The sequence below is a fragment of the Gossypium hirsutum genome, chromosome D10 (assembly GCF_007990345.1).
Source record: "Gossypium hirsutum isolate 1008001.06 chromosome D10, Gossypium_hirsutum_v2.1, whole genome shotgun sequence".
Classification (NCBI taxonomy): Eukaryota; Viridiplantae; Streptophyta; class Magnoliopsida; order Malvales; family Malvaceae; genus Gossypium; species Gossypium hirsutum.
This window is the reverse complement of record NC_053446.1, coordinates 42,433,148-42,505,236: the sequence shown is the minus strand read 5'-3', so window position 1 is coordinate 42,505,236 and position 72,089 is coordinate 42,433,148.

Sequence of the window (72,089 nt, the reverse complement as noted above, 5' to 3'; positions counted from 1 at the left end):
TTGATAGGTCGACTACTCTTGTGTTCTTTTCGGTTTTTATAACTTCTTGAGTAGTGAATGAGTTGCAAGTGGTATTGAAGCATTCGAAATTTTTTCATCACTTGATCAAAGATAGGTTGTTGTGTTGTTGTGGTTATAACGATTGGGATAAATTATGCTTGTTTGATTAAGTAACTACTTAAGTGAATAATTGAGGATTGTTGGTCAAGTGTAGGTTCCAAAGGCGTAGGCAGTTTTCTTAGCAAATAGAACCAAGATGTGTAACAGTACTCTGTAATCGATATCGGCGAAATGTCGAAATACGTGTGTAAACACACTGCCAAAATCGTAAATCGAAAAAAGCCAAAAAATATGACAATTGACACTACACGAGCGTGCGCTCGCTTGTGTGGTAAACCAAATGCATAAAATGTGGGCATTAGACTATTGCGGCCACCATAAGCGATTTTGTAGTCTTAGGCCATTTTGGGCCTCGATGGACCAAAATAGGTCGAGTGGACCCAATAGGCTTGTGGACCCCACACAGGTAAACCACACGAGCATGTGGAGAAAATTGGGCCAAACTGTGTAGTTTCAGGTCCGAGACCAATTCTGGGCTATGTGGGCCACACGAGTGTGTGGGCCCACATGGGCCCACATTATAGACCCTGGACCCAATTTCACTCTTTGACTATTAAAGTTACTCGGGCCGCCCGAGAATACTATGGGCCTACTGATAGGTCGATAAGTAGACCTAGACCCCTGAACTGATATGAAATGACTATTATGCCTCACGTGGTAAAATGGCTGTTATGCCCTTATGTTATAAAATGACTGTTTGCTTTAAGTTATTATGACTGTATATAAGCATGCCACAATATATACATATGTTGCATACATGTATGATATGTTGCATGGGAATGGGATTATTATGATTGGAGGAAGTGTACTGTACTGGCAGCTCTGCTGCAAATACTGTTTAGTGCCGCAACTAGTGCTAATTTTGGAGTGTAAGGATGGGTGGGTGATTTTATCCCCACATGGAGTGTTGGGCTGGACGGGGTAGACTGTAGAGGCTGGTTGGGTAGGATTTCTAGTTGCATGTCCGAACTGTTACTGTCACTGTAATGGGCTAAGGCCCACACTGATACTGATACTGTAATGGGCTAAGGCCCAACTGAACTGAACTGTTATTGAATTGGGGTTAGGCCCAGACTGTACTTGCCTGGGGCTTGATTGGCCATTTTTCTTATATGGGGTTACCCACTGAGTTTTCATAAACTCACCCCTCTATTTATCTTACAGGTGATCCCCAATCTTAGGGATCGGTGCTGCGAGAGACTCGGAGGTGGCCACACAACCGCACCTGCTTCTAAACTGGATTTTCACTGATAATAATTTAAATTGGGTATTTTTTGTAATAAGGCCTTTTAAACTGTTAACTTTTAATTTGGGATTTTTTTAAATCTTATTGATAGCAGTAGGACGCGGATTTTCAAAAGATGAATGTTTTGCAAGACACCATGTTTTCGTAAAATACGGTAAAAGCTTCTGCATCAAACAATGTTGTAAATATAGTAACAAACTAATATGATAAAAAACTACTAAAGATAACTTGAGTTTTTAATAAACAAGAATTAATATAGAACAGGTTTTTCATTGAAACTATGTTTTCGAAAAACACTTCAATGTGATATAGCCAGATTCGGCCATAACGTCTAGGTCGGGTTTGGGGTGTTACAACAACCTCTAAATCATCGAACTCCTACTGAACTTGTTGTTGTTGATAATGATGTAGTGTTTCTACTACTATTTTTCCTATTGCTTATTTTGTTATTCTTATTTCTATTGATCCCAATTGTCCAAATGGGTTGAGGTAGGCCATCCCTGGTTATCCTCCCTCACAATTATGATTATCTTAAGCTAGAATGTTAGGGGATTAGAGAGTCCCCTAACATTATTCCATTACTCCTGGCTGATAGAAATATTTAATGCTAAAATTTTTTATTAGAACCAAAGCTAATCATGACATATATAGAAGTATCTGCTCTAGATGAAATTATAAATATTTTGTAGGAACCGATCATAAAGGTCTTAGTGGGGGTATTGTCTTATTTTGTAACAACCATGTGAATTGAAATATTATATTAGTTAAAGAAAATGAGATTTTTTGCTATATTGAAGAGAATAAGTTTAAACTTGGTTATCCCGCATCTATGGCAAACCCAAACTTCGTGAAAGAAATATTGTTTGGAATCAACTTGTTGACATCTCCAAGACTATTAAGGAAAATGAAAACTGGATTGTGCTAGGTGAATTTCATCAAGTGATTTGGTTTAAGGATAAGTATTCCTCTAACTCAAATTATCTAAAAGGTGCCCTTAACTTACAAACTACCTTGATTCATCCAATCTTTCTAAAATTCCTACCAAGGGTTCTCATTTTACATGGACTAATAATCGACAACAGAACGATGTAGTTTGGGAAAGAGTTTATACAGATTTTGCTAGTAGCCATTGTTTTTAGTGATTGTCTAAACATCTATGTTCTTAATCTGCCAATTGTAATCTCTAACCATGGGACAATGATTATCTACACTAATAAAAATCTCCTTTCCAGAAGAGACCTTACTATTTTGAAGCCATGTGGACACTGCACCCACAATGCAATGATGTTATTAAAGAAGCTCTAAACTATCAATCTAGGCGATCTCCTACTTTTAATTTGTTATCTAAACTTAATATCACTAGTTCGACTCTAAAAAAATGAAATTAAGATGTTTTTGGAAACCTCCACAAGAGGCGAAGGGATTTGGAGTCCACCTTCAATGCAACTCAATCTGGTTTTACTTATAACCATTTTATCGAGCAAGAAAAAGAGATTAGAGCACAACTTGAGATTCTAAAAGTGTAGAAGAAAATTCACTAGATGCAAAAGTTTAGACTCTAATGGAACAACTTAGGGGATAGAAACACCAAAATTTTTCACCCATCCGCAAAGAGAAGAGCAATGAATAGAATCGAAGATATTTATGAAAATCTTTATAAAATTTAGGTTGATGACCTTGCAACCATTAAAAATATTTTTGTTAATTATTTTGAAAATCTCTTCAATAGACCTACTAATGTTAACAGAGAAGCCCTTCTTGAATTTTTCAGGGGCTTGAATGTCCCTTACATTTCCATGATAATCTTGTTTTCATGAAGGAAAATGTAATGGCTAACATGAGATAAAATAAGATGATGTTGGGAGAGCGAATTTAACCAACAGAGATTAAGGATATCATATTAGGGTAACACACTTATGACGAGATCATTGGACCAGCACTTATAAAGTAGCTTCCGTAATGGTATGTCATTAAGGAAACCTCAATCACGATACTATAGTGGAATGACTTCGTGACTAAATGAGTTTAGAATTAATAGGCAAAAAGTTGGAACTTAATTATAAATCATTTAAGCCTTAATTGCATATGTCCAATTAGTCCCTCCACTAGCTTGTTGAAATTAGAAATGAATTGCATCTTAAATCAAATGAACAAAAATGGATAGAAATGGTAAAATTAGAGAAATGGGAAAACATTCAGAAATTAATGTTGCTTCTCATTAAGTGTGAAAATGACTTGAGAATTAATTTAATTTTTTGAATTATTATTTAATTAATTAAAGTTTTAAAATGGAATTAAATTAATTGATCATTATGAATCCATTGATTGTAGGAATTAAATGAGTTTCCATGATTTTAACGGAATTTAGAATCGGGTTAAGAAAATTATTTAATTGAAACAAATAATTTTTTAAAATTAATTTAATAAATAATGTATAGTTTGAGAAATAGAAAAACATGTATTGAGTTGGATTAAATTATAAAGTGTTGGGTTAAAAGTTTAGAAAGCACATATAATTTGACCCAATTTAGGAGAAGACCACATTCACATCATAATACATATAAGGGGAGGCGCACCCTATTAGTCGCCCCTCTCTCCTAGTTCAATTAGATGATTTTTTTCTACTAAATAGATATTAAATTCATTCTACTAATTCAACTAGGGTTTCACTTACTCTCTGTATAAATAGATGGCACCGGTAGGATTAAAAACATAATAATTTACACACAAATTTTGAGATTTTTTTAGTTTGCCCGAAAATAGTAAGAATTTATTTCTAAGTATAAATTCTATTTTCTGGGGATAACAATCGTACCGGCTTTTATGAGAGAGAGATTTACTTTCCTATTGAAAGTAAGAAAATTATTTATGGTTTTGTGTTTAATTTGAAATTGTTCGAGCCCACAATTGAAGCAGTTTGTGGGGTGAAAATAGCAAAGAAGACCATTCGGTTGAAAGTTGAGAACGTCTAGGATCCGTTTGCTCAAATCACAAGTATTATTTCGAGAATACGTTTATTGCTATAAATATCACAAATCGACTCAATTTTCAAAATTTATATTTATCCACTGTGCAAGAAAAGAATTTTCGCACCGAATTTTTTCCAACATATTCTTATTCCCAAAGGCAATGCTTAAGTCAGCCTTGTGAGCTTTAGGCCCATCATTTTGTGCAATGTTACTTACTAGATTATCTCAAAGACTCTTGTTAATCATCTAAAAAAAGTTGTCCCATGTCTCATTTTCTCCCTATCAAAATGCCTTTATCCCAAGGAGAATCATCTTTGATAACATTATCTTTACTAGTGAAATACTCCACTCAATTAAAAGGAAAATAAAAAGGAAAAGGGTCTCTTCTTGCTTTTAAAACTCGTAACACACCTTACCTGACCGAATAATTTGATTCCGGTATGGTATATCACAACATAAAATTAAAAGAAATTAAACAAAGAATTTTTGAAAGAATTTATTCAGCGAAAGCTCTGTAATACCTTACAGATTTATAAGTATAAAACATGGGATAGCCTATTACTTTACAAAGGTTTTAGTGAACATCATTGGTAGTTAAATCAATAATCAAACCATTTGGCAGGTAAAATTCAAAGTGTAAATATTCTTATAAAACAATATTTTTAAAAAATAGTAGATCATTATACAAGTTGTTCTCAAAATACAAGTTTACATGCCACCTTAGAAGATCATGCATGATACCGAACTAATCAGACGACTCACAATATCAACATTGCTCTAGTGTAGTCCCTTCACAAAAATCATTCCTTTAGTCAAAAAGCATTAGAAGGAAGAGAGATAACAAAGTAAGTCCATACGAACTTAATGAGTTCCAAATATAAATGAGTACATGTAAGTCTTACTCTTAATGTTCAATTCAATATCAAACCTTTCAGATAGAGTTACCCAAGATAAACACAGTATGCTCAATGGTGTACACATAACACAAATAGAATTAATACTCCAATATACATAACACATTGGTGGTTAATGCACGCCAACTTAACACGACATAATCAACTCATCCTCATTTCATCCTCGTACCCATAATCCAGAATCAAAAGCATATCTTATTATCTTCTTCACATACATACTCTCCTTTAACTCCTCATATCATTTTCATTCAGAATAGCATATTTCCTTGTGATCTACTAGTCCGGTTTCCAATATAGTTGCCCTACTAGAGGCATGACAAAAATATTTCACCTTTCATCACCAAATATCACATCTTATATATCACAAACCAGTGGTACTGACTTGAGCATGAAGGATGGCTATTACTTTATAACATTGACTGGCTGAACTCATATTGATGAAACTGTTTATCATTACCCACATATACCTTTCATACGCTACCGAGGGAGATTACTTACCTTTCAAAATTTATATAATAGTGGAATTTACAACACATGGAAGTAAAAAGGAACTCACTAGAAAATGATAGTACAGTGATCTACACAGCAGGCCCTATGCCCTTGTTATTGGGACCCTCATTAGTTTCTTAAGCTAAAATAAAGATAGATATTCCTATTAGATCATTAAACTATCAAAACTCAACATGCATGCCAAAATTGGTAACATATGACCTAGAATTAGGAAGTTCCCTTCTTCATAAAAAAATCTAATGTCTGTACACGCCATTCAACATATACCTGAATTACATCGATCGTATTAGAGTACTGCCCGTTGAACCATTTAGAATACCCACGATAGCTCACACATAGTGTGCTAACTCATTTAACTGTTATCCATCAAATCCTGTACATGTATGCTCACACGAGCTGTAAATTAGAATACTCATACGAATTATGAAAATGGGCCTACTCACACGAGCTGTGGGTCGAAACGTAGCTACACGTTGCTGCTCACATGACCCATGGAGTATCCGCAACACATGCCAGACCTCAGCCATCGGCAGGATGTTTAGGACTAGCACCCAAATCATGTAAACCCTAATGACATGTCATCATATCCTATGAATTCCTAAGCTTCAAACGGGGCTTGATAATTGTCATACATCATTGGATATGCAATTAGTATATATGTATGACATTTCACAACACATGTATAATTCAATTTAAAACATATAAACATGATTTAATTACACGAACTTACCTCGAGGAGTATACGTTGATACGGAGGCGACTAATCCGAGACTTTATCTTTGCCCCGATCTAAAGTTTACGAGGTTTGTCTTGATCTAAATTAGATAAATTTAACTCAATTCAATATGTAATTTATTCAATTTAACTCAAAAATCATATTTTGGAAAAATTACCATTTTTCCCTTATAGTTTTAATTTCTTTGCAATTTCGTCCCTAGCTCATAAAATGGAAATTCATGCAATTCCACCACAACCCATCATAGCCGAATATCAATTAGGTCCCTAGAAAACCCTATATTTCATTTATTTAACTATTTCACCATGTAAAATTTTTATTTTTCAATTTCATCCGTATTTGACAATTTCACCTAAAATCACTTAACAAGAATTGTTTATCTAACAATAACTAATCATTTTCTTCAATAAATCATCAAAACAAACCTATATTTTCTCATGGCAAAACCCTAATCTTTTAGCAGTTTTACAAATTAGTTCCCGGGCTAGCTAGATTAAACTACAACGATATCGAAAGCATAAAAATCATTAAAAACGGGACAAAAATCACTCAAATGCAATTGGATTTGTGTTGGCCAAACCTAGCTTCTTCAATTGCTTCATTTTCTTGTGAAAATCAGTTGAAGAAAGGTAAAAGATGAAAGCTTTGTCTTTGGTTTTATTTAATTTTAACTTTATTTATTGGTTACCAAAATAACCTTAAAAATAATCAAAATTTCAATAATGCCAAACCATGTTCATCCACTATCAACATTTATGGTCCAATTACCATATAAGGACTTTTAAACTTTAAAGTGCTATAGCTGTTTAATACTTTTAACTACTAGAACTCAAGTTTTGCACTTTACGTAATTTAATCTTTTTTATCAAATTGAGCATGTAAACTGTAAATTTTCTTAACGAAATTTTCATACGGTACTACTATCATGCTGTAGGCAATAAAATAATAATAAAATAACTTTTTTGACTTCGAATTTCTTGTCCCGAATTTCACTGAAAACAAGCTATTACAACTTTCCCCTAAAGAAATTTTCACCCCTAAAAATCTTACCAGAAAAGAGGTTCGGATATTGTGTTCTCATAGCTTCCTTGGGTTCCAAGGTGGCTTCCTCAATCCCGTGTCGTTGCCAAAGAACTTTTACTAAAGTTATGTTCTTGTTTCTTAATTGTTTCACCTCTCGTGCCAGAATTGTGATCGGTTCTTCACTGTATGACATATTAGATTGAATCTCAACATTCGCCGAGGAGATAACATGTGAAGGGTCAGATCGGTATCGTCGTAACATAGACACGTGAAAAGCATTATGAATCTTTTCTAATTTTGACAGTAAAGCTAATCGATACACAGCAAGTCTGATTCTTTTAGTAATCTCATACGACCCAATAAATCGCGGACTTACCTTTCTTTTACGACCGAATCGAAGAATTTTCTTCTAGGGTAATACTTTTAAGAATATTCTGTCACTGACTTGAAACTGTATGTCTTTACGTTTAAGATCCGCATATGATTTTTGACGATCTGAAGTTGTTTTCAAACTATTTCAGATCACTTTCACTTTTTCTTCCGTCTCACAAATCAAATCAACCCCATGTATCTTTCTCTCACTCAGCTCGGTCTAATATAATAGTGTTCGGCATTTACGACCATACAAAGCTTCATACAATGCCATCTTTATGGTCGATTGATAACTGAATTACTCACTCGGACTGACCATCTGTCTGAGGATGAAATGTTGTGCTAAAATGCAATCGCGTACTTAAAGCTTTCTGTAACTATCTCCAAAATCGTGATGTAAACCGCGGATCTCTATCTGAGATAATGGAAACTGGCACCGATGTAATCGGAAAATCTTAGAAATATACAACTCAGCTAATCTGTCAATGGAGAAATATGTACGTTCCAGAATAAAATGTGTTGACTTCATTAAATGATCAACAACAATCCAAATGGCATCTTTCTTCCTCGAAGATAAAGGTAGACCCGATATGAAATTCATAGTGACTCTATCCCATTACCTCTCTGGTATCATCACTGGCTGTAATAATCCAGAAGGTACCTGATGTTCAGCTTTAACTTGCTGACATACCAAACATCTAGATGCAAAGTCAAAAATCTCGTGTTTCATTCCTAGCCACCAGTATATCTGTTTCAAATCACTATGCATTTTATTACTCCCCGGATGAACAGACAAGCTACCACTATGAGCTTTGTGTAAGATTCTCTGAATGAGTTATGGATTCTTCGGTACACAAATTCTACCTCTGAATAATAAGCAATTATCGGGTCTGATCTGAAATCCTTAATCATAAGTTGACTCACTTTGTTCTCATTTAGCTAACAACTCGTCATCATACTTCTGAGCTTCGCAAATTTACGGTGAAAACATCGGTCTAGCTTTCAACTCGGCTAAGATTGAACCATAATCTGATAATTTGAATCGCATATTCATTGCTCGTAGGGCAAATAAAGACTTTTTACTCAAAGCATCAGCAACTCAATGTGCTTTGCCCGGATGATAATCAATGATCAAATCATAATCTTTTAACAGTTTGAGCCATCTGTACTGTCTCAGATTCAAATCTTTCTGCGACATTAGATACTTCAAACTCTTGTGATCGGTAAATATATGACATTTTTCACCAAATAAATGGCGTCGCCAAATTTTCAATGCAAAAATAATAGCTATCAACTCTAAATCATGTGTCGAATAATTATTTTCATGCGACTTTAACTGTTTAGAAGCATAGGCTATCACTTTGCCTTCCTGGATCAAAACATAGACTAAACCATTCAAAGATTCATCACTGAAATTTACAAATTCTTTACCTGATTCAGGCTGAACCATAATTGGTGCCTCAACCAATAGTGTTTTCAACTGATTAAACCTTTGCTGACACTTCTCAAACCATTCAAATTTCACATCTTTTTGTAATAGTCGCGTCATCGGTGTAGCTATCTTGAGAATCCTTTGACGAATCTTCAGTAATAACCAGGTAATCCCATAAAAATTCTAACTTTGAATACATTTTTCGGTGGTTTCCAGTCAACAACTGTTGAAATTTTATTCAGATCCACTTTGATGCCTTCGGCCGATACTATATGTCCCAGAAAACTGACTTGTTGGAGCCAAAACTCATATTTGTTAAATTTTGCAAATAGTTGTTTATTTCGCAGGGTTTGTAAGACAATTCTCAAGTGCTTTGCATGCTCAGACTCGTCTCGTGAATAAATCAGAATATCATTAATAAATACCATAACATATTTGTCTAAATACGGTCTAAAAATTTTGTTCATCAAATCCATAAATACCGCAGATGCATTAGTTAAACCAAACGATATCATAAGAAATTCATAGTGTTCGTACCTAGTTCTGAATGCAGTTTTCGGTACATCTACATGTGATAGTAGCCAGAATGAAGATCAATCTTCGAAAATACAGTGGCACCTTTGAACTGATCAAACAGATCATCAATTCAAGGCAGTGGATATATATGCTTAATTGTAACCTTGTTGAGCTAACGGTAATTAATACATAATCTCATCAATCCGTCCTTTTTCTTAACGAATAGAACTAGTACATACCAAGGTGACAAAATGGGTCAAGCAAAACCTCTATCTATCAATTCTTAAAACTGTGCTTTCAACTCTTTCAATACGGTCAGAGCCATTCTGTAAGGTGCTATCAATAACGGTGATGTTCCCCGTACTAGTTCAATAGCAAACTCAACCTCTCTGATTGGCAGTAATCTAGATAATCCCTCTATAAATACATCAGAATACTCACAAACCACTGGCACTGGCTCAAGCTTCGATTCAGACACTTTAGAATCCAATACATAAGCAAGGTAAGTGTCGCAACCTTTTCTTACATATTTTTGTGCTGACATGGTTGAAATAACAATAGGCAACCACTTAGACTATATGATTCAATCGAAGCGTCTCACTGTTCTAACATTTCAATACAATAACCTTTCATCTACAGTTTACAATAGCGTCATGTAGAGTTAGCCAATCCATGCCCAAAATCACATCAAATTCATCAAATAGTAATAGCATCAAATCAGTCAAAAAACTGTAAACCCGAATCATCAAAGGGCAATTCTTGCAAACTTTATCAATTAGCACATACTGACCTAAGGGGTTCAATACTTTAACTAGAAATTCAATAGACTCAACAGGTAAATTCTTACTAGATACTAAATTTGTGCAAATATACAAATGGGTTGATCCCGGATCAATCAAAGTAGTAACATCAGTATCAAAAATAAAGAAAGTATCGGTAATAACTTCTGGCACAGAAGCATCCTCTCGTGTATGAATAGCATAAGCCCTAGCTAGTGCTCGTGCCTTGGATCTCACTGTAGAGTCTTTTGTTACACCACAGCTACCACTCACATTTCTGGGATTACGAGGTGGTCTACCTCTCATAACAGTGTTGCTCAACCTCGTGGTCTGAGCTTTTTCTTTATCTGATTTCTTTGGGCAATCACGAAGATAATGCTCAAAGGAACCACACCTGAAACATGCTCCGTTCTTCAGTCAACACTCATAATAATGTGGTCTTTTACAGTGCCTGCACTTGGGTCTAACATCTCTGACACTACCCACACTTGCTACAAATGTAACCTGAGGTTTAGGACTCGAATGTCGGTTACCTCTGTCTCTACTGGAATACCCCACTGAAGTTGTAGAATGGTTGTGATGTTCTTTTGATCTTTTTGATGTCGAATGATATGACTTCCCAGTCAATCTTTTTCTCGAGTCTCTAGCTTCAAAATCAGCATGTCTTTTCTCATTACTCAGTTCCTCAGCTTTGTGCGTTCGATCAAATAAGACAACAAATTCTTTCAGCTCAAGAATCACGACTAGAAGCTTTATATCTTCGTTCAATCCTTCCTCGAACCTCTTACACATGGCAGTCTCGATTTACACATAGCAATCTCGGTTGGAATACATTCACGGGCATATTTACTTAACCTGGCAAATTCCCACTCATACTCTGATATAGACATACGACCCTGTTTGAGCTCGAGAAATTCTTTACGTTTTTTATCCGAAAACCTCTGACTAATGTATTTCTTTTAGAATTCGATTTGACATGGTGATCCACTCTCTCAGCACAATAGAAATCAACGTATTCCACCACTGATAAGCTAAATATTTCAACAAAGATATTGCACACTTAACACATTCAGTTGGTGAACAAGATAGTTTGTCGAAAACCCTGATTGTATTTTCTAACAAAATTTTACTCGCTTGGGATCATTTTTTGTAGTAGCTCTGAATTCTTCAGCTCCGTACTTACGTATCTTATCAACAAGCGGCTTACTAGCACGTAATGGTTCTATAACTTGAGGAATAATAGGGACCGGTTGGAGAGCAAGAGGGGGTGGAGGTTGTTGAGCAGTCGGGTTCATCCGTTCGAACTCAGTAAACCATTCACTCATCATCTAGAAGAAGGCTTCCTTAGCCTCACCTTCCTGACCCTTAGATATAGGCCTTATACCGCTCGATGCTACTCTGCGAATGGAGGCTTGAGCGTTGCTTTCTACTTCATCAGAGTCAGCTCGGTTGGATACCATTGCTATATGAAAACATGTTTTAAAATGGTCAGGAGATATCACACTATCATAGGTTACATAATGACATTTATAGCTAGACTCGTATACACTACGTTCAATCCAAGAATCGACTAAATCATAGCTCTGATACTAATAAATGTAACACCCCTAACACGTATCCGTAGCCGAAATAGGGTTACAGAACATTACCAAAAATTTTACTTTAATCAAACATGATTTCAAACATTTTAAATCATATCAATAATCATAGTAAATTTAATTTGAAGCATACATATTATCCCTTAAACGAGCTCTCGATGCCCTAAAAACACGTTAGAAACAAGTCAGGACTAAAATGGAAACTTAGAGAATATTTCAAAAATTAGTGGAAAGTTTTAACAGTGCAAGGGTCACACGGCCTAGAGACACGCCCATGTTTGAGACCGTATAGGCATTCAAAGTAAGGACACACGGTCGTGTCCCAGCTCATGCCCGTGCCCGTGTAACTCACTAACTTGGGTCACACGGCCAAGCCATATGCCCGTGTGCCGGGCCATGTACCGTTCAAAGTAACCCCACATGCCCATATGTGAGGCTGTGTAATAACTTGACTTGCAACCCTTTGAAAGCTACAGGGGACACACGGCCGTGTCCCCTAGCCGTGTGTCATGCAGGGCTGAGATACACGCCCGTGTCTCTGCCCGTGTAGACAAAAATAGGTCATATTACAAGCCATTTTTCTCACCCATCTTGGCATGTACCTACACCCAAAATTGTACATATATTCAAGCCATAACAAGGCACCAAAATCATGCAAAATCAAGCTATATAAACAATGTATAATAACATACAACCAATATGCCCATAGGCACTCAAATGACAACATGTAAATATGTATAACCATGTACTCATTTTGGTCAAAATGATCAACTAACTTCCAACTAGATTTGCATCAATACATACTATAAAATTTACTTACGAAAACACAAACCATTTGGTACCAAAATGTCATTTTATAACTATATCAAATAACCATATAAATCATACATAATAAAGTAAAAAATTCACTACATATTCAACATATCACAATATGCATATTCAAACTATAAATTCATCTTCCATAATTCAAGCCAAACTAAATGGCCATTTCAGCAATCAAACACATAGGCCAACATTAGCCAAAATACCTATGTATGTTATTATAACAAAAATTAAATATTTTAAAGTACCAATAGAGCTGGTGGATAGTGTGATATAGCTCCGACAAACTTCCAACCTGAATAAGCTTTCGTTTCACTATAAAGCACAGAAAAATAACACAGAGTAAGCATAAAAAACTTGGTAAGTTCGTATAACATAGCATATAACTTACCATTTAGTCACATAATAGGTAAGTAAACTTAACATAATCCAACTACACTTGGCCAAAGCCTAAACATGTACACCAAACATGTTAGCCATTTGATCATATAACATAGGCTATGTAATCAAGAATGAACACAACATATAATTATATCTCATATACATGTATCATCCATTTGAATTCTCAATATACCATGTAATACTAATTCAAAGTAATTCACATATGTCCCTGTATTAGTTTGTATCGAACTCTCACTATTCTGTATTAAAGTTGTGCCCTTATAACCGTTTAGAATACTGTGGGATACTCGGGATAGCTCATAAATAGCGATCTAACTTGTATAACTGTAATCTGTCAAATCCTGTACATGTATGCTCAAACGAGCTGTAAATTAGAATGCTCACACGAGCTGTGAAAATGGGCCTGCTCACACGAGCTATGGGTCGGAATGTAGCTACACGGTATTGCTCACATGACCTATGGACTATTCGCAACACATGCTGGACCTCAGCCATCAGTAGGATGTTCAGGACCAGCACCCGAATCATGTAAACCCTAATGACATGTCATTTGTATCTTATGAATTCCTAAGGTTCAAACGGGCTCAGTAATTGCCGTACGTTGTTGGATATGAAATCGGTCTATATGTATGACATTTCACAACACATGTATAATTAAATTTAAAACATATAAACACAATTTAATTACATGAACTTACCTCGACGAGTATACGTAGATACGGAGGCGACTAATTCGAGACTTTATCTTTTCCACGACCTAAAGCCGTACGAGGTTTGTCTTGATCTAAACGAATAAATTTAACTCAATTCAATATGTAATTTATTCAATTTAACCCAAAATCATATTTTGGAAAAATTACCATTTTTCCCTTATACATTTAATTTCTTTGCAATTTAGTACTCATAAAAATAGAAATTCATGCAATTCCACCATAACCCATCATAGTCGAATATCAATTAGGTCCCTAGAAAGCCCTATATTTCATTTATTTCACTATTTTACCATGTAAAATTTCTATTTTTCAATTTAATCCCTATTTGACAATTTCACCCAAAATCACTTAACAAAAGTTGTTTATCTAACAAGAATTAATTGTTTTCTTCCATAAATCATCAAAATAAACCTATATTCTCTCATGGAAAAACTCTAATCTTTTAGCAGTTTTACAAATTGGTCCCCGGACTAGCTAGATTAAACTACAACGATCCCGAAAACATAAAAATATTAAAAACGGGACAAAAATCACTCACATGCAATTGGATTTGTGTTGGCTGAACCTATCTTCTTCAATGGCTTCCTTTTCTTAGGAAAGTTGGTTGAAGAAAGGTAAAAGATGAAAGCTTTGTCTTTGGTTTTATTTAATTTTAACTTTATTTACTAATTACCAAAATAACCATAAGTAATAATAAAAATTTCAATAATGCTAAACCATGTTCATCCACTATCAACATTTATGGTCCAATTACCCTATAAGGACTCTTAAAATTTAAAGTTCTACAGTTATTTAATACTTTTAGCTACTAGAACTCAACTTTTGTACTTTACGAAATTTAATCCTTTTTATCAAATTTAGCATGTAAACGGTAAAATTTCTTAACGAAATTTTCATACGGTACTGCTATCATGCTGTAGGTAATAAAATAATATTTTTTTTACTTTGAATTTGTGGTCCCAAAATCACTATTCCGATTTCACTGAAAATGGGCTATTACATTAAAGGTACCAAGATAACTCAAACCAACCAACATCATATGGAGCCAAGACAACATATACATACCAAAATCATCAACCAACATTCAACTAACATTAAACACAAGTCCACCTATACATGCCATTATAACCTTGGTCAAAACATCAAAAACTACCGATATAATTGCTGGATAGTGTGATAGATCTCTGACGAGCTTCCAAACTGATCGAGCTTTTGATTATCTATAAAACATAGAAAAGAAAACTACGTAAACACATAATGCTTAGTAAGTTCGTAAAACATGAAACATAGCTTACCATTTCACTATTAAACAATAAGATTAAGGATAGTATAATCCAACCATAAGCTTGGCACAAGCCTAAGCATCATCAACAACACTTGTTAGATCATACAAATATAATTCACTTGAATTAACATAAGGTAAGCTATTTGTAGATGAACATGCTTCCTTTAAATGCATCATTTTCCTAAACATTACATTGAAACTTTCCATTTCAATCCTTTTCATAATTTCATGAAATAATTCATTTAAACACTTACCGTTCCTTTCCCTTACATGCCTGTTGAACCATTTAGAATAAAATCGAATACACGAGAAAGCTCACATGAAGTGTGCTAAACATATAATCGTAACCTTTCCTTTTCCTTTACATTATTGCTCACGCGAGCTATGAAATGGGTCTGCTTACACGAGCTGTGGGTTAGAATGTAAGCTGCATGATGCTACTCACACGAGCTGTAGAGTATTCGCAACAAATGCAGGGCTTTAGCCATCGGCAGGACATTCAAGACCAGCACCTGAACATGAAAACCCTAATAATATGTCATTTGTATCCTACGAGTTCCTAAGGTTCAAACGGGGCTCAATAATTGTCGTGACATCATTGGTTATTCATCATATGGTTACATGAAAAATAATAGATTAACATATAAATCATTATAACATAAAATGATATTTAATCATACGAACTTACCTCAATAAACAAATCGTAAAAACGTAGTTGATCAATTCGAGGCTTTTGCTTCTCCCCGATCTAAATTCGTATGGCGTCTATCTTGATCTAAATAGATAAATTCAACCCATTTAATACTTCTATTATTCAATTCAATCCATAATTTCATAACTTTTTAAATTTACTATTCTGCCCCTATCATTTTAAATTTTCACAATTTAGTCCATAAGCTAATAAATTTAAATCTAAGCATTTTCATCATCATTTCATGCTAACCAAAATCACTAGGGACTTATATCAACCCATAAAAATCATCATTTCATAAGTTTACTATGGAATTTTACTACTTTCACAAATAAGCCCCTAAATGACATTTTCATAAAAATATCCCTTTAATTATTTTTAATTTAACAACAATGACTCAGAATCTTCCATCAAACATAAAAAACCATGCAAGAATATTTATTAAAAAACCTTAAATCTTTAACAGTTTTACAAATTAACCCTCGAGCTAGCTAGATTAAGCTACAATGACTTCAAAAACATAGAAATCATTAAAAACGAGACAAAATTACACTTACATGCAAGGGATGTACTTAGCCAAATCAAGGAACCATAAAATGATGTTATTCTTCTTTGAAAAATTAGTGGAGAAGATGAATGAATTGGAATAAAATTTTGTTTTATTTAATTTTAACTTTATTTACTAATTTACCTATTTAACCTTTATTATTAACTTAAATTTCACTTAATTTATGTCCATAAAAGTCCACTAACTATTTTAATGGTCTAATTACCATATAATCCCTCTCACTTTTAAGTTTCATAGCTATTTAACACCTTTAGCTACTAGAACTCCACTTTTGCATCTTTTACAATTTAGTCATTTTTACATAATTAAGCATGCAAACGCCAAAATTTCTTAGTGAAATTTTAATACGAGCCTTATAACCTCCTATAGACATTAAAATAATAATAGAATAATAATTTACTCGTCAAATTTGTGGTCCCAAAACCATTATTTTGATTTAACTGAAAACGACTATTTCATAGCCAAAACAAATACTTCACTTACACAATTCTACTCTTAACTTTACCATATATACACCAAATAGTAATAAAATACTGAGTCTCCATCGGGCGGCCTACTACAAAATTTATATGAGTAAAGGATTCGACAATATCAATTGGGATTTCCTTCTTATTTTCTTAACACATATGGGTTTTGAGGATGAGTGGATTAATCTCATCTATCAATGCATCTTCACCATCTCTTATCAAGTCCTTATCAATGGATCTGTTTCAAAAGGATTCGTTCCACTTAGAGGTTGCGCAAGGTGAACTCCTTTTCCCCTTATCATTTTATCCTTTGCATGAACATCCTCTCACTTATGATTCAAAAAGCTAAAGAGAATGGATTGATTCATGGCATTAAAATTTCTCAAAGTACCTCTTATTAATCATCTTATTTTTTAGACGATTATCACATCTTCTTTAACGCTTCAATAAAGGCTTGCAAGTCTCTCAAGGCATTACCTAAGAATTTTTGTTGTCTTTTGGGCCTTCAAATAAAATTTTCCAAATCAGAGCTCTTTCTCCATACTTATACCAAATTTCAACCAAAGAGATGGTATTGTAGGTTCATTAATGCAAAGAGAGTTGATTCTCTTAGCAAGTATTTGGGGCTCAAAATGGGAAACTGCACAAGAAGGAAGAGTTCTTCAACAATCTTTTTGATAAAGTCAACAATAAGCTGGCCTCTTAGAAGTCTAAATGATAATAAATTGGTAGTGGGCTCACTCTTATTAAATCCACTCTAACCTCACTCCCCTTTTACCCACTTTATACTTTGAGGCCCCAACAAACATTTGTTGAGAAATTTACAAAAAAAAATCAGAACCTTTTGAAGGGGTTATGATACAAGCACTAAAAATCATCTTTGTCATTAGGATAAACTTTGCACTCCCACCTTTCAAGGGGGCTTAGGAATCCATAAGACTAAGCTCTTTAATGAAACGCTCTTTTCTAAGATTGATTGGCAAAAAATGATAGACCAAAATTTTCTTTTCTTCCTAGTTCTCAGAGGTAAATATTTCAGTTGTGCCCTTTTTGAATTTGTTACCTCTAAACCTTCTTACTCTTGGGTCTAGAAAAGCATTCTACATGGAAGAGATGTTTCTAACAAAGGTAAGGATATCCAGCTCTAGAATGCATAAACAAATAGATCTACCATTGGTTAAATTTGTGAGTATTTTATTAGTTTGGCTCATCTTCAAATCTTTCATCAAGTATTCTTTGTTATTATTTTTACGTAAAATTGTTTTTCTGATTTTTTTATTTTACTTTTAATTTATCTTTTTTAATTAATATTTTTTTTATTTATAAGATAAAATGATAAATATTTACTTATACAATGAAAATGTTTTTTCTCAATATATATCACTATATTAAATATATTTTAGTTTTTAAAAATATCAACTAATTATGTTTATATATTTTTCCTTATATGTAATTTTTATGTATCAAATATTTTTTCACCTATATTGTTGGTATAAGAAATTTTAATATTATAAAATCAAATAATTATTCTAAATATCATATAATTTTGGCTCTTATTATTTATCCATCTCACGTTAAATCGAATTTTTGTTTAAAAGTTTTTAATCGTTCATCATAATTTGATTTGGTTTGATTTGATTTCATTAACAATTTTTCTATATTAATTTTGAATTTTGGATTTTTAAACTTAATTTAACAAAATGAGGTGGTTTTTAAAGATTATTTTGTAAAGTTTCAAAATATTTTTTTATGAATATTTATAAAAATCATTAATTCTCGAGTAAATTAAAAAAATCAATAACTTTTATATGACAATTTTTTGAAAAATATTTTTATATAGAATTTTAATATCATTTTCACTATTTTAAATATAAATTATTTTATTTTTTACATTTTAAAAATTAAAATTAATTTTAAATAAAATAAATTATAATTAATTCAGATAGTCACAATTCTTTAATTTATATTTTAAAATTCACTTGTACAATCTAATTCAAATCGACTTTCGATTTTTCTTTCTAAATTGATAGGATGTGGTGGTTTGCAACTTATAAAGTTCTTTAGTGGTCCAAAACTTGGCCACAAATGAAAATAATAAAATTATAAAAGGATGAATTTTAAGTAGCAAAAAGGAAAACGCCTATTTCAGGTTAATTTGACTTGTAGGGTTAGGCAATGATGGCAGCAGATTCATGGTACATGGCCTGATTTCCCTTGTAATCATCAGCAGAAGACCTACTTTAGCTTTATCTTTTCCCAGCAACTCCTTCCCAACCTCTAATTTCAAGCCGCCACGATGTCTTCCTTTCATTTTAGATTTGTCAAGTAGATACCATATTATTATAATTTTTAAAAAAATATATATTATAGACACTAGTATTCATTCTTATCACATGCACATGTACAAACACACGAAATATTTAAATACAAATATATTTTTAATATAATATATAATAAATAAGTGAAACGTAAAGTTTAAAATTAATTAATAAAATCATGTGTAATATGTATAATATTAAATTAAAAAATAAAATGTATGGTGTTGTGATCAATCTTGATTTAGTACCGAGTTGACTTGTAACACTAACTTAATCAAAAATATTATCAATATAAATAATTAATGGAGGTAATGGAATGTGCATAATAAAATTAAAATATATAAATAAATTGAAATAAAGTTTTAGTTGTGTGGTAAATTAAAATTTTTCTAATTTAATTGATACGGATTCAAATATCACCATATCTTTATTGGTTTTTAAATTAAAAACATATATATGCAAATAATATAACTTATTTTAATTGCAAATGGACATATCCGTAATTTTTCTAACCAAATTGGTAACCTGGTTGAAAGTGATACCAAGTAAAGATATTAAATAACAGTATATATTTTGTACTCTTTAAAAATTAAAAGTAAAATTTAATTTATATACTTTTATTTTTATGAATTTGATTCATTTTTTATTTAGATTTTAAATATTTGGTGTAATTGTTAACAATTTTTATTATTAAATTTGTTAGTATGACATTACTCAATAGTAATGTAACTAAAAAGATAATATTGTAATGAACCTAAATATTTTTTTAAAAGAAAACTAACAAAATTAACAGTTGGACCGAAATTTTAAAATCTGAAAAATATAGGAACTAAATTCCTAAAGGGAATTCAAACACTAATTTCCAAATTTATGAAGAATATAGAAATTTATAATATTTTTCAACTTTAAAAAATTATTAAAATGTGATATAAAAATATAAATTAACACATTAAAATTTATATAAATATATGATATTTTGAATGTGTTTATAATATAATATATATTGAAATATATATATAAGCATAATACAAATATACAAATTATTAAATTTTTTTTTCATTGTTTTACAAAATAAAAACATAATTCTATTTGTTGAAACAAACATAAATTTAATTATATCACTCTTTACTTATTCATCCATTTTTGTCCCATATACCATGTTGAAGTAACAATATCAAAATTGTATCAAGGCTTGTCTATACTATAAGTAAAACACAAATTAAATTCCATTGACTTGTATTGTTTAAAAATATGAAAGACATTTGACCCAAAAAAAAAAAATGAAAGACATGTAAATTTTGAGTTGGCTTTAGCCTATTTATCAGCTCAGGGAAAAAAACAATATGTCGGCAAGCAATTTGGCTTTGGTTCGGGTCCGTTCTCAAATTTTTTAGTAATAAAATATATATATTTAAGTTTGCTAATAAATTATATATATTTTATAAATATTTTATTATCAAATTTATGTTTATTAATATTAAGATAAGTTTAATGTATTGTAGGACTCTAATATTTATTAAAAGTAGAGTTTTATATTATGTATGTTTCTTATATTTATAAATATACACTTTGAATAAATATTGTAAACATCCCTATTGATAAAAAAAATTATAGTTCTCTTATTTTCTTTATTTCTTTTGTTCTTTTTTCTAACATATTATCAACTATACTTTATAAAAAATACGGTTTAAAAATTCACTCACGAGAGAATTTGTTTTACTTTTAAGCGTTATCCATTTGAGATTTTCGTCAAAATTTGGCAAGGAAAAGAAATAAAACCTATTGTTCTTGCAGGAAATCAAACTAGGGCCCCCAAAGTCTCCGTGGTCAATCAACCACTCATTTACCTACAAACCATTGTTAGTATATGTCAAGAAAATTACAAAACGAATTGTTGCCTGAGAAGAAAAGAAAGGAAAAAAAAAAAAAACACCAAACAAGAGAATCAAACCTATGCCCACAAGTAGTACTTTTTTTTCTTTTTTTACAATTCAAGCATTCAAAAATTTTTAGTGCCAATAATTTTATAAAACTAGTATGTTTGCTTATATGGTATGTTTTTTTCTCTATTTTTTTTGGTAAATTGTTTTATGAAATACAATTATTACTTTAAAGTTTCTTTTAAACTAGATTTTATTTTTTATTGAGTTAAATTATGCATGATATTTGGATAACGGAATATTTGACGTTTAAATTCTTGTTACTAAATATGATTGAAATTTAATTGAAATTGTAATGAAGAGTGTGATTAACCTACCATTTGTTGAATGATTGTCTTCTATCTTTTTAATTCAGTTATAGTTTATAATTATTTTATTAGAGAATCATAAGAGTCCATAACATATGTGTACCGGATAACTTTCAAACATCGTACATGAAAATTTGATTGTTTTATAAATGATTTTTACTATTAATTTATAAATGTTATTATGAAAGCATAATTGTTTTAGTACTTGTAATAGTGCCCATGATAATAGCCAGACTGATGACAATGATGTTAATGATCTTAAGGTATATTTTACTAATTTATTTTATTATATCATGTTTGTTATAACTTGAGACTAATCATGACAACAACATGAATAGATAGATTTGAATTGAAATCCACGCATGACTGCGATGGTGCTTAAGAAATAAAGAATCTATTGGGAGCTTTAGAAGCCCATCATTGTAAATCTATTACATTACCTAAGGTGAACGCAAGCAAGAGAAAAGAGCTAATATATCAATATTTGGTAGTACAAATTAGTTGAATGCTCCAGAAGAGCTAATATGTCAATATCTGAAAGAACAAAATTTGTGGTGACTAATGAAATGGATCTCATATTGAGATTATGAATAAGGAAAAGATTGATTATATTTTATATGAACCACTCTTGCTATGAATATAGGCTTATTTTGATTTTGAAAAGGATAGAGAAATATTAGGTTATTCATGATACTTATGTTGAAAGACTTTATTGACTGTTAAATTAATTGTGATTATCTCCGTCATCTTCCTTCATCATCATCATCCCCATGAAGGGTTGAAAGCATAATATTTTACTATTAAAGATTTACTTAAATTGCAAATAATTTAAAAGAAAGATAGATATGACCACCAGAATGTGATAATTTTATGATTGGATGCACCTGGAGTTACAAGATATCCTATCTAAAGTTCGTTATGATTGAATGCACAAGTTGCAAAACTTTAAATGTAACACCCTAAAACTCAGCCCAAAAGTTCGACCGAGTCCTAGACATCACATTGGTCACTGGAATGACCCAAAACAGAATACCGTTCCAATTTCTTAATTTTTTTCGAAAACCTCTTTTGCTTGAACTTAACAAAATTCGGTAAAAAGCTTTACTTAAGTTTTGCAAGCATTTGTCTAATAGTTGTTGAGAAAAGTTAACACCATATCGATAAACCCTTATTTGGTTTGCACATATTTTCGATTGAACAATTTGTTAGCCGAAGTTGCAAAATCAAAGTTACAGTGGAAAACCTGTCAATTGTACTATTAATTGAAAGCCATAAAATTGACACTTAAAAACTTGAACATTTATTAAAGCAAAATAGTCTCAAAACTATTGTCCATGCACGAAATCTCAATTTACTTCAAAACCAAAAACCCATACCACAGTTCATATAAGAATTATTTACAAATTTGACCGAAAAAATATTATCAAACTTTATGAGGACTTTATTAAAAACCAAATTGAAATGAGAAACTCCGAGACCTCCAATTCACTGAGTTCACAATCCTAATCTTACGGATTACCTAAGAAGGATAAACTAAGGGGGTGAGCTACGAAACTCAGTGTGAGTCTAAAACATATGTAAATAAGCAGAGTCAAGTTAAAGCAGGCGGAGCAGTAACAACAGTCGGACAAACATGCAATGACCAAATTCAAACCATAACTAGATAACACATCATAATAAATCATTATAATACTTTAACATTAAAGAAGTATGAAAATCTAACACGAATGCAACATAACACTAAAACCCACCTATCCAATCGCTACACACCAACTCCATCACACACCAACAAGGGTATAGTAGACCTTTTCCAACCTCTACATACCAATATTGGGTTATGGTGGAGCCATCCAACCAATAAATACCTTATAATGGTCGTTTGCCACGTGAATGTTAAGTAGTCAAGCTACCAACATTGTTGCAGATTTACCGCCGAATTGAGTCAATGCACTTTAATTGCCAAATCAAACTTCCTTCTCTTTCCAACCAAATCCCAACCACAATGCATATGCAAATAATCTTATGTACATGAATTGACAAATTCGGACATGCTTCTACTCAATTTAGCATGTTCCATACACACGCTTGCAACCAATTCAACATAGCAAAATCAGAATTACAAAAAAATTGTTTATCACATCCAAACTTCCTCGAATACAAACTTACATAATGAATCTTACTAGCGACCTACACAAATATAGAATTTAAAAATATGTATACGTATAAAGATTTACAACCAATCTATATGACACCATTCAATAATCATAAATATTGTCTCAATCACTCCTACATATGCCTAAATGAGCAAAGGATAACTCAGGGGCCAAAATAAGACAATTTGCAAAAAGGTGAAAAAAACTACAAAATAAAACCACAGGACATGTGGCTGAGGGACACGCCTGGTCGGTTGAGGTACACGGCCGTGTGAGCAAACCATGTAACTCACTATCAATTCAAATGCAGAGAATACATGACCATGTGGTTGAAAGACATGTCCGTGTGTGATTGACAAATTTTCCCAATAGGGGTCACACGGTTGTGTGGCTAGCCCATGTTACCTACTCCTAGCCGTGTGACAAGAGAACTAACCTAATTTCTAAAATGGCGCACGGTTGTGTGAACCACCCGTCTGGTCCAAAAACCAAACCAAAACCTACTGCAAATAATGAAAATTATCATCAAAACAACCTCTATTCACATATGATTAAGAAACACACCTTAAAACGCAAATCCAAAGCATAAAGAATCGATCAAAGCACCTATGTAACCCAATCTGAAACTTGATTACGAAAACACACAAATCCTATGAGGAAATTGATCAAAATAAAATAAAATTAAGTAAGAGAAAAATCGATCACTACTTAAAACAACACACTTACGCTTCTCCTACTCGAATCGGAGTTGAACACAGATGCGAAAGGAAACAAACCTCCAAAGAGGTGGCAATCAAAAATGATGTTGAAATAAAAAGGAGACAAAATATTAAAGAATAAGAAATAAAGAAATAAAGGACGTTGAAAAAAGAGAGAATGTAGAAGCCAAAAGAATCAAAATCTGAAATTTGGGAGAGAGAAAGAGAGAAAGGGTCTAACATGAGAAAGGGAATAAGGGAAACGAACGTGAGAAAAACTTGTGGGCACTTTCCTTTTCAAAAATTAAAAACAAAAATACTAAGATAAAATTTAAGAAAACCTTAACCTACCGGATTATATATATTTTTTAGAATTGAAACAAAAATAAAATAATTTCCACTTAACGCATACGAGGATTCGAACACGAGTCTTAAGGAAGAATCGACTCTTTACCACTAAACCAGTACGCTCATTCAGTCTTTAGAACAAAAAAACAAACTTAAAAGTCCCATCACACCTTGATAACTCTTGAAATAAGTTATAATTCATACTTTTAGACATAGTTAACTACTTGTACTTAAGTAAAATTAGTTTCATTTTAGGTAGTTGTATGATTATTTTTAGTTAATCGATAATTACATGTAAAGACTCGGGATGGTGATTACTTTAGTGCATCTATACTTTTAATTGTTGGTGGAAAGGCTTTGTGGTGGTTGAATGACAGGTTTGAGGTAGAAAGATAGCAAATGATGGAGATTTGCCAAGGCATTATGAGATTGCCATGGCAATACTGAGGAAGAAAATGACAAATACCCAGTCATCAATTAGTGCATTCAGTAGTTGCCCCCCACATGCATATGTAATGGAAAATATCCACCTCAAAATTAGAAAAAAGGCAATCATTGGTTGATTACTTGTAAAAAGAAAAATATATAGAATTTTTCTTATATAATTCATCACCTTTTTACTTAAATTTGTTGTTAAAACCAAGTAATTATTTAATAAATTAATGAAATATGCAAAAATATGAAATTAGGACATAGAAATTATTAAAATGTGATTTTATACTTTATTATATAGTTTTCATGCATAAAATGACTTATTTTATATTAATTTGAGCATATTATATTTTTAAGCTATAAAATGGGCCATGCATGATTAAATTAAATAATAAAATATAAAGTTATATTTAATAATTCATTTTTAATATTTCATTAATAAATTGGGTTTTAATTAATTAAGTAAATTGATTAATTAAAGTGGTTAAATTATATTATTTGGTCCTCTAAACTATTTACTATTTTTGGATAGGTTTGAGAGTTTTCTTCTAATTGTAAAACCGTCCAAATTGGAGACCAAGTCAACCCAATTTTCGGCTGCACATGGATGTCATAAACCAGTTTTTGGTTTAATATACAAATTCCTTGAAGAGTTAAAGAAATCAGAGATTTTCCCAAAGATTTGCTGATGACCGAGTCTTAGTCCTGAGTTGTTGTGGCACTCAAATTGACCAAAAATAAAGGAAAAATCAGCCACATTTTCTCAATTCATGGCCAACCACTCTTGGAGGAAGTTTCAAAGGATGGACACTCCTATTTTTAGCAAACTAGCTCCCTTGCCTCACCTATAAATAAGAGCTCATTTCTGACTTTTTCAATCATCCCTCATCCCATCATCCCATCATCCCTCACTCATTCATCATTCTCTTCTTTCTCAACTCTCTTAGCTATCTTTCCCCCTCACGCCTATCATCATTCTTGCATAAGGATTTTTAGCAAAATTAGCCTTTTAAAGAACCCTTGGTCGGCCACCTTGGAGAACCATCAGCAAAGGAGCAAAGCAAAGAAGCGAAGGAACCTCGTCAGTCAGAGTCTTGGGTGACAGCCACTCTGAATTGGGTTTAATCTTTCTTTTTTTTTAATTGAATCTAAAGATGTTTGCTATGTGTTATTTGTTCTTGTTTACAACAATATTAGCTTAATTTTATTTAAGCTAGGATGATTGTTTTGATTAAATAATATTTATTTGATTCATGCCTATAATGTTTGTGCCTCAATCGATCATGTTTTCAATTAAAATCAAGTCTGTATTTCGTTCATACGTGATTAGAATGCACTTGAATTAGCTGAGTGATCCTGACCAGACGACGACTAATGGGTACATAATTGAAATGCACATGCTCAATTTAGATCTTAACCTAATTAAATTGTAGGTTGCATAACAACTCTGACCAAGCTCTGTTATCTGTATAGTTTTTAGATTTGTGTGATTAAATTGTTTCAAAACTGACACATCCCTGTTACTTCACACGAATACTAAGAAACCCTTACTATATAAGGATCATTAAAATGCGTACTTACTAAGTAAAGGATTCCGGAAGGACCTAATGTGGTTTCCAAACTCATGAAAGATCGAGTTGCCATGGAATGTTTTTCCGAATGTTATTAAGCATGTTTATAATAAATCGAGTTTAATTAAAGTAATTGTCCTAGTTTATTTATGTTATAATTGTTGCAAAATTTTGTTTAATTTTACTAAAATCTATTGCATTTAATTTTCATACTTAGGATAATTTGCATTAGGAACCATTGCATTTAGTTTAATATATTTTAATCACCACTTTTCAGCTATATTGTGTTATTATTTACCAAATTGTTAATATAATTTTACAAATTAAGTGACTTAGCACAAATACAATCCCTATGGAGACGATAACTCGATACTTACTTATTACTTGATAATGATTGTGTACACTTGGACAAACCTACGCGTTACATGGCTTTTACCCTAGACGAGGACCCAAGTATAAATGAAAAAGTTAAGGATTGACGACCAAGGACGAGGTCTGCCATTAATGAGAGCTGAAGGTACAACTGATTGCAAATATTGAGCTTCGACATAGGTCTCTTTGTAACAAGGAGGATAATTTTAGCTACTAGGAGCTTGAGTGAAAATGTGCACCAGACGCCAAGTTGGGGGAATTCGTGGTTTGAACCCTGATTTCTTCCTCTACAATTTATTCTAAATCTACTGATTTAAACATTATTTTGGGATGTTGATGATATTAAAATACTTGAATTTTTGTAGACCATTCATTAACTAACTTAGTACATTTAGGGATTACTTTTGATGATGTTTTAACTCTAATGAATGTTTATGGATGAATATGATTGAGTTTACTGCTTTACCCAATGTTTATTTATGTTTATATGCTTATTAGGGTATTGATAAATGATTTATAAGTCTAAAAGTAGCTTAATATTGACGGAGTTAGGTTGCTTGGACCAAAATTGGGTAATATAAGATAACATCGAGTGAAATGCTCGTGTCAACTCTAGACATGGAGCTTTACCTTATACGATTTAGAGGATTGTTCTTCAATCATGGTTTCTAATTCTTAGCCTATAGATGTATAGTGTCTTAGGAGTGATGTAACACCCTTAACCCGTATCCGTCGTCGGAATAGGGTTACGAAGCATTACCGTAAAATCATAATTTAAAAACATTCACATTCTAATCATTTTATAAATCATAGCATAATTCATTCAATCACATGCATGTCGTCCCTTATTCGAGCCCTTGGGGCCATAGAAACATTTTAGAAATGATTCGGGACAAAATCAGAAACATTTAGAATTTCATGGAAACAGATAGAATTTTTCATACTACAAGGGTCACACTCCCGTTTGACTCGCATGGCTGAGACACACACCAGTGTCTCAGGCCGTGTGGACATTCGAAGTAGGGACACACAGCTGTGTCCCAACCAATGTCTATGCCCGTGTAACTCTCTAACTTGGGTGACACAGCCAAGCCACACGCCCGTGTGCCAGGCCGTGTAACTGCCTAACTTGCAAACCTTTGAAACCTACAGGGGACACATTTATACTGTTACAAATAGTTCATATCTACCTCATAGAATAACTCTACTTAGACTCCTATAAACATACCAAATATGGTTATTCCACACATACCTAAACATGTGCAAATTTAAGCATAGCATATTAGAATCATGCCATACCAAAAAAAACCTTACCATTTGGACCATTTCTCACATGCATCAAAACTATCTAAATAACACAAATATAGCCATTTCCAAATGGTAATAACAACCAACATATATACAAACCATATTTCAATCATGCACATCTATTCAAAACCTTTCTAGAGCATACCATAATTTGAGCATATTGAGGTCAATTCATCACCTATCACTTTGGCCATTTAAACATGCATTAACACATTATCAAAATAACACACATCAGAAAGGCATCAAATGTACCAAGTTTACAGCAACCAAAATGACATATACATGCAAAACTCATCCACTAACATAAACCACAAGTCTACCTATACATGTCATTATAACTTTGATCAAGACATCCAAAATCTACCAATATAATCACTGGATAGTGTGATAGATCTCTAACGAGTTTCCAACCCGATCGAGCTTTCGATAATCTCTAAAGTAAAGGAAAATAAATATGTAAGAAATGAATGCTTAGTAAGCTCGTATAAACTTTAAACATAACATTTCATTTTAATAATGAACTTTATAGGTTAAATATAAACCTATACCAATGCCTCAAGATTTAACAACTATATAACATCAACTCACAAATGAGTAAGTCTATTAACATCATATCTATTTTTCGTTCCTAACATAATAGGAATTTATAAGACATTTTACACCATCATTAACCTTCTCGTAATACTATGAACTTCTTCCTTTACTTACTTACCATTCCATCTTCCTACTTTCCATTTCATTTACTTAGCATTAACTTAGGTAACATCATCAATTCACTAATTAATATATTCATTCATAAACTAGGTAAATTCATCCTTATCATATGTAAGTTTCTCATATAAGGACATCATTCAACTCATCAATCCCTTTTTCATCATATTATAATTCAATTATGAAATTACCATTTCATTACCTTTCCTCTCCCGTTTCATATGCATAACACACAAGACATAAGCATAACATCAACCATGACTATAAGCTAGTGCATTTAAACATAGCTATTTTGGAATCAACTACATGATAAATCATTTCATAAGAAATTACATACTTTAATCCTTACCACCATTTCATGAACATAAGAATATTTGCATTTGAACACTTACCATTTCAATGCATAACTTTGTAAGTAAACATAATATAATCCAACCAATAGCTTGACACAAGCCTAAACATCATAAAAAACACGTGTTAAAGCATCAAATCATAAATCACTTGAAATAACATAAGGTAAGTCATATGCATGAACAACATCATTTGAAATCATCAATTTCATTAACATATACATACTTTCATTGAACCCTTACCTTTTCATAGATTCATGACATAATTCATTTGAATACTTACCGTTCCTTCCCTTTGCATGCCCATTGAACCACTTAGAATGATATCATGTACGCGAGAAAGCTCAGACAAAGTGTGCTAAACATATGGTCGAAACCATTCCTTTTTCTTTTCCTTTTCCTTTACATAGATGCTCACTAGAGCCATAAATGGGTCTGCTCACACAAGCTCTCGGTCGGAACGTAGTTACACGGAGCTGCTCACACAAGCTGTCAAGTATCCGCAACAAATGCTAGAACTCAGCCACTAGTAGGATATTCAGAACCAACACTCGAAACATGGTAACCCTAATGACATGTCATTTGTATCCTATATATTCCTAAGGTTCAAACGGGGCTCTATAGTCATCGTACGTTGTTGAATTTCCATCGTTTCTTTACACGATAAATTGCATAATAATACATAACATATATATTAATTCATTTACATTAGAACAACACATTAAACATTCAATTTAATCAACATTTAAGTGATTATAGTTCATACGAACTTACCTGGCTAAAATGCAGAAATATCAAAGTACAAGGGTTTTTTGGTAATTTTTCTATTCTCCTCGATTTTTGAATCGATCTTGATCTAAATTAATAATTTCATTCAATTTATTAATTTAGATATAAAAAAATATTTTATGATATTTAGTAATTTTTTACATTTTTACAAAATTTCCCTTAACATTTTACTTTTATTAGTCCCTAAGCCTAAAACATGCAAATTAACCATTTTCACCCAACTTTAAGCTTAGCTGAATGTTCATAGCTTCCAATACAGCCCATATTTATAAAAATTTCATATAAAATCCTTGTACTTTTATTATTTTAACAATTTAGTCCCTAATCGATAAATTCATCAAAAATCGCTTAACAAAATACTTTTAAATGACAACTAATATCCCAAATTCATCATTTAACATAAAAATTCACTAGATTCATCAATGGAAACATTCAATATCTTTAACAGTTTCAAAATTGAACGTACGAGCTAGCTGGACCTAGTTGTAACGATCTTAAAAACGTAAAAATTACTAGAAACGGGTTCAAAACAAACTTACTGTAACACCCAAAACCTGGTCTAGACGTTATGACCGAATCCGAAGATGCCACAAAGAATGGGTTTTGAAAACTAAATTGTTTCGCTAAACTATTCCACTTTTATAACTCATATTCATTCATAATTATTACTGAAAACGTCATTTAATTAGTTCATTTGCCAAAACATAATTTACAGCGGAAGTCTCAAAACCATTATATTTTAAAACGTAGTTCGTATTTTTAGAAAACCTTTACTGTCGTCAAACCGTGTTTTCCATCGTGCATCGCAATAAAAGAGTAAAAAACGCATCCAAATCCAAAAAAAAACAGTCTGGAGAGTCCTAAAAATTAGAAACTCTCAAATAAAACCAGGATTATAATTAAAACCATGAATTACTATGTAAAATAGTTCTCAATCAAGGGGTCACTATTGAGCCTTGGTCGCACCGACCCGTCAAATCTGTAGATTACCTGAACTGAACAGACAAACAGAAGTGAGTTTACGTAAACTCAGTGTGTTACCCATAGAAATAGATATGCAAAGCATATAGAAATCCCACTCATGTCCATTTCAGATACAGATAACAATTATAGATATGCAGATCAGATATACAGAATCTTACCCCCATCCTCTACACACCAACTCCGACCATCCCCTCACACCATGTGGGGTTAAAAACACACACCCGCAACTACACGCCATATTGTGCCATTATGATACATATCAGATAAAGTGCAGGCAAACTACCAGAATATAGGCGAAGGTCACTATACATAACACTTCCTCCATATATACAATCCCACCCCAAAAACAGATACAGATATAACATGATTATCATGTTTGTGTACAAATATCAGATATACATATAGCAGAATAATCATACATGCATAATAGTGTCTTACTCATAGCATACTATCAGAATAACAGATCACATAATCTAGGGTTTAGTTAGCCCTTACTGATCCTACTGTAGACCCACAGTCGATAGAAACGACCCGTGCAATCCTAGGGAAAATTTTAGAAATATGGGCCCACATATTCGTGTGGCATGCCCCTGTGGGCCCACACTCTTAGACTGGCCTTTCCCCTATTGTCCACATGGCCACACCCACACCACCACACGGCTGTGTCTTGCGCACGACCATGCCTTCGCTAATCACATGACTGTGTCTCACACATGACCAACCACACGGCTAGGCACACGCCTATGTGGCGTCGACAGTAAGGTTTTTCAGTTTTCGTCAAAACTTTATTTTTTGCGTTTTGAGTATACATTTGATTCATTTAAGATGCTACAGTAATCTCGAGGCCTTCGAAACCTAATAAATAGCACCCTATTGACAAATTAGCATACAATTCATGAATCAACATAAACCCGAAATAACGCACCTAACTTACCGATAATACGCACAGACACTAGCTCGATTTAGGTTACTGGAATAAGACTTCACCGCTCACACCCTTCTTATAACATCGAGTACGTTACAACGGAGAGAAAATACCAACACAACTTACCAAAACTGCCACACCAAACAAGAATAGCCCCTCTTATCTAAATGACATGAAGAGCACCAAAAACCGAAATACAAGGCGAGCATCGAACCAAAATTTTGAACAGATGAGAAAGGGGAAAAAAGAAAGAAAGGCGGAGAATAAAAGAAGAAAACTCACGTCAGAAATTTAAAGGAGAGAAGGAAAGCCAAATTTTGAAAAACAAAACAAATAAAACCTGATAACTCTAAAGATCCCAACTTCCCACTATTTCCTTAACCCCAACTATCTACTCACTCAGACTCCCAATCCCATCCAAACTCTCCCTCAGCCAATTGAAACAAAAATAACATCTACGCTCACGCAAGGATTCGAACACAGGACCCCCAACACACCAACTCCCTTACCACTCGAACCAGCGTACTCATTCTAAAGTAGATTAATAGACAATTTTATAGAAGTCTACTCAACAAGGGTAAGGCTTAGATAAAAAAATTTATCTGATTAAAATAGATGAAGATATTGCTGACACATAGAGTCCTCAGGTTCCTACGTGGCTTACTTAGTGCCACGATTTCGCCACAGAACCTTCACTAACGGGATGGACTTCCTTCTCAGAACCTTAATGTCTCAATCCAAAATCTGAATCAGCTCCTCCTCAAAAGTCAAGTCCGGTCTAACCTTAATCTACTCAACCGAGACAACATAGGATGGATCAGACGAATACCGCCTCAACATTGAGACGTGGAACACATCTTGATACAGTCTAACTCTGGAGGTAGCTCCAACTGATAAGCAACTAGTCTCACACTCTTCAGAAGACGGCCGAACCTTAAAACTTTCTTCCACAGAGAAACCATAAGAAAAAAAGTCACCCATAGAGTACTCGATATCTCTCCTATTCAAATTCTCATAGGACTTCTATCTATCAGAAGTCACCTTCAGACGATCTCGAATTAGTCTAACCTTATCTTCGATATCAGAAACCAACTCAGGACCCAAACTAGACGCACACCCAACTCAGTCTAACATAGCAGAGTACGACACTTACGTCCATACAAAGCCTCGTAAGGTGCCATCTGGATGCTAGATTGAAAACTGTTATTGTAGGTGAACTAAGCTAACGTAATAAAACCCTCCCAAATACCTCGAAAATTTATTACACAACTCTGAAGCATATCTTCCTGTATTTGAATCACCCTCTCAGATTGACCATTGGTTTGAGGAAGGAACGCAGTACTGAAGTCCAATCTTGAACCTAGAGCCTTGTGTAATTTCTTCCAGAATCGAGAAGTAAAACGAGGATCTCTATCAGAAATAATCAAAATAGGAACCCCATGCAGTCTTACAATCTCGGAGATATAGAGGTTTGCTAACTTCTATAGAGAGTAGTCCGTCCGAACCGGAATAAGATGAGTAGACTTGGTCAATTGATCCATGATGACTGAAACATAATACTTCTTAGTGGGTGTCAAGGGCAACCCACTGACAAAGCCCATCATCACTCTTTCCCATTTCCATAAGGGAATCTTAACTGGCTGGAGCAAACTCGAAGGCAACTGGTGCTCAGCCTTAACTTGCTGGTACGTCAGACAACAAGCAACGAAATCTGTAACCTCACGTTCCAAACCTGGCCACCAATACAGTTTACAGAGATCTCGATACATCTTACTACCACCAGGATGCATAGCATAAGGGCTACTATGCGCCTCCCTCAGAATCGACTGCGTCAGATCAAAATCATTCAGCACATAAATCTGACCTCGAAAACATAAAAATTATCTTTATTCAGCCCAAAATCTGAAGTATTTCCAATCTCAATCTGACAAAACCACAAACCCAGAGACTCACCCCCTAACTGCTTATCCCAAATTTGATCAATCCAAGTCGGCTTAACTTACAACTCAGCTAACAAACTCCCATCATCAAACAGACTAAGACAAGCGAACATTTCCCTCAAATCAGTCATCGTTCTACGATTGAGAGCATCAGCTACCACACTGGCCTTACCAGTATTATACTCTATCGTCCAGTCATAATATTTGAGCAGCTCAATCCATCGACGTTGTTTAAGATTCAACTCCTTCTGAGTAAGGAGGTATTTGAGACTCTTGTGCTCAGTGTAGATAATACACCTTTCACCATACAGATAGTACCTCCAAATTTTTAATGCAATAACCACCACAGCCAGCACGAAATCATGCGTTAGATAATTCCCTTTATGTGTCTTAAGCTGACGGGACGCATAAGTCACAACTTTACCATCTTACATCAATACACATCCCAAATTAACATGGGACGCGTCACTGTAGACCACAAACTATTTACCAGATTCAGGCTGTATCAGAATAAGAGCCTGAGTCAGAACACACTTGAGCTTCTCGAAGCTCGATTATTTTCCATCAGACTTGAGCTGCAATCAGAGAGAACCCCTCGACAAACCACCGATAATAACCCTCAAGACCTAGAAAATTGCAGATCTAAGATACGTTTTTAGGTTGTTTCCAATTAAGCATAGCCTCAATCTTTCTCGGATCAACTCGAATCCCCTCAGTAGAAACCACGTGCCTCAGAAAAGTTATCTCACGAAACTAGAACTCACACTTGCTCAACTTAGCATAGAGCTATTTCTCTCGGAGTATCTGAAGCATTACTCTAAGATGCTCATCATGCTCATCCTTGGTCTTAGAGTAAACCAAAATATCGTTAATGAAAACCATGACGAATTGATCTAGGTATGCCTGAAAGACTCGATTAATCAGAATCATGAATGCAACTAGAGCATTCGTCAAACCAAACGGCATAACTAGGAACTCGTAATGTCCATAACGAGTCCTAAATGCAGTCCTATGAACATCAGCTTCATTAACTCTTAGCTGATGGTACCCAGGACGAAGATCTATTTTCGAGAACATTGAAGCCCCTCGGAACTGATCAAACAGATCGTCGATCCTCGAAAGTGGATACCTATTCTTCAACGTCAGTTTATTTAGCTGCTGATAATCAATACACATCCTCAGGTCCCATCCCTTTTCTTAACAAACAGAACCGGTGCCCCCTACGGAGATAGACTAGGACAGGTGAAACCATGATGTAGAAGCTCTTGAAGTTGAGCTTTAAGCTCTGTAAGCTATTTCGATGCCACACGGTATAGAGCAATAGACAATAGAGTTGTACCCTGTAAAAGCTCAATACCGAACACAACTTCTTAATTTAGAGGTAAACACGGTAACACCTCAAGAAAGACATTCAAAAAATTCCTCACCGTTTTGATATCCCTGATAGAAGAGTCCCCAAAAATAGAAACACTAACGTAAGCCAAATACGCCGTACACCCTTTTCGAACCAATTTCTCAGCCACAAAAGTAGAGATCACATTGGACAGATAATCTCGACGTTCACCAATCACAACCACCTTCTTATCATCCTTGATCCTCAGAAAGACCCTCTTAGTCACGCAGTTTAAACTAGCTCGGTGCTCAACCAACCAGTCTATACCCAGAATTACGTCAAACTCCCCAAACGGAAGCTCCATCAGATTTTCCAGAAATACAACCCCTTGTACTTCTAACAGAACATCTCTATAAATTTTAGTAACCCAAAGAGATTACCCCAACAGACTCAGTACAGAAATCTCACTAGAAGTGCTCTCAACAAAAATCCCCTGGTTTTTAGAAATAGTCATAGCTACATAGGAGTGTGTAGAACCTATGTCTATTAGAGCAATATAAGGTACATAAAAAATAAAGAATATACCACTGATAACCTCAGGAGCATCTCTATCCTCTTGGTGTCAAGTAGCATAAACCGGTTCAGGCTGCCTCACCACCATCTGACTAGCACCTCTTCCCGGTACTCTCTACCCTCGGGCCATACCATTACCACCCTAGCTGGTCCACGGCCCCTAGGTGGCTACTGAACTACCCTCTATGGCTGTACAAGTCTTAAAGCTTGCATCCGACTTGCCCGCTATGGATAGTCTCTAATACGGTGCTGCAAAGACCCACACCTTAGACCATCCCCTATCCTCTTCCAACACTCGCCTGAATAGTGCCTACCACAATCTCCACATGGCTGAATCCCAGTAGAAGCAACAGGAACCCCCACTCTAACCAGCCAATCAGGTTTGGCCTTTTTTGGGCTTCTGAACAAAACTAGAGGGCTCCGAATCTCTCTTATTCTTTTATCTCTCATGGTCCCTATTTTGGCGCTCCACGCGCTTAACCTTTTCGGTGATCTTCGCCTTATCAACCAGAACCGCGAACTCTTGTTCCCTTTGTGGACTAATTAGTACCTCAAGTTATCTCTCAGACCGTCCTCAAAGCGAACGCACTTCTCATACTCAGATGCCACCATGCCTCAAGCGTAGTGGCTCAACCTCAGAAACTCGGCCTCATACCTGGCCACAGATCTATCACCTTGCATGAGATTCATGAACTTACGCCAGCATGCATCCATATAGCTCACCTCCACATACTTCCCCTGGAAGGCTGTCTTAAAGAAATCCCAGTTCAAACAATCTGGTTGAGTATCCTCCTCAACTGATGACCACCAATGAGACTGCACCTTTTAGTTTCTGCTCAGGAGTATAGTCTATATCATTCATGATCCTCTTGATGGCCTCCAACCAATACTCGGCCACAGTAGGGGCAACCCTAGTGACACCCATAAATAGCTTAGCACCATTGGACCGGAGTCATTCACTTATTGACCCAAGGCCTCTAGATCCGGAATGGGGTCTAACGACCCTCTCTAATACCCTCAACATGTCTTCGGATAGTGCGTCATCCCCAGCTGAACGGCTTTGAGACCCAGTCTTAGTAGCAGGTGAAACTGGTGCCTCACTCGTATCTAAATTTGGCATACTACCCAGAAAGGAAGACTCAACTCGAGCCCCCTATGGCCACGAATACCATATTCGTGAGTTCTACGAGCGCTTATCTTAAATTTCAAATTTTTATCTACATTATAGAGTTTTATGTATCAATTCAAGTATTTATTAGCAGATATTTTATGCATAAATTATCAAAAGTTCAAAGATGTTTTCAAAGGTTTCGGTCTCTAACTATTTCAGTACAGATTCAGAAAGTACTAACTACAGTATTTTCAAAGTTTTCTATCTAAAGTTCAGAAATACTAACAGGATCGACACCGGAGACTCGGTGTACCACATACTTTCTCAAATTATTTGAAAGCCAATTATTTTGAAACAAAATTTCGAACCCAAAATTCACAGCCCGAGTTTTGCAACTTGACTCGAATACCACTAAATGTAACACCCCAAACTCGGTCTAGACGTTATGGCCGAATATAGAGATGTCACAAAGAATGGGTTTTGAAAATTGAGTTATTTTGATAAACTATTCCACTTTAATAACTCGTATTCGTTCATAATTATTATTGAAAACATCATTTAATTAGTTCATTTGCCAAAACATAATTTACAGCGGAAGTCTCAAAACCATTATATTTTAAAACGCAGTTCTTGTTTTTAGAAAACCTTATTGCCCGTAAAACCGTGTTTTCTGTCGTGCATCGCAATGAAAGAGAAAAATGCATCCAAAACACAAATAAAAACCAATAGTCCGGAGAGTCTCAAAAATTACAAACTCTCAAATAAAACCAGAATTATAATTAAAACCATGAATTACTGTGTAAAACAGTGCTCGATCAAGTGGTCACCGTTGAGCCTCCGTCGCACCAACCTGTCAAGTCTGTGGATTACTTGAGCACAACAGACAAACTTAAGTGAGTTTACATAAACTCAGTGTGTAACCCATAGAAATATATATGCAAAGCATACAGAAATCCCATATACAATCAGATACTGATTCAGGCTCTTGTCCATTTTAGATACAAATAACAATTCTAGATATGTAGATCAGATATACAGAACCCTACCTCCATCCTCTACACACCAACTTCGACCATCCCATCACACCATGTGGGGTTAAAAACACCCATCCATCCCTACACACCATATCATGCCATTACGACATATATTAGATAAAGTGTAGCCAAGCTGCCAGAATATAGGCGAAGGTTGCCATATAGAACACTTCCTCCATATATACAATCCCACCCGAAAAACAGATACAGATACAGATATAACATGCTTATCATGTTTGTGTACAGATATCAGATGTACATATAGCAAAATAATCATACATGCATAACAACGTCCTACTCAAAGCACACTATCAGAATAGCAGATCACATAATCTAGGGTTTAGTTAGCCCTTACCGACCCTACGGTAGGCCCACAATCAATCAGAATGACCCGTGCGACCCTAGGGAAATTTTAAAAATATGGACCCACATGCCCGTGTAGGCGCAAATGCCTAGATTGGTCTTGCCTGTATGGTCTACACGGCCACACCCACACCACTACACGGTCGTTTCTTGCACACGGCCATGCCCCTGTCAATCACATGGTTGTGTCTCGTACATGGCCAACCACATGGCCAGGCACATACTCATGTGGCGTTGACGGTGAGGTTTTTCGACTTTCGCCAAACCTCAATTTTTTGCGTTTTGGATGCAAATCTGATTCGTTTAAGATGCTAGAGTAATCCCAAGGCCTCTGAAACCTAATAAACAGCACCCCATTGATCGATTAGCAAATAATTCACGAATCAACATAAACACGAAATAACGCACTTAACTTACTGATAATACGTACAGACACTAGCGCGATTTAGGCTACCGGAATAAGACTTCACCGCTTACACCCTTCTCTTACATCACAGATTTATAGAAATCAAATTCCCTATAACATCGAGTACGCTACAACAGAGAGAAAATACCAACACAGCTTACCGAAACCACTACACCAAAGAAGAATAACCCCTCTAATCTAAATCACACGAAGAGTACCAAAAATTAAAATACAAGGCGAGGATCGAACCAAAATTTTGAACAAATTAGATAGGGAAAAACGAAAGAAAGGGGGAGAATGGAGGAAGAAAACTCACACTAGAAATTTGGAGGAGAGAAGGAAAACCAAAATTTTGAAAACGACAAATAAAATATGATAACTCCCAATATCCTAACTCCCTACTATTTCCTCAACCACAACTATCCACTCATTCAAACTCCTAATCCCATCCAAACTCTCCCTTAGCCAATCGAAACAAAAATAACATCCACGCTCGCATAAGGATTCGAACACAAGACCCCTAGCACACAAACTCCTTTACCACTTTAACTAGCAGGCTCATTCTGATATAGATTAATAGAAAATTTTATATAAGTCCACTCAACAAGGGTAAGGTTATAGAAAAAATAAAAAAAATATTCAAAAAGTGGGAATTGACCAAGATCTCTCACACACACCCAAAACACTTAACCACTGAAGCAGATACACATTTGTGTCAAATATCTACAGAAATAGAAATAAATTATTCAAGGTGTTACAGTTACATGCATCATCCAAAGCAAGGCCGAAGATTGAAGCTTCTCCCTTTCTATTTCTATGGCACATTCGGTGATGAAAAGCAAATGGGGAAGAAAACATGATGTTTTCTTTATTTTTAACCTTTATTCTTTATTTTAATAATAAAACAACATATAAAGCATTATAATTAAAAGAAATTAAAACATCCAATCGTCCAACTATCTTAAGGGTGGCTAATTTACTCAATAAGGCCATCCAATTATAATTCTTTAATCAATTAACACCTTTAAACTAATAACGATTAAAATTTTCAACTATTACGGTTTAGTCATTTTTGCTTAATTAACTATCAAAACATTAAAATTTTTGAATGAAACTTTAATACAATCTGAATAACACTCCGTAAATATTTATAAAAATATTTATGGCTTGGTTTATAGAAATGAGGTCCCGATACCTCATTTTTTAAAACCACTTGACTTTAGGGTCGTTCCACTTGAACTCAATTAATCATTTATATAACATAAATTACCATATCAAAAACCTTTTTAAACCCATATTTGACTCATAAATATTCATAAATAATATTTATAAATTTACTCGTCAGATTTGTGGCTCCAAAACGACTATTTTCGCCACCACTGAAAAATAGGTTGTTACAAGTGAGTAGCTTTAAGTCTTGCTTTCGATAGAGGTAGACCATGTTAGTACCCAATCGAGCAGTAGGTGTAACACCCCAAACCCGTATCCATTGTTGAAATAGGGTTACTGAGCATTACCATATGAACAGAACATTAGAACATACATTTCATACATTAATATAAACATAATATAAATAATTCATTCACAGACATATCCTCCCTAAATCGAGCCCTTGAGGTCTTAGAAGTACCTTAAAAATGATACGGGACTAAATTGGAAACATTTGGATAGTGTCACATCCCAAAAATCAAGTTAGAAGAAATTGGTTTGTAAAAAAATCATGATTAAAATTATTTTTCCCTACAAAAGTCCACTTCTACAATTGTCCACACTTTTTCCTAGATTTTGTTTTTCACGTTAGTTTTCTAGTGTTGTTGAAATTAATCTGACGTTTTCTTTTCCCAAAATATTCCTTCTTCTCTTCTTTATTTTGACCTCTGCAAAAATTCCCTTTCTTCTCCATTTTGTTTCCAATTCTTATTATGGAGACTTTATTTTTCTGCTAACCCTTGTGCTGTGCGTTTTGGGCGAGAGTTAGCGGGTTCATCATTGTGTAAATTCCATTCATGTTCTTTTAATTTTATTTTCCCATCGTATGTTATTTATTTTTCTGGTTTTGTGTAAAATGGATGGTTCTAGTGTGTCTTTCATTCTGTTTTGATCGTTAATGGCCTCTTGTAGGTGAGGATTGTTTTAGCATTTACTTCTTTAGTGTACAGTGGGCTTTAGGAGATACTACTGCAAGTGTGGTAAGCAATCGAATGCTTTGAATGGACTATTATATATGGTGTTAAGGCCAAATTTAGTGTTTGAATTTGGTATATCATTGTTCATTGATTTGTTTTGGATGACTTTTTAGGGAGTTGGAATTGCGTTTGTTAAATAAACATCAAAAAATGACCAGGTGTGTAATGAAAACCTGAGAAAATAGTGAACAGTGAAAGCCAAAAATTAGGGTTTTCGGTGCCACACGGCTGTGTGCCAGTGTATCAAACTGTGTGGGCCCAAAAACTAGAATTTTTCCATAGAGTTGTATTTGATGTATGAGTTGAATGTGGGCTTCCTGTTGGGTCTGTATGATACAAATTAGACCATAAATCACGGTTTCTGATATTCTGTTAGCATAAAATATAAATTATGTACGCATGTTAGTGAGATATATGTTAAGTGTGATACTGTAAGTAGTGTGGGTTTTTAACAAGTAAAAATTGTGCTTTAATTATTTATTTTAAACTTTAGTCAATTATGATTAATATATGTTTTGAATCGTGATTAAATGACAATTAAGAAGTACTAATATGCTTACCAATTTTGAAACTAAGGTAAGTGCCCTGACTTGTATTCTGTGATTGTTTGATCAGTTGTGTGATAATGGAATATGTTATATTCTAACACTCATGTTTTGTGATATTATGACATGATTCTGTTCTATTAATTTGATCACTTAATATAAGATAAAATTTTGAAATCGCCATATTTGATTGCATGTTAAGCATGCAATTGTTCTGATTCTATTTTGTGCGTCATATCACAATCATGGGGTTGGGATGATATTATAAGGAAGAAGTTCTGGCAGTTTAATGATCTGCCTTATCTAGTTGTTTATCCATATTTCTAATTTGGCAGCTTGGTTGCGATATAGTGACTTGACCACATATATTCTTTTGGTGTGATTTAGTTGGACGAGTTCCGGGGAACTCTATTTTGGTGTGTAGCAGAGTTGGGTAGGAAGTTTTCTGAAAAAAAAATCTGCATTCTGGTTTTCTGAAACTTTCGCATTGGCATAATCATGCATTCTTAGTTCTATTTGCTTGCGCGTCACGAAATTGTTTGTGAAACTTTGATTTGTATATTCTGTTATATATGATCTCTATTTGGGTTTAGTTATACATTGAGCTTTATAGCTCAGCCCTTTGTTGTATTTCTAACATTTTAGGTAATTGGTAAATTAGAATCAGACGAGGTGTGGGAGCTTGGATGGTTTAATCAGTTAAATTAAAGAAATGGTGATCTTCATAATTATTTATTTTAGTCTTTTGGGAATTGTAATTTGTTTTTGGGCTTTGTCTTGATTTCCGTTTAATTCGTTGATATTTCTATTTGCGAATGTGATACTGCAAAACCTCACAACTGATTTAAAATTCGATTTCCAAAATTAAAACTCTGAAAGCTTTTTGTTACAAATTAAGTAACCCCTAAAGAGATTTTCTGTAAATAAACAAAAAGCTTCAACGAGTATTTTCCTTAAAACTAGAAATGATTTGTCCAAATACTTATTTTCAAACATGATTTTGAACTCAAATTTTGGGATTAAGTGAAGTGTTTTCTAAATTAGGTTTTTCTAGACATTTTTGAAAGTTTTTGCCAAATTTATATTTCCGAAAAGCATTTTTAGTTTGATTGAAGCAAAGGCTTTTAAACAAGTTAATGTAATTTCTCAACATCAGGTAATGACTTTTTCGTCAGGTTTGGGATTTTACAGATAGTTTTAAGAAAAAGTTAGAAAAATTTGACTATCAGGGGTCACACGGCAGTGTGGTCAGGCCGTGTGCCTCACACGGCAGTGTGGTCAGGCTGTGTGCCTCACACGGCAGTGTGGTCAGGCCGTGTACCTCACACGGCAGTGTGGTCAGGTGTGGTCAGGCCATGTGCCTCACACGGCTGAGACAAACACTTGTGTCTCAGGACGTTAACCTTTGAAATAAGGACACACGGCCTTGGCCCAGCCCGTGTCCACAGTCGTGTAACTCTCTGAGGAGGGTCACATGGCCATGCCACACGCTAGTGTGCTAGGCCATGTAACATTTAAATAATTTTCCACACTCCCATGTGCCAAGCCGTGTGTTAGGCCATGTAAGTAACTGAATTGTATGCAATAGCCTACAGAGGACACACGATCGTGTCGCCACACGGCTGAGTCACACACCCATGTGTCAGGCTGTGGGGACATGAATTTGCCCAAAATCAAGCCAATTCCAATACCAAATCATGCACACACCTATAAGCGTTTTGTGTACCTATACAAGACATCAAAACATGAACAAAACTTACATAAAAAGATCAATTCAATAGTCCAAAATCAATCAACCAATATGCCATACAAGGCACCTCAAATGAAAACATCCAAACTTACCTAAACATGCAAACCACTTTTCAATCATCATCATTTATCTTAATACATTTCCAAAACATGCCATATTTTATCCATAATCACACTAACTTAATACATAACATTTGAGCCATTCAAACATGCAACAACATAGCCACATTGACAGAACTAGCAAGGCATCAAATGTACCAAACCAAATAACTTATACATGCCAAATTCTCATCTAAGCATTCAACTAAACATCATTATAAGTCCACCCATACATGCCATTATAACCTTGGCCAAAACATCAAAAACTACCAATATTTATGTTGGACAATGTGATAGATCCCTGACGAGCTACCAAACCGATCGAGCTTCAGATAATCTATAAAACATAGGAAAAAAAACTATGTAAGCACATAATGCTTAGTAAGTTCATAGAACATGAAACAAAACTTACCATTTCATTTATGTAACATTAAGTATATGCATAATTTAATCCAACCACAAGCTTGGCACAAGCTTAAGCATCATCATCAATACACAAGTTAGTGCATTAATACATAACTTACTTGCATTAAACATAAGGTAAGTCATTTTCACATGAACATATGTCATTTGATTCATTCACCTTTTCATGAGCATAAGCAATATTTCATTTGGTAACTTACCTTTTCAATCCCTTTTCTTTCCTATTGAACCATCTAGAATATCATCAGATACTCGAAAAAGCTCACATGAAGTGTGCTTAAACATATAACTGTAACCTTTCCTTACATTATTGCTCATACGAGCTGTGGAGTATCCACAACAAACGTAAGACCTCAGCCATCGATAGGACATTCAAGACTAGCACCCAAAAAATGAAATCCCTAATGACATATCATTTGTACCCTACGAATCCCTAAACCCTAAACCCTAAACTTTTCACAATTTAATCTTTAAACTCATAAATTGAAATCTAAGCATTTTCATCCTTCTTTCAAGCTAGCCAATTTCTTTAGGGACTTAAATCAATCCATACAAACTATCATTTCACAAACTTAACGTGAACTTTTTATAATTTTACAAATAAGTCCCTAAATGCCATTTTTATCAAAAATCACCTTACAAAATTTGTTTATTTATCAACAAGGACTCATAATCTTTCACTAAACATCAAGAATCAAAGAATAGCATTCATGGAATAACCCTAAAGCTTTAACAGTTTTACGAATTGATCCCTAGGCTAGCTAGATTAAGTTACAACAACTTAAAAAACATAGAAATCATTAAAAACAAGCTTGAAATCACATACCATGCAACCATTAAGCTAGCCGAACCTTCAAGGTTAAAAAATGGAGGTTTTATTTCTTTAGTTTCGGTGGAAACATGAACTAAAGAAGATGATACATTTTTTATGTTATTTTACTTAAACTTAATTATTAAATTACCTTAATATCATTGTTAATTAACTAAATAAAAAACCAAATTCATGCCCATCTTTGTCCACTAACATTATTAATGGTATCATTACCATTTAATTCTATTCAATTTAAAGTTTTATAGACATTTGGCCCTTTCGACAAATAGAAATCCATTTTTACACCTTTTACGATTTAGCCCTTTCACTTAATTCATCATGCAAACATCAAAAATTTTTAACGAAATTTTAATACGACCTTACTAACATCCCGTAGACATTAAAATAATAAAATAATAAGTTACTCATCGAAATTGTGGTCACAAAATCACTGTTCTGATTTCACTAAAAATAGGTTGTTACAACTCTCCCCTAAAGGAATTTTCATCCACGAAGACCTTACCAGAAAATAAGTTCGGGTATTGCACTTTCATAGCTTCTTCCAGTTCCCAGGTGGCCTCTTCTATTTCGTGTCACTGCCAGAGAACTTTAACTAAACCTATACTTTTGTTTTTCAATTCTTTAACTTTTGAGCTAGAATTTTGATCAGTTCTTCATTATACGTCATATCGGTTCTTCACTATACCGTTGTAACATCATTGCATGAAAGACATTATGAATATTTTCTAACTCTGACGACGAAGCCAATTTGTAAACTACTGGCCCAATCCTCTCAATGATCTCATACGACCCAATAAACCGCGGATTAAGCTTTCCTTTTCGGCCAAATCAAAGGACTTTCTTCCAAGCTGACACCTTTAAAAATGCGTTGTCGCCAACTTGAAACTCAATATCTTTTCATTTCAAATTCGCGTAAGATTTCTGTCAATTCGAAGCCACTTTCAAACTATCACGTATCACTTTAACCTTTTCATCAGTTTCTCGAATCAAACCTAGTATAACGGAGTTTAGTGTAGTATAACGGGGTTCGACACTTTCGACAATACAAAGCTTTGTACGGTGCCACTTTAATGCTCGCTTGATAACTGCTATTATACACAAATTCAACTAATGGTAAAAATCGCTCCTAATTACCTTCAAACTCCAAAACACAACATCGAAGCATATCTTCGAGTACCTGAATTACTCGCTCAGACTGACCATCGGTTTGTGGATGAAATGCTGTACTAAAATGCAATTGAGTACCTAAAGCTTCATGTAACTTGTTCCGGAATCGAGACGTAAACCATAGATCTCTGTCAGATATGATAGAAATTGGCACACCGTGCCTTTTAACAATCTTGGTAACATACAACTTTGCCAATCTCTTGAGTGAAAAATCCTTACGAACTGGAATGAAATGTGTGGATTTCTTTAAATGATCTACAATGACCCACATAGCATCTTTCTTTCTCAGAGATAGAGGTAATCCTGATACAAATTCCATCGTGACATGTTCCTACTTCCATTCTAAAATCATCACAAGTTGTAACAAACCAGAAGGTACCTGATGCTCAGCTTTAACTTGTTGACAAACCAAACATTTCGATACGAACTCTGAAATCTCCCGTTTCGTACCTTGCCACTAATACATCTGTTTCAAATCACCGTACATTTTATTGCTACCAGGATGAATGGACGAGCTACTACTGTGAGGTTCCTGTAAAATCTTTTGAAGTAGATCAAAATTTCTCAGAACACAAATTCTGTCTTTGAAATATAAACTGTCATCGGAACCAACATGAAATTCTGAATTAGGTGTCGTCTCAATCTGCTTCCGTTTAGCGATCAAAACACCAACACATTTTTGAGCTTTGCAAATCTGTTGTAGAAACGTCGGTCTAGCTTTTAACTCAACTAAAATTGAACCATCATCAATTAATGTCAACTGTGTGATTAATGCTCGCAAAGCATATAAGGACTTTTTACTTAAAGCATCAACAACCAAATTAGCCTTTCTCAGATGATAGTCAATAATCAAATTATAGTCTTTCAATAACTCAAGCTACCTACGTTCTTTCAAATTCAAATATTTTTACAACATCAAATATTTTAAGCTTTTATGATCCGTGAATATGCGACATTTTTCCCCGTACAAATGGTGTCGCCAAATCTTTAAAGCAAAAACGATAGCTGCAAGCTCTAAATCGTGGGTTGGATAAATCTTTTCGTTTGGTTTCAACTATCTAGAAGCATACGCTATCACTTTACCTTCTTGTATCAAAGCAAAACCTAAACCATTTAATGACGCATCACTGTAAATCACAAGTTCTTTACCAGACTCTGGCTGAACCAATACGGGTGCCTCGGTTAATAAAGCTTTCAATTGATTAAAACTTTTCTGACATTTCTCAGACCATTCGAACTTGACATCTTTTGTACAACAGTTTCATCAATGGCGTAGCAATCATCGAAAATCCCTAGACAAATATTCTATAATATCCGGCTAAACCCTAAAAACTTTTGATTTCAGATACATTTTTCTCAAGTTTCCAGTCTACACAGTTGAGATTTTACTAGGATTAACTCTAATATTGACTGCTGGTACCACATGTCCCAAAAACTGACATATCGGAGCTGGAACTCACATTTTCTAAACTTAGCGAATAGCTATTTTTTGCGTAAAGTTTGGAAAACAATTCTTAAATGTTGGGCATGCTCTATCTCATCACGTGAATAGATCAAAATATAATGAATGAATACAACCACAACTTTTTCCAAGTACGATCTGAATATTCTATTCATCAAATCCATAAATACAACAGGTGCATTAGTCAAACCAAATGGCATCACATGAAACTCATAATGTCCGTACCTGGTTCTGAATGCAGTTTTTAGCACATCTGAGTTTTTAACCCGTAACAGATAATAACCAGAACGAAGATCAATCTTTGAGAATACTATCACACCTTTCATTGATCAAAAAAATCATCAGTATGTGGCAATGGATACTTGTTCTTGATTGTGACTTTTTTAAGCTATCGATAATCGATACATAATCGCATTGATCCATCCTTTTTCTTAACAAACAACACAAAAGCACCCCAAGGAGAAAAGCTGGACCGACCAAGGCCCCTATCTGTCAACTCTTGTAACTATAATTTCAACTCTTTCAATTCTGTAATTATCATTCTATACGGAGCTATCGATATTGGATATGTCCCCGGCCTCAATTTAGTAGAAAACTTAACTTCTCTGATCTACGGTAACTTTGATAACTCTTCTAGGAACACATCTATAAACTCACATACAATCAAAACCTGGAAAGAGGTTTGACACATTAGATCTATCTGCTCGAACTTTCAGTCCTATTAAAGTGTCTATAGAAGAACCACCCCGTTAGAGTTTAAACCTCTACCTACACAGTTAAAGTACACTTATTTGGGGAAGGATAACATATTGTTCATGGTTGTATCTACTGAGCTGACTTATGACCAAGAGGTTCAATTGTTAGTTGTACTTAAGGGGTTTTATTAAGCTATTTTAGGGGGTTTTATCAACCCCATAATTTGCATGCACAAAATTTTGTTGGAAAATTCCCATGGCAATTTTATTAAGCAGCAAAGGGGGTTGAACCCCATTATGAAGGAGGTGGTGAAAAAGGAAATAATCAAATGGTTAGATGTTGGTGTTATCCACCAAATCTCAAGTAGCTCTTGGGTGAGTCCAGTCCAATGTGTGTCAAAGAAAGGAGGTGTCACTGTGGTTAGTAACGATAATAATGAGCTTATACCTACATGAACTATCACTGGATGATAAGTCTGTATGGACTATTGCAAGCTCAACAAAGCCACAAGGAAAGACCATTTTCCATTGCCCTTTATTGATCAAATGTTAGATCGATTAGTTGGTAAGGATTTCTAGTGCTTCTTAGATGGATACTCTGGGTACAATCAGATCGCAATCGCCGTAGAAGATCATGAAAAACGAACATTTACCTGTCCATATGGTACATTTTCCTTCAGAAGAATGCCTTTTTGCTTGTGTAATGCACTAACAACATTCCAATGGTGCATGATGTCAGTATTCTCGAATATGGTTAAGAAGTTCCTAGAAGTATTTACGGATGATTTCTCTGTATTTGGAAATAACTTCAAAGGTTGTTTACACAACTTAGAGCTGGTACTTCAACGTTGTGAGGAGACTAACCTCATTTTAAATTGGGAGAAGTGTCATTTCATGGTACGATAAGACATTGTCTTAGGGCGTAAGGTATCTCATAAAGGAATCGAATTTGACAAGGAAAAAATCGAAGTGATTGAGAAGTTGTCAGTCGCGTGTGAACTGATATGTGATTTGTGCAAGTATACACATCAAATTAAGTAATAAAGTGATGAGTGAGTATCGTTCCCATGAGGATTAGATTGAGGCACAAAATTGGTCAAGTTTTTGTAATATGGTTAATGTTATGGCAAGACTGATGAATAAGATGCTATGGTAAACTAAGGTAAGTATGTAGGGATAATTCAAAGGAATGATGATGTATGTGATAGATGGAATTCATAAATAATTGGAAATGCTATGGCCAAAGTGAGAGCAAAAATGCAATGGTAATAACGAGAATGTTTATTCGAATAAGATGTAAACAAAGAAATAAAAAAGCTAAATATGTTGTGGCAAAAATACTAAGATAAAGAATAATGATAGAGTGATGTTGATTGGAAAGGTTGGGATTACCCAGAATCGACCCTTATTGTAATAATGCCTTGGCAAAATCATATATATTGTACTGCACAGAAGAGTTCTAAAATGGTCTGCCTTTCGCAAGAGCAAAACCTCAAGCTACCTTGTCCGTGTCTGTAGGCTTTTTATATATCTTGCATGGGTTCCTTCTATATTATCATGACTCTATGTCTAGAGTCGACTACAAGTGTTTATCAAATACTTGTTCATTTCGTTTAATTTTAATCCAATCAATCCAACGCTTTCGGAATTAGAATCAGTTTATAAGTATGCGAACAATCTTCTATGTCTAGAGATCGTTTGCATTTTAATTAAGAAATGAGAACAATCAAATGAAACAGTAAAGTAAATTAGATATATATTGCATCCATGAAAATAGTTTAAGATTTCATCAAAAGTAATCCCAACCCTATGAGATTTAGCTCATGGGTTGGGAAATAAAATTCCAAACCAAACTATTATCCGACATTGTGTTCAGCTACTTCAATTCAATCTTTCGAAGGAACACTAATGGAAATAACAGAAGAACTTCAGTAAACAACTTTTGCTTGCCTAGTCCACACTTCAGCAACACAACATCCTGTGATAGCTAAGAAGGACTGCCTTCGACTTCCTTTCCCTTGTGTAGCCGAACCTTTATTCACGCCTAAGGATCTCTCCTACTTTTTTTTCTTTTTTTTCCATTTGTGAGGTCTCTTTCGCCAGCTTTTATAGATAGATTAGGCTAGGCTCGGCTAACAGCTCATGATTATCTTCTCCTCTTTTAGGGGAATTTATCTGGTACAAGTTTGAATTTGAGCTAGGACTGTTGCACGAAAAATGTTTACTTGGTCTTCCTAGCATTGCCACGGTATCCGTGCTGGCAACTGTCTGCACTTTGCCCTGAAAAAACTGCACTCATTTATTTCCTTGTTCTAAAACCTATTCCTACGAAACCAACACACAAAAAGCTCCACCGCAAGAGATTAAAAGCACCTAATTCCAACACAGTTCAAGTCCTAATGCAATACTAAAAATGCTAACTAAAATGTCATAAAATGTAACAAAATGTACTTAAGTACAAGCAAGTAGCTAGGTCTAAAGGCATGAAACATAACTCTTTTTAAGAGTTATCACACCCCTAAACTGAGTTATTGCTTGTCCTCAAGCAAAATACACCTAAATGCATGAATACACCCATTTTGCCTTGGAAAAAAATTCTTGTATTGCCTAGCTATTCGAAAAATAATTTATACCTTTGTTCTCAGCAATATTCTCTTTTCCTAAAATTGATTTGAATGTGAAGGGTTTTTTCAACAAAGGTAGTGCAACAATTTCTCCTAAAAACAAAATTTCCTAAGTACCCATGCATTCTTTCTTTTGTCTTATAGCAAATATCTTTTTATTCACTTAGTTCATTTGTTACATAAATAGAAGTCACTTGCTTTAAGCCCATAAAGTATATTATTCACATTTTCATATATTTATTCATATTTTCCCTTTCTCTTTTTTTGATGGAAACCATATTAGGGGATTTAGTCATGTCACAAAAATGTTCTTAACTTGACAATCACGATGGAGCATACACTGAATTGCCGAGTACCTCATCATGTCACAGTTTAAACCAAAAGTCACTCATGAAGCTAAGGCCTTTAACTAAAAAGATGGATGAAGCATAAAACTACCTCCTTAGCTACTTAGTTCTTTACTACAACGGAATGCTCCTAAAATTATATCACACACTCTTACTTAGACCCTCCTTTCTAATCAATAGCACAATGGAGTAAACAAGGTGATGCTGACCACTTAGCAACTCTAAGCATTGGAGTGCGTACTTATTTAAATAAAATGTCGTAGCAATTTAACTAATGTTTGGTTTCAAAAATCCCTAAGGGAAATCATGGAGATGGGTGAAGATGTCGGTATAGGAGTTTTACCTTATTCAGTGGCAGTAGCTGGTATAGTGGCTAGTGCATTTGTTTATTCCTTTCCTTCTTCTACTTTCTTCTCTAGTTTGACAGAGGTTGACTTTTCTAACCCCTCTTTAGTAGCTTTTCATTTATCTATAGTGGCTCCTTAGTCACAGAGTCATGTCTGGCAGTGAATCGAATTGGCTCTTCTCTGTACTCATTAGACGAGAGCAAAGTACCTAGGAAAGTAAGAAATTTTAGCATGGGTCTCAAAAATTTTTTCTAGAGGGATCTTCTTAATGCCAAATCCTTATCTTCCACATACGACCAGTATCGAGCCTAGCATTCGTTGCTTTGTTCCAAATCATACATCATCTGATATTCCTGCATATCAAACAGAGACAACCTCTGTTCTAACTGCTGTAGAGAAATCAAGATTTTTTGGTCATGAAAGGTGGGAGATGTTGTGGGAACACGTGTGGTAGGAAAAGCTTGACTGTGCTGAGATTTTACGACAAACTTAGTTCCTCGTAGCTTGGAAAAAATTGCTCGCGTTATCCCACCCTTATTGGGGGTAACGTCCTTAGCATCAACTAAAGGCATATTAGCCATCTTACATAGGGTAGAAATAAGGGAAGGCAAATTCAAACTCCTGGCATTCTTATCATCATACCTATGGACCTTTTGGAAGATAATCTTCCCTACATTTATCTGTCTTCCAGTAAAATAGAATGCAGCAACAACATTCTTTCTTTCGAAATAGCCGTGTTATACGTAGACGACATAGGATGTCTTCCTAAGAAAAGTGGTACCACACCTTCCCTATTAGTTTTAATGTAGCTCTTTCAACCGTGTAACACTCCTAGCTTGAAATAATCCTTTGCGTTCCATCAACTCATAAATCTTCTAATACTTTTGCCAAACCCTCCGATGTAATATTCTCGGTAAATTTTGAATGATCATCTCTAACCTCCACGATGCTGAACTGGGCATTAATATGGTCTTCATCGAATGGCACACATTTACCCCTCACATAAATGTAGGGAGAATCTAGGGAATTTATTTGAGCGAAAAACTCTCTTACCACTTTACCTACAACATCCCCTGGGTGTAGACAAAATTTTCTCCAGTTGTGCTTTCCTACAATTAAGGATACCAATTCATCATACACCATGTGGGGTTCCTCCTTTAATAAAAATCCATGTTCAAAGCAAAATGGCCGCTTTAGAATATTAGTTGAATACCTTGTGGCAGCAACAATATTGAAGAATATCTTCAGTTGCAGGGCATCGGCACATGAAGATTCTGCTGTTTTATAACTACTCTTTACAGGAGCCATAAAGAGAAAGTCAGGGAAATAAAAAACAAAAATAATAGAGTAAACAACAAATAGTTAAGAGGTTGAAGACAAAAAAATCGTAAAAATGTGAACTTTGTGAGAAGTGCAAAATGTGAATATTTTTAAGAAAATAAAAAGGGATAATGATGACAGATTTTAGGGAATGGAAACACATGAGGAAGAAAGGTTATGACGTGGAGAAAATTTTTAAAATTGGAAAAGACTTCTGGGGAAAAAATTGAGCCCTACATTGTGGGCTTCATACATTGGGTTTCTCAATATTCACTAAATGCAGCTGCCTAAAAATATTTCCTTTGGAACTTTCTAACCGGTCAACTCTTTTATTACCACCTCATCATTTAGTTTGTCACAGCATAACATTTCTCTGTCATGTTGTAGCAAATTGCTGCTTAGTACTTACTAACAAATCCTGCTTCTTTTATTCTGCTCTTATTCATAATAATAAAACAAAAATAAAATTTGTATTAAAAATAAAGAGAATAAAAAAAAATAACAATGAGAAATAAAACAGAAAAAACTACTTATTAATAAAAATAAAAAATTCAAACATCAAGAAGGCTTTAACAACAATAATGCTTCAAGTGTCCATGCTTCAAGCATCCCAGTAATGCTTCAAGCATTGTGTATTAACCTTAAATGTATCCCCTATTCTTAGGTATTTAACAACAATAGCACCATGCAAATACACTTAAATTACTTCAAAAGGTCCTGAACATCGAGATTTTAACTTACCAGGAAATAATTTGAGCCTGGAAGTGAACAATAATACCTGCTGTCTAGGTCCAATTTGCCTTGGAAAAATTCTGGCGTCATGCCATCGCTTGGTCCTTTCCTTATACAAACGTTCATTCTCATATGATTGTGTTTGAAACTCTTCCATCTCTTTCAATTCTAGCAATCTCTTGCCGCCAACAACAACCCAATCCATGTTCAACTTCTTAATCGCCTAAAACGCTTTAAACATAAGTTCAACAGGTGAATGACATGGCTTACCGTAAACAAGTTTAAAAGGTGACATCTGTAATGGTGTTTTAAATGCATTTCGGTATACCTATAGAGCTTCATCCAGTCCTTTTGAGATGGATTCTAAACTTTTTCTAGACTTTGTTTAATTTCTATATTAGAGATTTCAGCTTAGCCATTCATATGAGGGTGATATGCTGTGGCAATTATATGTTTCACCCCATACCTACACGCCAAGTATTGGCCGTTAGTTTGCAATCAAAATGGGATCCCTCGTCACTGATAATGGCTCTGGGTATACCAAATCGTGTGAAAATATTCTTATGCAAAAATTTTAATACCGACTTAGCATCATTAGAGGCTAAAGCTATTACTTCTACCCACTGAGAAACATAGTCTATTATCAAAAGCATGTATAGCTTACCTACGGATGGTGGAAATGGACCCATAAAGTCTATTCCACATACATCAAATAGTTCAATCTCCAATATACTTTGCAACGACATTTCTTGTCATCTAGACACGTTTCCTGTTCTCTGATAACGATCACACGACCTATAAAATTCATGAGCATATTTAAATAAACTTGGCCAATAGAGTCCTGGCTAGAGTACCTTAGCAACTATTTTCATTTCTCCAAAATGTCCACCATATGGGGCTAAGTGATAATCTTATAATATACTATGTATCTTATCGTTGGGGATGCACTTCCAAATTATTTGATCTACACAATGCTTGAATAGGAATGGTTCATCCCAATAGTACTGTTTGGCATCATGGAATTTTTTTTATGAGCATTGAAGTCAGGTGGCATTACACCACTTACTAAGAAGTTTACTATGTTGGCATTGTTAGAGTATGCCCAAAGATCAATCATGAGATGGTTGTAATAACATACTTGATTTATCATGTTTATTAATATAAGGTGTTACCTTATTATTTCAGTTTTTTTTCTGTGTGCATAAATAAACTGTTTTATAATAATGTCCTGAGAATAATATGATTATTCTGAAAAGGTCTTTACTCAAGTGTTATTGTTGGCTAGGACAACAATAATGCATTAAGACTAACATGTAGTTGATTGATGATAAAGAGTTGTCATTGATTTGGAATGTCAAGATCGATGCATGAATATGTGTGTTAGAGAACAACATATTGGACTGACCCGTTATGAGTATGTTTCTTGGATTATTACGTAATTGTCACAACATTACTCATAGTGATTAATATGTATATGATCCTCAGACTTGAGATCATCATAATCCTAACATCGTGAGTTGTGTATTTTGATACAGTCAAATGTACGTCGTAACTAGTTGTTTTATAAAGGCTATTGTTGGATATACCACGATCTGTGTAGAGGGATATGGTTGATCGATATAGGATAAGTTTCTCCTACATAATGAGAGTAATATCTTAGGCCACTTGATTGAGTGAGACTAGAAATGCATGGCCATGCTCAAATAAGCTGATATGAGATGTCATACTTATTTGTATATCATAGTCTACTTAAGATATCAAGGAACATGGAATGGACTATGCAAGTGTGACTATTCCATGACTTGTGTCCAATCCAAAGATAAAGAACCTAAGGATTATTGCATGAAAGATTAATCATAAAAGGTTATGTCGAATCATGATTTCTTGTGACTTAGGTAGCAATGATGCATTGCTAGGTGCCACTCATTGTTTCTAACATTGGAATCGTTCTAGTATTACTGCTAACGTTACAAGAACCTACAAGGTCACACCCTATAGTTGAAATGAACGGAATAAAACATAGTTGGTATTGTGTTTGGTTATCGCTTGAATTAAATTAATTATAGAATTAATTTAACTGCGTAATCAAAGATCGAACACATTATATGTACAAGGTTGTTGTACGCATAATGAGAACATGATTTTGGTTAGTACATAAATTCAAATAAATATATAGTTTATCGAAATCATTATTATAATTAATGTAATTATAATTTTCGATTTAAAAATATTGATATATTTATTTAATTTCTAGAAACCTAAAAAGGGATATAAAATAGCGTTTTTCTTTGCTTGGTGGGTCTAGTAGCCGTCAAAGCAAAGTCTTCTCAAAAATAGTTTTTGGGATTCTTTCCGTTTATTGTCAACAGGGTGGATTACGTAGTGGCCGGGGTCACGATAGATTGCGGATAGATTCGATAGTAGATCAGATTACTTGTTGCCAAGGTGTCACTTTATACTCAGAGTAAATATTCGGTAATTTCAAAACCTTTTCACCCTGATTCGTTCCTCACACATGGATCCATGGTTAGGATCACCGAACATTTTATTTTTCTGCTACGCCGTAAGGGTGCTGGCATTCCAATAGGCATACCAAGGTAATGCCTTGGCATTGAGCAACTATTCATCTGGGAATTCTTCCCTAATAAGTTTCTTGATTTCATCTTCATTTCCTAATTCTATTCTTGACAAATGGTCAACCACTTGATTTTTTGTTCCCTTCCGATCTTTAATTTCCAAATCAAACTCTTGTAATAAGAGTATCCACCTAATCAATCTCGGCTTGAAATCTTTCTTCTGTATGAAGTACTTGATAGTCGAGTGATCTGTGTAGATTTTGACCTTTGTTCCTATTGAATAAGAACGTAATTTGTCTTGCCAAGATCACTGCCAATAATTCCTTCTCCGTAATGGTATAATTAAGCTAAGCCTCTGTCAATGTCCTACTCGTATAATATATTGTATGTAGTATCTTGTTTCTCCTTTGATCCAGCACTGCTCCCAGAGCATAATCATTGGTGTCAAACATGAGTTCAAAGGGCAATATCCATTCTGGAGCAACCACAATCGGTGCTACTACAAGTCGCTTCTTAAGTTCCTCGAAAGCCTGCAAACTTTGATCATCAAAATTAAAAGGTTTATTCTGTTTAAGTAAAGTACTCAAGGGTTTCGAGATTCTTGAAAAATCTTTGATAAATCTTCTATAAAATCATGCGTGTCCTAAAAAGTTTATAATACCCTTAACATTGGTGGGCGGCGGAAATTTTTTGATCACTTCTATTTTCGTTCTTTCTACTTCAATTCCTCATTGTGACACCCTATGTCCCAGGACAATGCCTTCATAGACCATGAAATGGCATTTTTCTGAGTTTAGTACTAGATTCGTTTATTCACAGTGGCATAAAACCATCTCCAAATTCCTTAGGCAATCTTCAAAATCATTTCCAAACACAGAGAAATCATCCATAAAAACTTCATGGAAATTTTCCACCATGTCTGAGAATATGGCCATAATGTAGTGCTGGAAAGTTGTCGAGGCATTGTATAACCCAAACGGCATCCACCTAAATGTAAAAAGACGATATGGATATGTGAAAGTTGTCTTCTCTTGATCTTCAGGTGCTATGGCAATCTATTATATCCTTAATAACCATCTAGGAAGCAATAAAAAGCCTTACCAGCTAATCTGTACAACATTTGATCGATGAATTGAAAAAATAAATGATCCTTCCTAGTTGTCTTGTTAAGCCTAGGTAGTCCATACACACTCTCTATCCAGTAACAGTGCAATTCGATATGAGCTCATTGTTGTCATTACCTACTACCGTGACACCTCCTTTCTTGGGTACACATTGCACAGGACGTAAAGTGTCTGAAATTGGCTAAATAATGCCAGCATCAAGCCACTTTATAATTTCTTTCTTGACAACTTCCTTCATAATTGGATTCAGTCGTCTTTACTATTTAATGGATTTCCTATGGCAATCTTCCAAAAAAATTTTGTGCATATAAAATTTAGGGCTAATTCCTTTATATCGTCAAGGGTTCAACCCAGTTCTGTTTTAGATCGTCGTAACACTTCTAACCTGTCCTCTTACTCATGTGTTAGCTTAGTAGAAATTACAACTGGCAAAGTATTGTTATTTCCCAAATACACATATTTCAAATGTTGTGGCAGAGGCTTTAAGTCTAGTACGAGAGCTTCCTCTACGTATGGTTTAAGAGGCTTAAAAGATTGATCTGATAAATCCAGGGATTCAGATTTCTTCCTTGGCCTATCCACTATCTGTTGGGCTTCTATAAATTCACCAAGCTCTTCAAAACTTATTGTGTTACCTTGCTCCATCAAATTGTCTTCACTGTCAAAAATGTCATAATAAAATTTTACAAATTCATCCACTGTTGCTTCTATCAAGTCAACGGCATGACATTCCTCATTCTCATCCACGCATTTTTACGCATCAAATACATTAAAAGTAACCTACTGATCATTCACTTTCATGGTTAGCTCACTTTTCTACACATCAATTAGGGTCCTGCCAGTAGCAAGAAATGGTCTTCCAAGAATAATTGGTACATGATGGTCAACTTCACATTCTAAAATAAGAAAATCTACAAGAAATATAAATTTATCCATCCTTACCAATACATCTTCAATTTTACCTTCTAGATGGGCGTAAGATCGGTCAGCCAATTGCAACGTCATTGTGGTCGGTCTCGCTTTCCCAATTCCTAGCTTCCTGAAAATAAACATAAGCATTAGATTTCTACTTGCGCCTAAATCACATAATGCTTTTCCTACATAATGATTTTGAATTGAACATGGGATAGTGAAATTCCCAGAATGATCTGTATAGACAGTCATTTTGGTCCCTACAAGATAAGATTGAAACTTGTCGAAAGCAAACACAATAGCAAGTAACTCTTTCTTTTTGACCGTATAATTCAATTGAGCTCCTGCTAGAGTCTGACTGGTATAGTAGATAGGATGAAAAGCTTTGTTCCTTCGCTCGCCCATCACATCTCCTATCGCAAAGTCACATGCGTCACACATCAGTTCAAATGGAAAATCTTAGTCCGGTGTGATGATGATGGGTGCCGAAACAAATGCCTCTTGTAGTCATTGAAAGCTCTTAAGCACTCCTCATCAAATTTGAACATCATGTCCTTCTCCAATAATTTGCATAAGGGTTTAACAATTTCAGAGAAGTCCTTGATAAATCTCCGATAGAAACCAAAATGGCCCAAAAAGCTCCTAACACCCTTTACAGATGTTGAACATGAAAGTTCCTCAATAACATCTACATTTTCTTTATCTACCTTGATTCTATGTCTCGGTATCTGATGCCTTAGAACAATACCTTCTCATACCATGAAATGACACTTTTCCTAGTTGAGTACAAGGTTTGTTTCTTCGCATCACCTTAGTACCTTGGCTAAATTGGCTAAGCAATCATCATATGTGTCTCCAAACATTGAAAAATCATCCATAAACACTTCCAAATACTTGTCAACCATGTCAGTAAAAATAGATATCATACATTTTTCAAATGTAGTAGGTGCATTACATAAACCAAATGGCATGCATCTAAATCTAAATGTACCGTAAGGGCATGTGAATGTTGTATTGTGTTGATCCTCTAGTGCTACTGTGATCTGATTATACCCTGAGTATCCATCAAGAAAACAATAATAGTCTCACCCCGTGAGTCTATCCAGCATCTGGTCCAAGAACGGGAAAGGAAAATGATCTTTCCTAGTTTCCTTGTTCAGCTTCCAGTAATCGATGCAAATTCTCCATCCCGTAACTATTCTAGTCAGTATTAATTCGTTATTCTCGTTCTCAATTACCGTAATACCTCCTTTCTTTGGCACGCACTAGTTCAAACTTACGTATGAACTGTCTATGATGGGGTAAATTATACCCACATCTAACCACTTAATGATTCTTTCTTTACCATGTCCTTCATGATGGGGTTCAGTCTTCGTTGTCCATCAATCGTCTCTTTCTCACCATCTTCCAGGATGATCTTGTGCATGCATATAGTCTGAATAATGCCATGAATAATGGCTATGGTCCATCCGATAGCCTTCTTGAATTATTTTGATACTAGGATGAGTTTCTCTTCTTGCTCTTCGGTCAGTTTTGCTGAAACAATCACAAGCAAAGTAGAAGTGTTACCTAGATAAACATATTTTAAATGTAAGAGAAGTACCTTCAGTTCTAGTTTAGGTGGCTACTTAATTGATGCTTTCGGCTAGATGTAATCTCTATTTTCTAACTCCAAAGATTCAAAACGAGATTGCAGATTAAATTCCCTTTGATTAGCTTCTAGCAAAGCTAAGTATTCCTCTCCCTCTTCATCACTTGGAGGGTCTAATGTCAAAATTTTCTCCAACGGGTCCTCAACATAGTTGAGTTCTTTTTCCATGACTAATTCCTTTAAATTAGGTACTGCAAAACAATCATCAACTGCGTCAGAAAATCGCATAGACTTAAAAACATTAAATGATACATGATTGTCCTGAACATGCATAGTAAGCTAGGAAAGGCCTTCCTAGGATGATTGGCACCTCTTTATCTATTTCAATGTCTAGAATAACAAAGTCAGTAGGGAAAATAAATTTATCTACACTTACCAATAATTCCTCAATTTTTCCTTCTGGATGTGCTAAAGATTGATCTACTAATTGAAGTGTAACCGTAGTGGGTCTAACTTCACCTATCCCTAACTTTTTGAATATGGACATGGGCATAAAGTTGATGCTTGCACCCAAATCGCGTAGTGCCTTACCACAATAAGTTGCTCCAGTGAAGTAAGGTATGGTAAAACATCCAGGATCTTTCAACTTTGGGGTAGCTTGTCTTGAAGATATGCACTGCATTCTTTCATCAGGGCTACCGTCTAAAATTCTCCAAGTCTTTATTTCTTAGATAGGATATCCTTCATGAATTTGACATAGTTCGGCATCTATTCAAGTGCTTCTATAAACAGAATGTTGATATGAAGTTGCTTGAGTATCTCTAGAAACTTTTTAAACTGGACTTCCTGCTTCTTCTTATGAATTCTTTGAGGGTAGGGTGGTAGAGGACTCTTTACTTGAACTAGTTGATTCATCTTCTGTGGCAATTTTGCATCTAACGAAGTTGTTAGTTTATCAGAATTAACTGGTTCAGAAGTTAACTTCTCAGTTTTTACAGATTTTGGTTCTGGTGAAACTGGAATTTCAACAGCCAGTTGAACTTCCACTTATTCTTGAGCTTTAGTTGGCTCCTCTTCAACTTCAACAATGTTGGGCTCTAATGTCTTTCTGCTCCTCAATGTCAATGCTTTACAATTCTCCTTCCCCAGATTTCTTGGATTCTTTGTATCACTAGGAAAAACACGTTGTGGATAGTTTCTGAGTTCAGTGGCAAGTTTACCCACTTGATTCTCCAACTTCTTTAAAGTGGCATCATTCTTTGCTATATATGCCTTCAATAAGTACTCTAAACTATTAGAAGGTTCAGTTTAAGTTGGATTCTGAACTTGTCATGTAACACCCCGAACCCGAGACCGTCGCCGGAGTCGAACACGAGGTGTTAACAGACTTCAAACCACTTATAAAAAAATTTCCCAGACAAGCTGCCAATCTGCGTACTAGTCGCTTTAAAAATCATATCTTGAGTTCTGAAACTCGAAATCCAGTTCCGTAAATTTTCCCTGAAACTAGACTCATATGCCAATCTACATATTTTTTCTAGAATTTTTGGTTGGGCCAATTAGTACAGTTTATTAGTCAAAGTCTCCCATGTTATAGGGATCGACTACACTGACCTTTGCGCATTACGACTTGGATATCTCCCTGTACAGGGCTTCAATACTGATGTCGTTTGTTTCTATAGAAATTAGACTCAAAGGGGAATCTATGCACATATGGCATCACTTCTAATTATCCCTGGTTAATTTATAATGAATTTCCAAAGTCGGAATACGGGATCCAGAAATCGCTCTGGCCCTGTTTCACAAGAGTTTAATTATCTCCTAACATACAGCTCATATGGTCATTTCGTTTCTTTTGTATGAAAATAGACTCATCGATCTTCGATTACATAATTTATTCATTAATTAATTTCATTCCTACTATTTTTAGTGATTTTTCAATCTCACGTCACTGCTGCTGCCAGCATCTGTTACTAAAGCAACTATGCCTATTTCGTGATTTCTCCTTGAGCTAACTAGTAATTCATCATACATATCACAAATTATGATCATGACTAGCCATGCCAAAGGCTAATCGTTGTCAAACATCTCCCTACTACACTATTGTCATATCATGAATTTTAACACCAAAAATAATCAACCATGACATATGGCATAAAAATCGAATTACCAAGACTTACGACCTAACATTATAGAACCAAATCCAACCGAACATTTATGCCATTTTTGCATGCCTAAAAGTTTACATACCAAATTTCAACAAAACATATTAGCCTATACATGCCGAAATGTTCTCCTAGACCGACTAAAAAGAAGATACCAAAAGTTGCTAGCCGGTGTGATGACTTCGATGACGGCCCGATCACACAAAAAGAGACGAGTCCAAGAAACCTAAAATAGGTGACAAGGAAACACCGAGTGAGTATATAACTCAGTAAGTCATAAGCAATGCACTACCATCCATTAATAACATTATCACAAGAGGAAACGAAATGGAACGAGGCTAGTTACTCCATCCATACCGAACCATACCATAGTTCCTTAGACCTATCGGTTCAATCTCATACCAAGTCATGCATTCACATTCCATATACTAATCAATAGGATATTTGAGGCATTTTCATACATCATTTTATTTTCGTTACAATCATACAACTAAACGACCTTTCACCTATTCCACGATAAATCTTATGTACGTGACTTCAATTATAATTGTCACATAGGTTCAAACTTACCAAGCTCAACTCCAAATATAAACATAGCGCCTATTAGCCCTGAACTCAAGGTACTTACCCGATCCGCTGTCCGTGATCAACTCAATAATGTCGCACACTTAGTGTCCATAGTGATTCAAAAATATATATTAAGTCCGCACACTCAGTGCTATATAATCAACTCACACACTTAGTGCTATATAATCAAACTCGCACACTTAGTGCTGTACAATTTAAACCTGCACACTTAGTGCCAATCTCATGATCATAAATGTTTATACCCGCACACTTAGTGCCGAGATCAACAACTCAATACATCTCACCTCTTTTCTTTTCATTCAACACTTTCATCACCACATGCATACATGTATATAAATTTATCATTCCTTTCGGCATAATTACATAGACATTATGTCTATTTAGATCAATACAAAATATATGCTTGGTGACTTACCTTGTGTTGGGTAAGACGGTTCCAACTCGGCTACTCGATGATCTTTTCTTTGCCTTTGCTTGATTCTCCTCCTTTAACTCCTTGAGCTTAATCAATAAATCAACTAGTTTAACCGCCTTGCTAAATATTTACAATCCAATTCAACATGCATATGTATGTTAGTATATTCGGCAATCACCCTTACTAATCACCCATTTAGTCGATTGTAGGGAATTTAATATAATATCTCTAGGATGTACTCTACATGGCCGAATATACCATGTTAGTTTTTTAACATTTCCTATGTAATTACATATAGGTTTTTACACTTTAAGTTTCACACATTTCACCTTTTAATGCCTATTGCTCATCCCTTTGATCTTAACCTAAATGACAACTCCCTCTCCCCATATCTCAACCGAATTATCCATAACATCAAGACTAAAATTTTGCACCTTGAACTTCATACATTTATAAAAACTTCCATAACTCATTCGGCTTTAACAATTACCCATTTCTCATAAAAGAAATTAACAAATAAAATAAACATTCCATTAACCCATATGGCCGAATGTACCAAGCATTACTTAACTAAAATTCCACAAATTTAAACCTCATAATAATCTCTACTTATTCAATACGACATGAAACAACCTCTACTCCTAACCTCTTGATATACGGCTTAATGCCCAAACCACCATAAAAGTTTGATTTTTCATGACATTGCCGAAATGCATTTTAACAATTAGCTCAACATACAAAGGAAGTTAAAACCAACATTTCAAAACTTACCTCCAACTAGAAAAAGGGTTGCCGAATTGCCTTAATGAAAACTTCCCTATTTCTTTCCTTTTTGTTTCGGTTTTGGCAAGATGGAGAAGAAGATGAACACTCCTCTTCCCTTTTTCTCTTTTATTCAATTTTATTATAATTATTTTAAGCCATTTGTTAACTAAACAAAACATATTAAATTAGAATAAGTGGAGCACCATCACCCCTTGGCCGGCCACTCTTCATCTTTTGGGTAAATTGACATGCAAAACCACCCTTTTTGGTACATGCACTAATAGACCATTTTAAATTAGCCTATCATATTTCACCATGTCTCATATCGATCCCTATTTAATAATTTCTCATGCAATTGGCAAAATTAGAGAATGAAACTTCCAAATACTCATGTACACACATAATAAGCATAGAATATAGCAATTAATTATTTTTATGACTCGGTTTTGTGGTCCCGAAACCACTTTCCGACTAGGGTCACACTAGGGCTGTCACAACTCTCCCCCACATAAGAAATTTTCGTCCCCGAAAATCTTACCGATAAATAATTTTGGATATCGATCCTTCATAGAGTCCTCAAGTTCCCAAGTGGCTTCTTCAATTCCGTGTTTATGCCACAGTACCTTCACTAATGAGATTTTCCTGTTTCGTAGTTCTTTTACTTCACGTGCTAAAATACGAACTGGTTCTTCTTCGTAACTCAAATTAGATTGAATCTCGATCTCCGATGGAGGAATTACGTGCGATGGATCGGACCTATATCGTCGAAGCATCGAGGCATGAAAAACGTTGTGAATCTTTTCGAGCTCAGGGGGCAAAATTAATCGGTATGCAACTGGTCCAACTCGTTCGGATACTTCGTACGGATCGATGAACCTCGGACTCAATTTGCCCTTACGACCAAATCTAAGCACCTTCTTCCAGGGTGAAACTTTGAGAAATACTTTGTCTCCAACCTGATATTCAATGTCTTTTCTTTTCAAATCTGCATACGACTTTTGACGATCCGAAGCGGCTTTCAAACTTTCGCGAATTACTCGGACTTTCTGCTCGGCATCCTTAACCAAATCAACCCCAAGGATCTTACTTTCACTAAGTTCAGTCCAAAATAATGGGGTACGGCATTTACGACCGTATAAAGCCTCGTAAGGTGCCATCTTAATGCTTGACTGAAAACTATTGTTGTAAGCGAATTCGATCAAAGGCAGATATCTTTCCCATGAACCACAAAACTCTAAAACACAACATCTCAACATATCCTCGAGTATTTGAATTATCTGCTCAGATTGGCCATCGGTCTGAGGATGGAATGCGGTGCTAAAGTGCATCTTGGTACCCAATGCTTCTTGTAATTTCTTCCAAAATCGCGAGGTAAATCTTGGGTCTCTATCCGACACGATGGAAATAGGTACCCCATGCAACCGAACTATTTGGGAGACATATAATTCTGCCAATTTATCGAGCGAAAAATCCGTACGGACAGGGATAAAATGAGCAGACTTGGTCAATCTATCAACAATGACCCAGATTGCATCTTTCTTGCTTGATGACAATGGCAATCCAGATACAAAATCCATCGTTACCCGATCCCACTTCCATTCGGGTATCATGATCGGCTGAAGTAATCCCGACGGCACTTGATGTTCCGCTTTTACTTGTTGGCATATCAAACACCTTGAAAAAAATTCGGAAATGTCTCGTTTCATACCGGGCCACCAAAATTGACGTTTCAGGTCATTGTACATTTTAGTACTACTTGGGTGGACTGACATTCGACTACTGTGAGCCTCGTCTAAAATCATTGAAATAAGTTCCGAATTTCTTGGAACACATAATCGACCTCTGAACGTCAAGCAATCATTGTCGTCAATCCAAAACTCTGATTCCTCATTCGAAGCACATTTAGCTCGTTTAGTGACCAATTCAGCGTCGACTTTTTGGAATTCAAGTATTTGACGAATCAATAATGGTTTGGCCTCTAATTCAGCTACTAGCACCCCATCGGGTGAGACGGACAAGTGAGCATTCACCGCTCTCAAAGCAAACAGTGCTTTCTGACTTAAAGCATCGGCAACCACGTTAGCCTTTCCCGGGTGATAATTAATAACAAGTTCGTAGTCTTTCAACAACTCAAGCCAACGTCTTTGCCGTAGATTTAGATCTCTTTGAGTCATCAGATATTTTAGACTCTTGTGGTCTGAATAAATATGACACCTTTCTCCAAACAAGTAATGTCGCCATATTTTCAAGGCGAACACTATGGCTGCTAATTCAAGATCGTGGGTCGGATAGTTTCTCTCATGCGGCTTTAATTGTCTCGACGCGTAAGCCACAACTCGACCTTCTTGCATCAACACACAACCTAGCCCAAGTAGGGATGCATCACTATAAATGACGAACTCTTTGCCGGACTCCGGTTGTACTAGCACTGGAGCTTCGGTTAAACAGGTCTTTAGCCGATTGAAACTCTTCCGACAGTTTTCTGTCCATTCAAACTCAACATCTTTTTGAAGTAGTTTTGTCAACGGTGCAGCTATCATCGAAAAGCCCTTTACAAAACGTCGGTAGTATCCAGCAAGTCCCAAAAAGCTCCTAACTTCAGTAACATTCCTTGGAGGTTTCCAATCGAGTATGGCCGAAATTTTGTTCGGGTCCACTCTGACACCCGATGCGGACACCACATGTCCCAAAAAGCTAACCTCTCTCAACCAAAATTCACATTTACTGAATTTTGCGTATAACTGCTTGTCTCGCAAAATCTGTAATACTAACCTCAAATGCTCGGCGTGTTCGGCTTCACCTTGTGAATAAACTAAAATATCATCAATAAACACAACCACAAATCGATCCAAGTATGGCCTGAATACTCGATTCATTAAATCCATAAATACTGCAGGGGCATTAGTGAGCCCAAACGGCATCACTAAGAATTCGTAGTGACCGTACCTCGTTCTAAAAGCGGTTTTGGGGGTATGTCCGAGTCTCGAACCCTCAACTAATAATAACCAGATCTCAAATCTATCTTGGAAAATACTGAGGCTCCCTTTAATTGATCAAACAAATCATCAATACGTGGCAACGGGTATTTATTCTTTATGGTCACTTTATTCAACTGACGATAGTCGATGCACAATCTCATGGTTCCATCCTTCTTTTTCACAAACAATACGGGTGCGCCCCATGGAGAAAAACTCGGTCGAGCGAAACCTCTATCCATCAATTCTTGCAATTGAACTTTCAATTCCTTTAATTCTGTTAATGCCATACGATACGGGGCTATTGAGATTGGCGTGGTACCAGGTACAATCTCGATGCCGAATTCCACATCTCGAACCGGTGGCAACCCCGGTAACTCCTCAGGAAAAACATCTGAATACTCACAAACCACTGGTACTGATTCAAGTTTCCTTTCCGTCTCTTTGCTATCAAATACATACGCAAGGTATGTTTCACAACCCTTTTTCACAAATCTCTGAGCGGTCATTGAAGATATTATCACTGGCACCCCCTTCAAATCGGTAGACTCAACTCGGACTACCTCATCATTTGCACTCCTCAAATCGATGGTTTTTCTTTTGCAGTTCACCACTGCATCATGTACGGTCAACCAATCCATACCAAGAATAACATCAAATTCGTCAAACGGCAAAAGCATCAAATCGGCCGAAAAACAGGATTATCGGATTATTAGAGGGCATCTCTTACACACTTTATCAACAAGTACGTATTGACCCAAAGGGTTTGACACTCGAATTACGAACTCAGTAGACTCAACAGGTAGAGTCTTACTAGATGCTAAGGTTTCACATACATATGAATGAGTAGAGCCAGGGTCAATCAATGCAATCACATTAGTATCAAAGAGAGTGAAGGTACCAGTGATGACGTCAGGGGAGGATGCCTCCTCTCATGCGCGAATGGCATATGCTCTAGCAGGAGTACGGTTCTCGGCTCGAGCAGCCGTATCAGAGGCCCCTCTCTGACTACCACCCCTACCTCCTAAAATTCTCGGTGGTCTACCTCTAGTTGTCACTCCACTAGGTCTTGCACCTTGAATCTTATTCTTCTCATCAAGCTCCGTGCAATCTCTAATGAAGTGGTCCTTCGAACCGCATCCGTAACAGGCCCTGTTAGTAGACTTACCCCAACATTCACCTAGGTGTCGTCTTCCGCATTGGGGACATTCAGGTTTCTCTTGACGATTATTGCCCACACTAGCTACCGAAGTAGCTCGGGAGTCCGTCGGTGGTCGTGCTCTGATGGAAATTCCCGCAGTCGTCCTCGACTTATTAGTGTCCTCCCTGAACTTCTTTACAGCTGAGAACGGAGCTTTACCCGTTGATCTTTTACGATAGTCTCTAGCTTCGAATTCAGCCTTCTTCTTCTCCTTTCCAAGTTCTTCCGCCTTGCAGGCTCGTTCGACTAGTGTTACGAATTCTTTTATCTCCAAAATACCCACTAGTAGCTTTAAATCTTCATTCAATCCTTCTTCGAATCTTTTGCACATAGCAACCTCATCAGCTACACACTCCCGGGCATACCTACTGAGTCTTACGAATTCATGTTCGTATTCAGATACTGTCATACGACCTTGCTTAAGTTCCAAGAATTCCTTACGCTTTTGATCAATGAACTGTTGACTAATATATTTCTTTCAAAATTCCGTTTGAAAGAAGTCCCAAGTAACTCGTTCGTTTGGGACTATGGAAATCAGGGTCCTCCACCAATAGTAGGTTGAGTCCCGCAACAAGGATATAGCACACTTTAGACATTTGTCGGGCGTGCATGACAGTTCATTAAACACCCGAATGGTGTTATCAAGCCAGAACTCGGCCCTTTCAGCATCATCAGTAACTATGGCCCTGAACTCCTCGCCCCCGCGCTTCCTAATCAAGTCTACAGGTGGCTTACTCAGCCTCACAGGATCAGTAACTGATGGCATTATGGGCTCTTGGGGTGGATTATTCAAATTCGGGAATTGTTGGACAGCCGGATTGGTTCGGGCATATTGCGCGACCCACTATTCGCAGATGACTGAGGTTCAACAGGCGGCGTCCCTTGTACAGGAGCAGCCGCTACACTTTCAACATCATCCGCCAAGGTTCTCTCTACACCGGGATCCATTTACTAATCAAAACAAAAATTTTTAACCGTCAGACGTCATCACACATTTAAACATTAACATTAAGGCATGTATAGCTAGACTCATACGTGCTATGGTAGTCCTAGAATCGACTAAACCACAGCTCTGATACCAATCAAATGTAACACCCCGAACCCAAGACCGTCGCCGGAGTCGAACACGAGGTGTTAACAGACTTCAAACCACTTATAAAAAAATTTCCTAGACAAGCTACAGATCTTCGTACTAGTCGCTTTAAAAATCATATCTTGAGTTCTGAAACTCGAAATCCAGTTCCGTAAATTTTCCCTGAAACTAGACTCATATGCCCATCTACATTTTTTTTCTAGAATTTTTAGTTGGACCAATTAGTACAGTTTATTAGTCAAAGTCTCGCATGTTACAGGGATCGACTACACTGACCTTTGCGCATTACAACTTGGATATCTCCCTGTACAGGGCTTCAATACTGATGTCGTTTGTTTCTATAGAAATTAGACTCAAAGGGGAATCTATGCACATATGGCATGACTTCTAATTATCTCTGGTTAATTTATAATGAATTTCCAAAGTCGGAACAGGGGATCCAGAAATTGCTCTGGACCTATTTCACAAGAGTTTAATTATCTCCTAACATACAGCTCATATGGTCGTTTCATTTCTTCTGTATGAAAATAGACTCATCGAGCTTCGATTACATAATTTATTCATTAATTAATTCCATTCCTACTATTTTTAGTGATTTTTCAATCTCACGTCACTGCTGCTGCCAGCATCTGTTACTAAAGCAACTATGCCTATTTCGTGATTTCTCCTTGAGCTAACTAGTAATTCATCATACATATCACAAATTATGATCATGACTAGCCATGCCAAAGGCTAATCGTTGTCAAACATCTCCCTACTACACTATTGCCATATCATGAATTTTAACACCAAAAATAATCAACCATGACATATGGCATAAAAATCGAATTACCAAGACTTACGACCTAACATTATAGAACCAAATCCAACCGAACATTTATGCCATTTTTGCATGCCTAAAAGTTTACATACCAAATTTCAACAAAACATATTAGCCTATACATGCCGAAATGTTCTCCTAGACCGACTAAAAAGAAGATACCAAAAGTTGCTAGCCGGTGTGATGACTTCGATGACGGCCCGATCACGCAAAAAGAGACGAGTCCAAGAAACCTAAAATAGGTGACAAGGAAACACCGAGTGAGTATATAACTCAGTAAGTCATAAGCAATGCACTACCATCCATTAATAACATTATCACAAGAGGAAACAAAATGGAACGAGGCTAGTTACTCCATCCATACCGAACCATACCATAGTTCCTTAGACCTATCGGTTCAATCTCATACCAAGTCATGCATTCACATTCCATATACTAATCAATAGGATATTTGAGGCATTTTCATACATCATTTTATTTTCGTTACAATCATACAACTAAACGACCTTTCACCTATTCCACGATAAATCTTATGTACGTGACTTCAATTATAATTGTCACATAGGTTCAAACTTACCAAGCTCAACTCCAAATATAAACATAGCGCCTATTAGCCCTGAACTCAAGGTACTTACCCGATCCGCTGTCCGTGATCAACTCAATAATGTCGCACACTTAGTGTCCATAGTGATTCAAAAATATATATTAAGTCCGCACACTCAGTGCTATATAATCAACTCGCACACTTAGTGTTATATAATCAAACTCGCACACTTAGTGCTGTACAATTTAAACCCGCACACTTAGTGCCAATCTCATGATCATAAATGTTTATACCCGCACACTTAGTGCCGAGATCAACAACTCAATACATCTCACCTCTTTTCTTTTCATTCAACACTTTCATCACCACATGCATACATGTATATAAATTTATCATTCCTTTCGGCATAATTACATAGACATTATGTCTATTTAGATCAATACAAAATATATGCTTGGTGACTTACCTTGTGTTGGGTAAGACGGTTCCAACTCGACTACTCGATGATCTTTTCTTTGCCTTTGCTTGATTCTCCTCCTTTAACTCCTTGAGCTTAATCAATAAATCAACTAGTTTAACCGCCTTGCTAAATATTTACAATCCAATTACACATGCATATGTATGTTAGTATATTCGGCAATCACCCTTACTAATCACCCATTTAGTCGATTGTAGGGAATTTAATATAATATCTCTAGGATGTACTCTACATGGCCGAATATACCATGTTAGTTTTTTAACATTTCCTATGTAATTACATATAGGTTTTTACACTTTAAGTTTCACACATTTCACCTTTTAATGCCTATTGCTCATCCCTTTGATCTTAACCTAAATGACAACTCCCTCTCCCCATATCTCAACCGAATTATCCATAACATCAAGACTAAAATTTTGCACCTTGAACTTCATACATTTATAAAAACTTCCATAACTCATTCGGCTTTAACAATTACCCATTTCTCATAAAAGAAATTAACAAATAAAATAAACATTCCATTAACCCATATGGCAGAATGTACCAAGCATTACTTAACTAAAATTCCACAAATTTCAACCTCATAATAATCTCTACTTATTCAATACAACATGAAACAACCTCTACTCCTAACCTCTTGATATACGACTTAATGCCCAAACCACCATAAAAGTTTGATTTTTCATGACATTGCCGAAATGCATTTTAACAATTAGCTCAACATACAAAGGAAGTTAAAACCAACATTTCAAAACTTACCTCCAACTAGAAAAAGGGTTGCCGAATTGCCTTAATGAAACTTCCCTATTTCTTTCCTTTTTGTTTCGGTTTTGGCAAGATGGAGAAGAAGATGAACACTCCTCTTCCCTTTTTCTCTTTTATTCAATTTTATTATAATTATTTTAAGCCATTTGTTAACTAAACAAAACATATTAAATTAGAATAAGTGGAGCACCATCACCCCTTGGCCGGCCACTCTTCATCTTTTGGGTAAATTGACATGCAAAACCACCCTTTTTGGTGCATGCACTAATAGACCATTTTAAATTAGCCTATCATATTTCACCATGTCTCATATCGATCCCTATTTAATAATTTCTCATGCAATTGGAAAAATTAGAGAATGAAACTTCCACATACTCATGTACACACATAATAAGCATAGAATATAGCAATTAATTATT